The sequence below is a fragment of the Loxodonta africana genome, chromosome 24 (assembly GCF_030014295.1).
Source record: "Loxodonta africana isolate mLoxAfr1 chromosome 24, mLoxAfr1.hap2, whole genome shotgun sequence".
NCBI classification, from domain to species: Eukaryota; Metazoa; Chordata; class Mammalia; order Proboscidea; family Elephantidae; genus Loxodonta; species Loxodonta africana.
In genome coordinates, this window is record NC_087365.1 from 832,013 (window position 1) to 902,650 (window position 70,638).

The 70,638-nt window shown below is 41.7% G+C and overlaps 1 protein-coding gene across 4 annotated transcripts; it reads left to right on the forward strand.

Annotated features, from left to right (window-relative positions):
• Positions 1–26,830: 26,830 nt before the first annotated feature.
• On the forward strand, positions 26,831–41,118 carry VSX1 (visual system homeobox 1). Of its 4 annotated transcripts, none has more exons than XM_010591493.3 (5): positions 26,831–27,484; positions 30,249–30,330; positions 30,803–30,926; positions 31,520–31,700; positions 41,084–41,118. In XM_010591493.3, exons 1-5 carry the CDS (start codon positions 27,061–27,063, stop codon positions 41,116–41,118), a joined length of 846 nt encoding a protein of 281 aa, XP_010589795.2. In that variant the 5' UTR covers positions 26,831–27,060. The 4 variants fall into 4 exon arrangements, with proteins under 4 accessions (XP_010589795.2, XP_023405721.2, XP_064131769.1 ...); XM_023549953.2 differs by lacking the exon at positions 41,084–41,118 and adding an exon at positions 32,895–36,133; XM_064275699.1 differs by lacking the exon at positions 41,084–41,118 and adding an exon at positions 32,895–36,133 and having other exon boundaries at positions 27,359–27,544.
• The last annotated feature ends 29,520 nt before the right edge of the window (positions 41,119–70,638 follow it).

The window sequence follows — 70,638 nt, forward strand, 5'->3', positions numbered from 1 at the left end:
TCACTGTTAGGGGCTGCCGTTGGGATGGGGTTTGCCTCTGGAGAAGGCCAACAACTTTCTGGGAGATGAGGGTTTCTTGACAAGCGCCAGCTCTTCAGGGAGGAAGAACAGGTTGCAGACAGGTTGTGTGGGTGAAGGGGAAGCAAGCAGCCTTCAGAAACAGAAAGGCATCTCTGCAGCAACATTTAATCATTGAACATGAACAGGAGGCATCTGCAACCATGTCATTCGGGGGGGAGGGCAGTCCTGCAGCTATGCGTGATGGTATGCTCAGGGCCTCATAATCACCAAAAAGCACCATTTTTGTGGAGAGTTCCCCTGGTGTTTGTTGCAAACCCTTCTACTTAACTGTTGAAATCCCAGGAAAATCCTTCAGTTTGGGGACTTTTTATTAATACACAGCTGCTAAGTGAGAAATAAAACAAATGAGGAAAACCAAGCCAGATTCCAAATAATCACACACTGACCCTGCGAACACAGATCAAGCAGATGAGAGAAAAGCCTATCAGGCTCTGTGCAATGCTCTTTTGAAAGGCAGAACGGTGCAACAGCCCTGATTTTGGAACAGTCACCAGAGCCTCGACACAAGCCCTTTGGAGGGATCTGTGCTTGGCAGCCCCACCAGCTCCACTGTCCCAGACTGCCTCTCTCTTCTCTTTTTCTTTCAGGAGGGAGATTTTAATCACACACTCATACATTCAGCCCCTTAGCTCCTTTCTCCAGATGCTGAGCAATACAGATATAGAGGATATTGTAAACGCAGAAAGGTGTCCTTGGTCATGCTTGCCATTTGCTTTTCTGGGGTGTCTCCTTGCTTAACCTTCTGGAGACAGAGATTTTCTCTCCTGTTGATAGCAGTAATTAGTTTTCCATGGAGGTTCGCCTTTTTTCTTTTTTTTTAAGTCAGGTTTTTTGTGGAGCCCTGGTGGCACTGTGACTAAGAGCTATGGCTACTAACCAAAAGCTCAGCAGTTTGAATCCACCAGCTGGTCCTTGGATATCGTATGGGGCAGTTCTACTCTGTCCTGTAGGCTTGCTATGAATCGGAATTGACTCTACGGCAATGTTTTTTTTTTTTTTAATTTTTTTTTATTGTGCTTTAGGTGAAAGTTTACAGAACATATTAGTTCTTCATTAAACAATTACTACACGAATGTTTTGTGACATTGGTTGCCAGCCCTGTGATGTGTCAGCACTCTCCCTTTCTCCACCCTGGGTTCTCTGTTTCCGTTTGCTCGGTTTTCCTGTCCCTTCCTGACTTCTTGTCTTTCTTTTGGGCTGGCATGCCCATTTTGTCTCATATACATGAATGAAGTGCAGATGAACGTTCCTCACTTGTGCTATTATTTGCCTACAGACCTGTCTAACCTTTGGCCAAAGGGTGAACCTCGGAAATGACATCAGTACTGAGTTAAAAGGGTGTCTAGGGGCCATACTCTTGGAGTTTCTCCAGTATCTGTCAGACCAGCTAGTTTGGCCTTTTTTTAAACATTGTGCTTTAGATGAAGGTTTACAGAGCAAATTAGTTTCTCATTAAACAATTAATACACATATTGTTTTGTGACATTGGTTTCCAACCTCTTGATGTGCCAACACTCTCCCCTTCTCGACTTTGGGCTCCCCATTACCAGCTTTCCTGTCCTCTCTTGCTTTCTCAACATTGCCCCTGGGATTGTGTGCCCATTAGGTCTCATTTTGTTTTATGGGACTGTCTAATCTTTGGCTGAAGGGTGAACCTCAGGAGTTACTTCTATACTGAGTTAAAAGGATGTCTGGGGGCCATACTCTCACGATTTCTCTAGTCTCTGTCAGAGCAGTAAGTCTTGTCTTTTTTTATGAGTTGGGATTTTGTGCTACATTTTTCTCCAACTCTGTCCAGGGCCCTCTATTGCGATCCCTGTCAGAGTAGTCAGTGGTGGTAACCGGGCACCATCTAGTTGTGCTGGACTTAATCTGGTGGAGGTTGTGGTAGTTGTGTCTTTGGTTTTCTTTGTTCTCCCTTGCTTTGGATAGGTTGGGACCAGTGGAGTATCTTAGATGGTCACTCACAAGCTTTTAAGACCCCAGACACTACTCACCAAAGTAGAATGTAGAACATTTTCTTTATAAACTATGTTATGCCAGTTGAGCTAGATGTCCCATGAGACCATAGTCCCCAGTCCTTAGCCCAGTAATTCAGTCCCACAGAGAGTTTGGATGTGTCTATGAAGCTTCCATGACCTTGCTTTGGTCAAGTTGTGCTGACTTCCCAAGTATTGTGTACTGTCTTACTCTTCAACAAAGTTACCATTTATCTATTGTCTAATTAGTTTTTTTCCCTCTCCACCTCTCCTTTCCCTCATAACCAGCCAAGATTGTTTCTTTCTGCGGGTAAACCTTTCCATGAGTTCTTATAATAGTGGTTTCATACAGTATTTGTCGTCTTGTGATTGACTTATTTCACTCAGCATAATGCCATCCAGATTCATCCGTGTTGTGAGATGTTCCCATAGTCATCATTGTTCTTTATTGTTGAGTAGTATTACGTTGTATGGATGTACCATAGTTTGTTTATCCATTCATCTGTTGATAGGCACCTAGGTTGTTTCCATCTTTTTGCTATCGTGAACAATGCTGCAAAAGAATGTGTGTGTGAGTATGTCTATTCATGTTATGACTCTTATTTCTCTGGGATATAGTCCTAGGAATGGGATAGCTGGATTATAAAGCATTCCTATTTCTAGCTTTTTAAGGAAGTGCCATATCATTTTCCAAAATGGTTGTGCCATTTTGCACTCCCACCAGCAGTGCATAAGGATTATAATCTTCCCACAGCCTCCTTAACATTTGTTACTTTCTGTTTTTTTGATTTGTGTGTAATGTTGGGGTGAAATGGTGTCTCACAGTACTTTTGATTTACTTTTCTCTAATGGCTAGTGATCACATTTCCTCACGTGTCTGTTAGCCACGTGAATGTCGTCTTTGATGAAGTGTCTGTTCATATCCTTTTCCTATTTTTTAATTGAATTATTTGTCTTTTTGTTGTAGAGGTGTTGGACTTTCCTATAGATTTTAGAGATTAGATCTTTATTGGATTCGTCATACGTAAAATTTTTTTCCCAGTGTGTAGGTTCTCTTTTTACTCTTTTGGTGAAGTCTTTTGATGAACATACATGTTTAATTTTTAGAGGATCCCAGTTATCTAGCTTATCTTCTGGTGTTTGTATATTGTTAGTTATGATTTGTATCCTATTTATTTCATGTAGTAGGGTGTCTAGGGTTGACCCTATTTTTTCTTCTATGATCTTTTTAGTTCTGGGTTTTATATTTAGGTCTTTGATCCATTTTGAATTAGTTTTAGTGTATGGTGTGAGGTATGGGTCCTGTTTCTTTCTTTTTTTTTTTTTAACAGATGAACATCCAATTTTGCCAGCACCATTTGTTGAAAAGACTGTCTTTTCCCCATTTAATGGACTTTGGGGCTTTGTCAAAGATCAGGCAACCGTAGGTGGATGGATTTTCATCTGGGTTCTCAATTCTGTTCCAGTGGTCAATGTGTCTGCTGTTGTACCAGTACCAGGCTGTTTTGACTACCATAGCTGTATAGTAGGTTCTGAGGTCAGGTAGTGTACGTCCTCCTACTTCATTCTTCTTCAATAGTGCTTTATTTATCTGGGACCTCTTTCCTATCCATATAAAGTTACTAATAAGATATTCCATCTCTTTAAGAATGTTGTTGGTATTTGGATTGAGATTGCATTGTATTTGTAGATTGCTTTGGGTAGAATTGACATTTTCACATTGTTGAGTCTACCTATCCATGAGCATGGTATTCTTTTCCATTTATGTAGGTCTCTTTTGGTTTCTTGCAGTAGTGTTTTGTAGTTTTCTTTGTATAGGTCTTTTACGTCCCTGGTTAGATTTATTCCAAGTATTTTATTTTTTTATGGGCGGTTATAAATGGTATTGCTTTCCTGATTTTCTTTTCACAGTTCTCTTTATCAGTGTATAGGAATCCAACCGATTTTTGTGTTTATCTTGTATGTTGCTACTCTGTTGAATCTTTCTGTTAGTTCTAGTAGCTTTCTTGTAGAGTCTTTTGAGGTCTCCCATTATTATTGTGGAACTGTCAATTTCTCTTTCCAGCACTGTTACATTTTGTTTTATGTATTTGGGAGCCCTGTCCTATAGGGTCGCTATGAGTCGGAATTGACTCAATGGCACTGGGTTTGGTTTGTTTTTTTGTCATTGGGTACATAGATATTTATTATGGTTATGTCCTCATGGTGGATTGTTCCTTTAATATCCTTCCTTGTGTTTTATGGTGGATTTTGTTTTAAAGTCTATTTTATCTGATATTAGTAATGCCACTCCTAACACTAATCTTTTTGGTAGCTGTTTGCTTGATATATTTTTTCCATCCTTTGATTTTTAATATATTTGTCTTTCCATCTAGAAGGAGTGGAGCAGCACAGGGCCTAGATGGAAGGGAGAAGGAAAAGGTGAAGGGGAATGATAAAGAATAAAACTTATGGCGCTGAGGAAGCTGGCCTATGGGGACAGTGCAGACCTGGGGACACCACGTACCAGAGGTTCTCTAGCTGAGCAGTACAGCATTGAGAAGGGGTGTGAGGTGGTACATGGGGCTAGCTGGGTGAAATAAAGGAAAGGAGGGAGGGCGAGAGAGAGAAGAAACAACAACACAAAAAAGCAAAAACAAAAAAACAACAAAACAAAATGGTGCTGAGGGAGCCCACTGGTGAGGATGACATGGACCCAGGGAGGCCGTGTGCCAGTGGATTCTAGCTGAGTGGTAGGGTGTGGTACAGTCCCTCAAAAAGTGGAAAGACTGGCACACAGGACTAATTGGGTGGGAGAAAGGAAAGGAAGGAAGGGGGGGAGAAGAATTGAAACAAATAATGGTGTTGAAGGAGCCTGCCAGTGTGGGTGGCATAGACCTGGGGAGGCCATGTGCCGGTGATCTCTAGCCAAGTAGTGTGGCACAGCCCATCAAAAAGGGATGGGGATGGCACATGGGGCTAGCTGGGTGGGAGAAAGTAAGGGAAAGCAGAGAGAGAGAAGAAATCGGGGGAAAAATGGCACTGAAGGAGCCTGCCAGTGGGGGTGGTGCAGACTTTTGGAGGCCATGTGCCAGTAGCTCTCTAGCTGAGTGGTGTGGCATAGCCCATCAAGAAGGGCAGGAATGGCACATGAGGCTACCTGGGTGGGAGAAAGGAAAAGAATAGAGAGAGAGAAGAAATGAAAAAAAGACAAAAAAGCAGTAAAAAAAATGGCACTGAAGGAGTTGGCTGGTGAGGGTAGGGCAGACCCTGGTGGCAGTGAGCTGATGTCTCTCCAGCCGTGATCATGGCCTGTTGGAAGGCAGTGGAGGCTTCGTAGAGGGAAGAAGGGTGGCAGAGGGGAGGGGAATGGGTATCTTCGGTTACCAAGTGCTTTGTCTCCTGCTGGGAGCTCTGTGAAGTTGCCTTCTTATACTCCCTGTCTGCTGTTCTTAGTGGCTGAGGTCCAAGATGGTGAATTCATGCTGCATTAGCTACTAGAGGACCTCCACTCCATAGTTCTCCTGTTCTCTGTCAGTTTCTTATTCCATTCCATGCTTGATCAGTTCTTTATTCCTTCATTTGATGTTTAGGGTTCCAGAACTGATGTTTGTAACTGTTTTACTTAGTTTTTCAGGCCTCTGCTGTAGAAGGCAGCATGGTACTTCTGTCTATAGCACCATGTTGGCTCTGCCAGGTTTGTTTTTTTTTTTTTTTTGGTTTTTAAGTACGGTTTGTTGAGGTATAATTTGAAAGCAGTAAAATTCACCCTTCTTAATGTGCAGTTCTGAGTGATGGTAATATAACCACTGTATTCTTGGAGGTTCATCTTTCAATAGCCACTTGACTTAGGTTGGGGCCCTGGAAGCACAGCCTGAGGCAGGGGTTTGGGTGCCTGGGGCTTATGGAGGGAGGGCTTTCAGGAGAGAGGATTGAGGGGTAGAATGGGGTACAAGTAGCTGAGCAGAGACTTGATCCAGCTGGGGTGGGGGCTGTTCTGGGGCATGATTTGTACCTCCAAGTGAGCCAGGGGCCATGTATGTGTACTAGTGCCAGTCAGTCAGTCTTTGGCCCTGGGGGTAGGGGGAATGGAGGTAAGGGAGACTTATTGGCACTTATAGGAAAGTGGCTCTGTCAGCCTAGGCAGCGCTCCAGAGAAGGGGGCCCTCCTCTGAGGGCCCTTGGCTGCCAACACTCATGGCAGCTAGTGGGTGGCTGACCATCCCGGGAAAAGGCATCTGATGTGGGGGCACACATTGTGCTTACTACTCTTTCTTAGAGTTAGACTCTTTAACATTTACAAAACCATTCTGGGAAATACCAGTCTGATATGAAGCAAGCCAGCTCCACAGTCCCAGTGCTCTAGGTCATTGAACAGGCTTGTTGAGTCCAGACCTGGTCTCAGCTGCATGTTTTGGTGTCGAGGCCCGGGACTTGAAAATTTCCACCTTTATTTTTGACTGATCAGCTTTATATGTTCATGTAAGAACTATATATATTATATATATAAAGTATATATATATAATATATATATATAACATTCATTTAGACTTGTAGGAGAAATATATTTATTGACTTTTGTCAAAAGGTTATTGGATACTGGAAATCTATAAGTATAAATAAAAATAGAGTTTAACTTGGCTGAATCTCCTGCTGCTACTCATAAGCTGTTTCTCTCCTCTTTCACTCATATGGAGAAGCATTGTGGAATGTGCTGTAAATAGTGCACTTAACAGCAATCACTAACAGCCTTTCCATAAACCCAGATTAAAGAGCACTCCTAGTAGGGGAACATATATACATGTGTGGGATAAACATCATCCTAAAAGATAATCTAGTACTCAATTCCCTGAATATGAGAAAACCAGCTTCATTTTAGTAGGATTAATGCCTCCCTCTGAGATATGGAGAGGCTGTTCTAAATCTACCAGAAACATAACTGTAAAGGCAATTGCTTTATCTATGCAAAGAAATTTATACACGCACACACACACACATGTGCACGAGCACACAGACACATCAATTTGTCACCCATTTTCTTTTTAAGGAAATTTAAGATGACATTCATCACCCGTCTGTCAGTTTGTTGAATTGTGGTGGCTTGGGTGTTGCTATGATGTGGGAAGTTATGCCATTGGTATTTCACATACCAGCAGGGTCATCTGTGGTAGACAGTTTTCAGCAGAGTTTCTGGACTAACACAGACTAGGAAGAAAGGCCTGGCTATCTACTTCTGGAAATTAGCCAATGAAAACCATATGGATCAGAACATACGGGCACATCATCAGGAGGAGGACATCATGTTTGGTGAAGCAGAAGGCTAGCGAGGGCAAGGGAGGCCCTTGGGGAGATGGATTGACACAATAGCTGTAATGATGGACTCGAATGTGCCAGCAATTAGAAGGACGATGCAGGACTGGCCAAGGTTTCATTTTATTGTGCAGAGTTGAAGTTGACTAGACAGCAGCTGTCTGTCCATCTATCTAAGATGACATATAAATCAGGAATAGATTGGATATATTAGTTTTGTTCAAAGCTGGCGGTAACGTTTCTAAAATGTACATTTTCCAATTTACCACAGTTTTATAGTTTTGTTACTTCAACAAGGTGTGTTTAACAGACATAGGCATATTACGGATAAACAAGATGCCTCTGAGTGAAAGAATTGTAGATACAGTCATTTGATAGGTCTAAGTAAATCCTTTTTAATTATACTCTTTTGAAAATAAAAACACGAAAGAGCTAATAGATGATCAAAAATGGGGCTTAGGCCATGTGATTGGGAAGGAGTTCAATTACGTGAGTGACATCACTAGGAAGAAAGTGCTTCCATTGCAATTCACTTTTTTATATGAATAGGATGTTTCCATGACACATATATAAAAAATGAAAAATAATTTGAACTGAATGCTGTAAACCGTTCCAAGCTAGCAATAAGCAACATTCATTTGTGGAGATATGAAGCAATTAAAAAAATTCCATTTATCTCAATGACAGATGCAATTCCAATAAAATTGAAGTTTTTATACTTAATAGTTCTGTAAGTTTAAAGATAATTGTAATGTATTATTTCATTGTGCATTGATAATAATTGATATAATTCAACCCAGAAGATGTTTTTAAACATAAATTAATATGTTTCCAGGAAATTTTTAGAGTTTTAAATATTTCTGTTACAGAGACATACGACAGAATGCTCACTGAAAGATATTCAAGAACAAAAATATAATATTAGGATCAAATTCTATGGGGGAAGTGGAGTAAAAATACAAATTCAAGGAGTAAAAGGAATACTGTTAAATTTCTGACTTTTAATGCTTGTTAATATATTAAAAAATGAATAATAGTGGGCATTAAATCATCTATATGATATATGACCCTGGGAACAGTTAAAGAGTACTACCATAATTTTATTTAAAATATTGATATGTAGGAAGTGGAGCCAACATGGCACTATAGACAGAAGCACCACACCATCCCTCCACAGCAAAGGCCTGAGAAACAAGTAAAAAAAGGATGTCAACCCTAGATCCCTAAGTGTCAAATGAAGAGATAAAGAACTCAGCCAAGCACCAAATGGAATGAGAAACTTACAGAAAACAGAGCATGAGGAGAGCTACGTGCAGAGGTCGCCTATCAGCTAAGGCAGCACGAATTTGCCATCCTGGACTCCTGTCAGAGATTGGCAGACAGGGAGTATGGGAAAGCAACTTCACAGAACTCCCAGCATGAGACAGAGCACCTGGTAACCAGCAATATACACTTTCCCCCTCCCCATCATCTTCTCCGCCGCTGCTTGGCTTCTGCCCCTTCCTAGCTGGCTGTGGTTGCTCAGCCGGCCAGGAAGAGCAGTGTCCATGCTGCTTGGATTTGCCCTGCCCACACTGGAGATCGGTGGACAGGAAGTATGGGAAAGCAGCTTCATGGAACTTGCAGCAAAAGACCGAGTACCCAGTAACCACTAATAAACGCTTTCCCACCCCCAACCTTATTCCTCCCTTTCTGGGCCTCCACCACTTCCTGCCAGGTGCAGTCTCTTGGCTGGAAGGTACTGTGCCACTTGGGTTTGCCCCACCCACACTGGCCAGCACCATCAGTGCCATTTGTCTGTTGGTGATGTTGCTTTTTTTCTGTTTCTTTTTGTTGCCTCCGTGCCTCTCACCATCTTCCCCTCCTTTCTCTCGAACACCTGGCTCTGTGTGCCAGCTTTGCTTCTTCTTGAAGGGCTGTGAAGCCCTGCTTGGCTGGAGAACTGCTTCCCCAGATTGCACTGCCAGGTTCGTGGGATCCCCAGGGTCTTTTTGTTTTGTATTTTTTTTCCTTTTTCTTTTCTTGGCTTGGGAGCCTCTTCTAGCCAGGCTGTACTGCACAGCCTGGGGGCCACTTCCCTGGCCTTTGCAGCTGCACCAGTGAGATCCCTAGAGTCTTTTCTTTTTTCTAACTTTTATTTATTTTTTCTTTTTCTTTCTATTTTTCTCCATTTTTCGATTTCTTGTCTCTCCATTCCAACAAAAAGTGCCCTTAGCACTATTTTTTGTTTTTTTTTCTGTTTGTTTTTGCCTCCTGTTTCTCACCCTTCTCTTTCCTCTCCCATATCCACCTTAGCTCCACACATCACAACCTCCTCCCTCCTTCCTACCTACCTACATCATGCACTGAACATCACACCTCTGAGCAACACAGGCACAGCCTGCCAGAACCTGCCCTGCACTGATTCTTGGCCCACCCTGCCTGCCCCAGTATGTGCCACAAACAACCCATCCCAGCCCTCCTCTTCAGCTGGACCTGCTCAGCTGCACCATAGCTGAGCGACCAGCCCAGCCCATTGGACAAGGAGGTGAAAAGTATCATGCCCACAGAGAAGCAAAAAAAAAAAGGACGCACAACCTGCCTGCTCAAAGATAACCAAATAAATAAAAAAGAAAGCAGGATGAAACAAACAAAGCTGCAATCATTAAACGAAGAAAATAACTACTGAATGTCCCAAAGACAGCAGAAAATATCAAAACATATTTAAAAAAAGGACAAGATGTTTCCTGTAGGAATACAAGAAAAAACACCAGATGACTTTCCAGCAGAAGAAAAGGCACTAAAACTACCCGATAAAGAATTCAATAACTCTAATTTTCAGAGCTATCAAACAGCTGAAGTAAAAAGCAAACAAAAATGAGGAAAAAATAGGCAAATTCTTGGAAAACGCAAATGCATGGAAGATACAGACAAAAAAAATGGAAGAATTCAGGAAACTAATACAAGAGCAAAATACCAAAATAAATTCACAACTAGAAGTCATAAAAAACAACAATTTGAAATCCAAAAGATAAACAACAAGACTTCAGAAATGGACAGTGTCATAGAAGGGCTGAGGAGCAGGTTTGAAACAATGGAAGACAGGATCAGTGAAATTGAAGACAAACACTTGGATACATCTTTGAGGAAAAATCATAAAAAAGAATGAAGAAAAATGAAGAAACCATGAGAATTATGTGGGATACAATCAAAAGCAAAAATTTTTGAATGATCAGAGTTCCACAGCAGGGGGAGAAAACAGGAAACAGAGAGAGGATAATTGAGGAATTGTGGACAGAAAACTTCCCTAATATCACGAAAGATGAAAAGCTGACCATCTAAGATGCTCAAGGAACCCTGTATAAGATAGACCCCAAAAGAAAATCACGAAGGCATATCATAATCACACTCACCAAAACCAAACAAAGAATCCTGAGAGCAGCTCAGCAAAAATGAAAAGTCATATACAGAGGGGAAACAACAAGACTAAGCTCTGATTACCTGGCAGAAACCAGGCAGGAAAGAAGGCAATGGGATGACATATATAAAGCCTTGAAAGAACAAAACTGCCAACCAACAATAATATATCCTGGAAAACTCTCGTTCAAATATGATGGTGAAATTAGGACATTTCCAGATAAACAGAAATGAAGGGAATACATAAAAACCAAACCAAACTTACAAGAATTATTAAAGGGAGTCCTTCGGTCTGAGAACAAATGACATGAGACCACAATCCAAATCTACAATGCAAGATCATACCAGCCAGATACCAACCTAGGAAATGAACCCTCAAGGACTATCCAAAACCAAAAGAATTACAACAGAGAACCAGAGAGGTTAATCTGTAAATGACAACAACATCAGAACAATAAAAAAATGGAAAAACTGTGTAGGTATAGAATTTTCAAATGGAGAGGAAGGCAAGGTGATGCCATGTAATAATAAACTGGTTCAAAATTAGGAAGATAAGGGTAAATTTCAAGGTAACCACAAATAAAGTTAACAAACCTACTCATCAAAATAAAGAAGAAAAACATAGTCTCAATAAAAACAAAATACACAAAAACAAAAGAAATGGAAAAAACCCCACAAACAAAAGGAATTCAGCAAAGAAGAGTAAGAGGAACAAAGAAAACATCAGCGCCACACACACACACACACACACACACACACGCACACAAAACACTACAAAATGACGGCAATAAACTCACACCTACCAATAACTACACTGAATGTAATGGTCTAAATGCACCCATAGAGAGACAGAGTGACAGAACAGATAAAAAACAGGATCCATCGATATGCTGTCTGCAAGAAACACACCTTAGAAACAAAGTTGTAAATTTATTAAAAATCAAAGGATGGAAAAAAATATATCAAGCAAACAGCTACCAAAAAAAAGCAGAGGTAGCAATAGTGATCTCAGATAAAATAAACTTTGAAACAAAATCCAGCATAAAAGACAAAGGAAGACACTATATCATGATTAAAGGGATGATCCACTGTGAAGATATAACCATGATAAACATCTACACACCCAACAACAGGACACCAAAATATATAAAACAAACTCTAACAGCACTGAAACAGGAAATTCATAGTTCCACAACAATAATAGGAGACTTCAACACACCACACTCCGTCAAGGACAGAATATCTAGAAAGAAACTCAACAAAGGTACAGAAGAGCTAAAATGCACAATCAGTGAACTTGACCTCAAGGGGCAAACTCCACCCAAAAGCTGCAAAGTACACATTCTTTTCCAACACACGTGGAATGTTCTCCAGAAGAGACCACATCTTAGGCCACAGAGCAACCCTCAACAAAATCCAAAACACTGAGATAAAACAAAATATCTTCTCAGACCACAACACCATCAAGGTAGAAATTAACAGGAAGAGCAAGGAGAAAAAAAAATCAATTACATGGAAACTGAATAATACCCTGCTTAAAAACCACTGGGTAATACAAGAAATCAAAGACAGAATCCAAAAATTCCTAGAATCAAATAAGAATGAAAACACATCATACCAAAACCTTTGGAACACAGCAAAGCAGTCAGTGTCAGAGGTCAATGTATAGCAATAGATGCACACATCAAAAACAAAGAAAAGGAAAAAAATCAAAATATTAGCTACACAACTCAAACAAATAGAAAGAGAACAGCAAAAAAAAAAAAAAAAGCCCACAGCCAGGAGAAGAAAGGAAATAATAAAGATCAGAGCAGAAATAAATGAAATAGAGAATAGAAAAACAATAGAAAGAATCAACAAAACCAAAAGTTGGTTCTTTGAAAGGGTCAACCAAATCGACAAAACATTGGCCAATTGACAAAAAAAAAAAAAAAAATAGGACAGAAAGAAAATAACCCAAATGAGAAATGAAATGGGGGACATTACAACAGACCCAACTGAAATAAAAAGGATCATAACAGTGTTACGATACTCCAACAAGTTTGAAAACTTAGAAGAAACGGACAGATTTCTAGAAACACACTACCTACCCAAACTAACGCAAAATGATGCTGAAAATCTAAACAGAGCCACAACAAGAGAAAAGATTGAAAAGGTAATGAAAAAACGCCCAACAAAAAAAAGCCCTGGCCCAGATGGCTTCACTGGAGAATTCTAGCAAACACTCAGAGAAGTGCTTTCACCAGTACTACTCAAGCTATTTCAGAGCATAGAAAAGGAAGCAGTACTTCCAAATTCATTCTATGAAGCCAGCGTAACCCTGATACCAAAACCAAGCAAAGACACCACAAAAAAGGAAAATTACAGACCAAAATCTCTCATGAATATAGATGCAAAAATTCTCAACAGAATTTCAGCTAGTAGAATTCAGTATCACATTAAAAAAAATAATAATACACAAAGACCAAGTGGGATTCATACCAAGCATGCAAGGATGGTTCAACATTAGAAAATCAATCAATGTGATCTCCTAACAAAAGGAAAGAAAAGAATCACATGATCATCTCAACCGATGAAGAAAAGGCATTCAACAAAGTCCAACACCCATTCCTGATAAAAACTCTCAATAAAATAGGTAATAGAGGACATCTATGCAAAACCAACAGCCAACATCATTCTTAATGGGAGAGGCTGGAAACATTCCCCTTGAGAACAGGAACAAGACAAGGATGCCTTTTATTACCACTCCTATTTAACATTGTGCTGGAAGTTTTAGCTAGAGAAATAAGGCAAGAAAAAGAAATAAAGGGCATCCAAATTGGTAATGAAGAAGTTAAACTGTCCATTTTGTGGATGATATGACACTATACATAGAAAGCCCAAAAGGCTCCATGAGAAAACTACTGGAACTAATAGAGTCAGCAGACTAGCAGGATACAAGATAAACATACAAAAATCAGTTGGATTCCTATACACCAATACAGAGAATGATGAAAAAGAAATCAGGAAAATAATACCATTTACAATAGCCCCTAAAAAAATAAAATACTTAGGAATAAATCTAACCAGGAATGTAAAGGACCTATACAAAGAAAACTACAAAACACTACTGCAAGAAACCAGAAGACAGCTACATAAATGGAAAAACATACCATGCTCATGGATAGGTAGACTCAGCATTGTGAAAATTACAATTCTACCTAAAGCAATTTACAAATGCAATGCAATCCCAGTCCAGACACCAACAACATTCTCTAAAGAGATGGAAAAACTAATAAATTTATGTGAAAAAGAAAGAAGCCCCAGATAAGTAATGCACTATTCAAGAAGATGAATAAGGTAGGAGGACTCACACTACCTGACCTCAGAATCGACTATACATCTACGGTAGTCAAAACTGCCTGGTACTAGTGCAACGACAGGCACATTGACCAATGCAGCAGAATTGAGAACCCAGGTGTAAATCCACCCAGTATGGTCGCCTGATCTTGGACAAGGGCCCAAAGTCCATCAAACGGGGAAAAAAGAGTCTTTTTAGCAAACGGTGCTGGCAAAATGGGATGTCCTTCTGCAAAACAATGAAACAGGACCCACACCTCACACCATACACAAAAACTAATTCAAAATTGATTGAAGACCTAAATATAAAGCCAAAACTATAAATTCCATAGAAGAAAAAATAGGGTCAACACTGGAGGTCCTAATACATGACATTAACAGGATACAAACCATAACCAACAACCCACAACCTCCAGAAGATAACCTAGATAACTGGGATCTTCTAAAAATTAAACACTTGTGCTCATCAAAAGGCTTCACCAAAAGAGTAAAAAGAGAACCTGCAGACTGGGGAAAAAGTTTTGTTTATTACAAATCAGACAAAGGTCTAATCTCTAAAATCTACAAGGAAACCCAACACTTCCACAACAAAAGGACAAATAATCCAATTAAAAGATGAGCAAAGGAAAAGAACACTTAGCCTAAGGAGGCACTCAAGTGGTCAACAGACTCATGAGGAAATGCTCGCAATCACTACCCATTATTGAAATGCAAATCAAAACCACAATGAGATACCATTTCACCTCAGCGTAACTGGCATGAATCAAAGAAAAAGGAAATTACAAATGTTGGAGAGGCTGTGGGGAAATCGGAACCCTTATGCACTGCCAGTGGGAATGCAAAATGATACAACCATTTTGGAATATGATATGGTGCTTCCTTAGAAAGCTAGAAATAAAAATGCCATGTGACCCAGCAACCCCACTCCTAAGAATACATCCTAGAGAAATAAGCGTTGTCATATGAATAGACATATACACAGCCGTGTTCATTGCATCATTGTTCACAACAGCAAAAAGATGGAAACAACATAAAGGCCCATCAACAAATGAATGGATAAACAAACGATGGTACATAGACACAAAAGAGTATTACGCAACAATAAAGAACGACAATGAATCTGCAAAGCATCTCATAACAAGGATGAATCTGGATGACATGCCAAGTGAAATAAGTCAATCACAAAAGGACAAATATTGTATGAAACTTACTGTAAACACTCATGAAAAGGTTTACACACAAAAAGAAACAATCTTTGATGGGTTACAAGGGAGGCGAGGGGTGGGAATGGAAAAACACTAAACAGACAATAGATAAGTGGTAACTTTGTGAAGGGTAAAACAGTACACAATACTAGGGAAGCCAGCACAACTTGTACAAGGCAAGATCATGGAAACTCCCTAGATACATCCAAACTCCCTGAGGGACTGAAGTGCTGGGCTGAGGGCCATGGGGACCATGGTCTTGGGAAATATCTAACTCAATTGGCATAAAAAAAAAAAAAAAACTCAATTGGCATAACATAGTTTATATAGAAAATGTTCTACATTTTACTTTGGTGAGTAGCGTCTGAGGTCTTAAAAGCCTGTGAGTGGTCATCTAAGACACCCCACTGGTCTCGTCCCTTTGGGAGCAAGGAAGAATGAAGAAAACTGAAGATACAAGGGAAAGATTAGTCCAAACGACTAATGGACCACATCTACTGTGGCCTCCACCAGACTGAGTCCGGCACGACTAGATGGTGCCTGGCTACCACCACTAACTGGTCTGACAGAGATCAAAATAGAGGGCCCCAGACAGAACTGGAGAAAAATGTAGAACAAAATTCTAGCTCACAAGAAAAGACCAGGCCTGATACAGACTGGAGAAACCCTGAGCGTACGGCCCCCGGACACCCTTTTACCTCAGTAATGAATTCACTCCTGAGGTTCAATCCCCAGCCAAAGATTAGACAGGCCCATAAAACAAAACGAGACTAAAGAGGCACAACGACCCAGTGGCAAGGACTAGAAACCAGGAGGGGTCAGGAAAGCTTGTAATAGGGAACCCAATGTTGAGAAGGGAGAGTGTTGACATGTAGTGGGATTGTTAACCAATGTCATATAACAATATGTGTACTGTTTAATGGGAAACTAGTTTGTTCTGTAAAGTACTAGATTCATGTTTTTCTTTCAAATTTGGAAGTTTTCAGCTGCTATTTCTTAAAATATTCTTTCTATCCCTTTCCCTCTCCTCGTTCCTCTGGGACTCCCATTATACATATGTTGGTACACTTGAGGATGTCATGCAGGTCTCTTGGGCTCTGTTCATTTTTCTTCATTCTGTTTTCTTTCTGCTCCTTAGACTGGATAATCTCAATTGATCTATCTCATGTGTGATAATTCTTCCTTCTGTCTGCTCAAATCTGCTGTTGAAACTCTAGTGAATTTTCATTTCACTTTTCAAGCTAAGAAAGCAGTGTAGAACTCTTGCCTTCCATGCCCGAAACCTGGGTTTGATTCCTAATCAACGCACCTCATACACAGCCACATCTGTGTGTTGCTATAATGCTGAACAGCTTTTGGCAGAGCTTCCAGACTAAGAAGAACTAGGAAGGAAGACCTGGGAGTCTACTCCTCAAAATCAGCCAGTAAAACCACAGCCAATGGATCACAACAGTCCAATCTGCAGCAGATTATGGAGGCTGTGTAGGACTGAGCTGTGTTTTGTTCCAGTGTGCTGTTGGGGTTGCCATGAGTTAGAGCTGACTCAGCAGCAGCTAACAACAACAAGAACAGTTTTTCAACTCCAGAATTTCTATTTGATTCTTTTTATATTTTCAGTCTTCACTGATAGTTCCTTTCTGATGAGACGTCATTCTCCTTGTTGTTTCCTTTAGCTCTTTCAGCATGTTTAAGATAAAGTTTTTTTTGTTTGTTTTTATTTTTTGTCTCTAGTAAGTTTTATGTCTGTGCTTCCTTGGGGACCATTTCTATTTTTTTCCCCCCTGGATATGGTCCATACTTCCTTGTTTCTTCATGAGCTTCTTACATTTTTATTGAAAAAATGGACATTTTGAATGTTATAATGTGGCAAATCTAGAAATCTGTGTTATCCCCCCTCCTGAGTGTTTGTTTTTGCTGCTTCTTGTAGTAGCTGTTGTTTGTTTAGTAAGTTTTCAGACATAATTCTGTAAAGTCTGCATTCTTTGTCAAGTGTGGCCACTGAAGTCTCTGTTGTGACAGCTTAGTGATCAGCTAGTGATTTGACAGAGATTTCCTAAATGCTTGGAAAAGCCTTCCCCTACCTCCCCACCCCACCCTGCAAAAAAACCTTTCAGTCTTTGCAAATAGGCTGTATGTGTGTTGGGACATACCTTCAACACTCAGCCAGGTGCTTTACAGCTCTGCCATAGTCTTCACTTCTTGTTTGTGCAGCCAGAGGTGAGCTCTTAGGACCTTCTCTGGTCTTTCCTGAGTATGCACCCAGGAAGTATGAGTCCTCTACTTTGTTTTTCTCTTTCAACAATGCTTAACTATTCAAGGCCTTTTGCCATTCCATATAAAATTGAGGATTTGTTTTTCCATTTCTGTAAAGAAGGCTGTTGGAATTTTGATCAGGGTTGTCTTGAATCTATAGATCATTTTGGGTAGAGCTGACAACTCAACAATATTGAGACTTCCAATCTATGAACAGGAAGCATTTTTTCCATTTATTTAAGTTTTCTTTAATCTCTTCCGGCTTTATAATTTTTATTTTATATGTTTTTTCATTCCTGGTTAAATTTATTTCTAGGTATTTTATTCCCCAATTTCCCTTTCAGATTTCTCATTGTTGGTGTATAGAAACCACGCTGATTTTTGTTTTGACCTTCTACCATGTAGCTTTGCTATATCCCTCTACTACCTCTAGAAGATTTCTTTCAGTCTCTTTGGGATTTTCTATTTTCTAAGATCATGTCATTTGTGAATATAGATAATTTTACTTCTTTTCTAATCTGGATACCTTTTATTTCTTTTTCTTGTCTTATTGCCCTGGTGAGGACTTCTGATATAATATTGAACGTCAGGGGTGAGAGGGGGCAGCCTTGTCTTGTTGCCAGTTTCAAGGAGAAAGCTCTCAATCTCTCTCCAATAAGTATAATTTTGGTTGTTGGTTTTCATGTTGTTGTAGTTAGGTGCCCTCGAGTGGGTTCTGACTCATAGCAACCCTATGCACCACAGAACGAAACACTGCCTGGTCCTGTGCCATCCTTACAATCATTGTTATGATTGAGCTCATTGTTGCAACCACTGTGTCAATCCATCTCATTGAGGGTCTTCCTCTTTTTTGCTGACCCTGTACTTTACCAAGCATGATGTCCTTCTCCAGGAACTGATCTCTCCTAATAACTCTGTATGTGAAACAGAGTCCCACCACCCTTGCTTCTAAGGAGCATTCTGGTTGTACTTCTTCCAAGGCAGATTTGTTCGTTCTTTTGGCAGTCTGTGGTATATTCAATATTCTTTGCCAATACCACAGTTCAAAGCTGTCAATTCTCCTGTCTTCCTTATTCATTGTCCAGCTTTCACAGGCCTATGATACGATTAAAAATACCATGGCTTGGGTCAGGCGCACCTTAGTCTTCAAGGTGGCGTCTTTGCTTTTCAGCACCTTAAAGAGGTCCTTTGCAGCAGATTTACCCAATGCAATGTGTCTTTTGATTTCTTACTGCTGCTTCCGTGGGTGTTGATTGTGGATCCAAGTAAAACGAAATCCTTGACAACTTCAATCTTTTCTCCATTTTTCATGATGTTGTTTATTGGTTCACTTGTGAGGATTTTTGTTTTTCATATATGCCCTGAATCATACTGAAGAACTTCCCTTCTATACCACTCTTCTTGAGGGTTTTCATCAAGAAAGAGTGTTGGATTTTATCAAACGCTTTTTCTGCGTCCATAGAGATGACTATGTGATTCCTTTTATTTGTTCTATTGATGTTGTGTATTACGTTAATTGATTTTCTAATGTTGAATCTTTTCTGCGTTCCTGGAATAAATCCCACTTGGTGATTGTGTATGACTCTATTAATGTGCTATTGGAGTCTGTTCACTAGTATTTTGTTGAGGATTTTTGCTCGTAAATTTGTAAGGAATATTTGGCTTGTACTCTTCTTGTTTTGCCTTTGTCTTGTTTTGGTATTAGGGTTATGTTTATTTCATAGAATGAATTAGGGAATATTCTTTCCTTCTCTATCTTTTGGAAGAATTTAAAAAGGATTGGTATCAATTATTTTCTAAATGGTAGCACGCCCCAGTGAAACCATCTTGTCTGGGACTTTTTTGGGGCGGGGGGCTTGATTCAGTTTGTGTGGGTTGCATGCTTCTATGAATTTGTCCATTTCTGGGTCATCCAGTTTGTTGCCATATAGTTGTTCATAGTATTTTGCATTAATTCTTTTGATTTCTATATGGTCAGTTGTAATGTTAATTTGGATTTCTTGTAGACAACTTTTTAAAATCTACTCTGAAGAATCTGTTTATTAAGTAACCAGGGATTTTTGTTGTTGTTGTTGGTTGTTTTGTTTATAAGACTGTCAGAAGAGGGGCTTGTCACCACTTGTTCTGAATTTGTGCTCTACCTTAATTTTTATTAACTTTTATTTTGAAATAACTTTAGACTTATAGAAGACATGCAAAGATATTACAGAGGTATTACCCACTCATCACCAAGCTTCTCCTAACATTAACATGTTACTTAATCATGGTATATTTGTCAAAACCAAGAAGAAAACACTGGAGCATCACTATTAACTAAATTATAGATTTAGTTAGTAGTTAGTCAGAGTGCCCCAATTTTTCCACTAAGGTCATTTATCTGTTCCAGGATTCAGGATAACACATTGCATTGAAGGGATTTTGTTTTAGTAAGAGGAAAGAACTTGGCCCTGTGTAAGGCAGTGTTGGGGTAAAAAATGTGAATAAAGGGAAAAGAGACGATTTTCCTCCCCTCCCCATTTTAGAGTGTCTCTTTGGGGGTCATAATGGGCCTCAGTTCTTTCTCTAACTTTTGGAATGTAGATGAATTTCTCCAGGGACTAGAAAAGCCCAGTACCCAGTTTTACAATACAGCAATTTCTCTTAGTTCATTGCTCTCGCATCCCCTTGAAATGTAGGCGCCTATCTCAAATTGTAACCATTTGCTTTTTGGGAGATAAGAGGCATTTTATTATTCTTTTGGAGCCCTGGTGGTACAGCAGTTACGAGTTTGGCTGCTAATCAAAACGTCGGTAGCTTGAATCCACCAGCTGCTCCTTGGAAGCCTTATGTGGCAGCTCTACTCTGTCCTATAGGGTCACTATGAGTTGGAATCAATGCAATGGCAAGGGTTTTTTTTGTTTTGTTTTGGATGCAAGAGTTTAATTAACTAAACAAATGCTATTTCAACTCCCAAGTGAACTTTGTAACTGCTTTGCTGTATAAATTGTGTAGAATTTCATCCTGATTTTGCAGTCTCTTGAGGGCTTCTTACATGCATATGCTCTGTAATGTTTACTTGGTAGTAAACCAGTTTCTTTCTTTCCTGTTGATGTGGAGAGGTCTGTCTCTGTGTTGGTAGTATTTTTACTTTTCTCACAGCAGAGAGTTAGAATCAGCTCCCCATTTGGAGCTCACCCTCTGAGAAAGGTGGACCATGAAAAAAGGGAGGTCATAGAAAGATCATTTATTCTGGCTTGGCCTTGGTGTGGGAAAATGCTTTCCCTGGGAGTTTGTAACCACAGGCATGCCATCATGTGGGCCTGGGAGTTTTAATTTACACTAACCAATAGGTCTAGGAACCCTCAAGCCAAAAGTTAACACAGGAAGTGGCCCCTGGCTGAAAACACCTTTTGGTCTCATGAAAGAAGTAAGCACGAGGGATGGAAGATCAGCAAAACCTGCATGAGTTTCCCATGGATAAAATTCCATGGAATTTGAGCACAATCTGTGTTTAGAGAGTGCACAATAAAACTACTACGAGCAGGAGTCAGTCGAAAAAACACATAGAACAATTTGACCTCTAAGTTCTTCAGATTTTGAACAAAGTTGTTTGATGTAGACTCTAAAGTTGTTGTTGTTAGGTGCCAGAGAGTTGGTTCTGACTTATAGCAACCCTATGTACAACAAAATGAAATATTGCCCGGTCCTGTGCCATCCTCAAAATCATTGTTATGCTAGAGCCCTTTGTTGCAGCCACTGTGTCAATACATCTTTCTAAGGGTCTTCCTCTTCTTCACTGACCCTCTACCAAGCATGATGTCCTTCTCCAGGGACTGATCCCTCCTAATAACATGTCCAAAGTATATAAGACATAGTCTTGCCATCCTTGCTTCTAAGGAGCATTCTGGCTGTACTTCTCCCAAGACAGATTTGTTCATTCTTTTGGCAGTCTGTGGTATAGTCAATATCCTTTGCCAACACCACAAGTCAAAGGTGTCATTTCTTCTTCGGTCTTCCTTATTCAGTGTCCAGCTTTCACATGCAAAGGAGGTGATTCATGGCTTGGGTCAGGTACACCTTAGTCTTCAAGGTGATATCTTTGCTTTTCAACACTTCATAGAGGCCTTTTGCAGCAGATTTACCCAATGCAACGCGTGTTTTGATTTCTTGACTGCTGCTACCCTAGTACTGAACTTGAACTGAGGATCAAGTCCATGTTCCTCAGAGCATCTGGGAACAACTGGGTGTATTTTGTGCTCAGAACATATTTGTTAAGTGAGTGAGAACACATGGCTCATGAGACGCTGAAGGAAGGTTCTCAACCTTGAACAGCATCAGAATCCCCTGGAGGGCTGTGAACACAGATTGCTGGGCCTACTCTCCATAGATCTTAGTGAGGTCCAAGAGTCTCTATGCTACCCAGTTGTCAGGTACTGCTGGTCCAGGACCCTACTTTGAGAACCATGGATATAAAGTAAGGAGACTTTCTCTGGTAGCCACAGGAGGGAATGCACTGTCTTGGAAGGTAATGATCATTTCTAGGCGGGGTGTAAGTGAGTGTGAATAAGCCTCAGTGGGGGCACAGAAGCCCTGTAGAGGGTGAGGACAGACACAAAAGGACTGAAAGGCAAGACAAGATGGCATAGGATTATTAAGGCCTACACATCCGGAAGAGACTTCTCCAACAAAACAACAACAACAAAAAAAAAACAACAACAGCGGCAGGAAAATCTGGGAAGGACTCGTGGAGAGGAGCTGTTTGGATGGACGTTGGTGGCTGGGTAGTCCATAGCACAGCACTTGGCCGTTTGAGTGCTGGGAGGTGGTCTTCAAACGTGTTGCCAGGACCCACATGTTTAGGAGCCAATGAAAATGTTTTAATTTTCATTTTAATATCAGAAGAAAAAATGAATATATAATAATGGGTGCAGATTGGATTATATTTGCTTTTATATCAAAGCAGTCTCAAAATAAAAGGCTCATGATGGTCCACAAAAGCCATAACGCAACCCTGCCAGTAATTGCGATGGGAGGGACATTATGTGACCCCAAAAAGGCCTTGCAGCTTCTACCCGGTTCTCCTGGGATGCTCCTTCTGGAGAATACCAGCCACCATGTGAGAAGTCCAGCTCCCTTGAGGACGTCATGCTGGAGAGGTCTGAAGTACTTCAGCCAGCAGTCAACATGCAGCCCAATCGAGCCCTCAGGGACTCCAGGTAAGAACAGCCCAACCAAGCCATTCCCAGTTTCAGACTCACAAAACCATGACCCAAAACAAAATGGTCTGCTTTAGGCAGCTAGGTGTTGAGATAATTTCTCACCAAGCAAAAGAAACCAGAAAGGGGGCTCAGGCTGGTGCTCTTATGGGGACCATGTATGGATCAGTAGTTTCTGATCCCAGCAACCCCCATCATTTACTTGTTCGGGTCAGTTTTACAGTTTTTACAAAACTGGACTGTTGGTGCTCAGTAGCCCATGTATTGACTAACGAGCCCAGGCATTGCTTCTTCAGTCACTAGTAAGGAAGGAGTTAGTAGTTAGCACTTCCCAATGGCAGTGGGAAACCATCAAGAGGTGTGAAGTTGGGGAGTGATACGATTCATGCTTTAGCAAGACCACTGTGGGTGTGTAATAGACTGGAGTGTGGGGGGTGTGGGGTGGGGCATGAAGAGGGTTGGTAGGAGATACCAGCTGATGGCCTGGGTGCCATAGACAGGGTTGTTGTATGCAAACCACAGAAGTTTTATCCTGCCAAGTTACGCAGAAGGAAGTTTATTGAAGGATACTGGGGCTTCTTTAGACTGATGGGAAGGCTTGAGAAAAGGGCCAGGGTTATGGCAGGCTGGGCATCCATGAACAAAGCCAAGTTGTGCCATGGAAGAGTATAGGGAAGGCATGACTTGGTACATGAGCTCTCCCTCAGCACCAGGTTGCTAGCATGCAAAGTAAACTTTGAAAACTAGAGAAAGCAGGCAAAGGCCAGCAACTGAAGGTTGGGCAGGTGCGCAGCCAAGTGGTGAGGGCATGGGATGTGGACAGGGCAAGACAGCATCCCCTACAACCACCTTTAAAGGGGGGCACAAAGGCGACAAGAAGGAGCAGCTAGAGACCCATGAGTCTCTATCCATCCCTATTGGATCTGGAGCACCTTCTAACGGTAGAGTGGCCAGGGGAGGCTCTGAAAACCCCGAGGGTGCTCGCTGTTGAGCCACTCACAGTGAATCTAGCCTCAGCCGGAAGTGGCGAAGAGCCGGGGTGCGCCCTGGCCGGTGAACTGGGAAGCCCGTTTAGCCCCGGGAAGTGGAGGTCATACTCACGCCGGCTTCAGAGAGGGGCTGGAAATCTTTGGAAAATAATGAACGGAGAAACGTTTCTAACTAGGTAAACCCGGATAATGCGGGCTGATGAAGGTAGCTGTAGACCCCTTAACTGAGTTAGGGGTCTAAAACGACTCCTGGGGCGGCAGCGGGACGCTTATCAGGGGCTTGGTCTCTGGCATATTTGACTGTGTTAGTGAGGGGACTGGGAAGAATCCAGTATTCGTCCTGTCAGAGAGCGGAGGCGTCCCCCAAACCCGGGCACAGACCGCTTAGGCTCTGCACATTCCCAGGGTGCCCGGCGACTCGCGGAGTGTGGCGCCCCGGGAATCGGGTGCGCTTTCCTTTCCATGTCCCCTAACCGCTGAGAAACGACTAGACGCGCTTCCTCCACCTTGTCCGACGCGGAACCAAACACCTCACGGTGCTCGGACGGCTGCGCTCATACCCTCGGGAGCCAGGCTCTGAGCCCATCCCGGCGCTTCAGGAGCCCGAGAAGATCTCGGATCGGATCCCGGCAGCACCTACAGAAAACAAACAAACACCCATTGCAGTCGAGTTAATTCCGACTCATAGCGACCCCACAGCACAGAGCAGAACTGCCCGGTAGAGTTTCCAAGGGGCGCCTGGTGGATTCGTACTGCCAACCTTTTGGTTAGCAGCCATAGCACCTAGAGGTGGAGCTCAAATTAGCGCGGTGGATGGCTGGGTGTGGGGCAGTGAAAGTGCCCTTGGGCGCTGCTTTACAGTTGCCGTGACGCTGCGAAAGAGGAGGCACCCAGCTTGCACCTCGCCAGAGGTCCATGGGCCCCTTCCCGGTCTCTGAGGCCCGAGGAGGAGTTAGGGACGCCCTCTCCCCTTAGAGCCTCCCCTGTTCTCGGTCTCTTGGTTCCCCACATCTCTCAACCCTGGCTCCTCTTGTCCGATCTCTTGCCCCGCTTCGCTTTTCCTGCTTCTTCGTGTCCTGTATGGCCGGTTTAATAAACCTCATTTCTTTAATCAGTAAAATGGGTTTGGCAAGATCCTCCCCCAAGAGGTTGGAGAGGCGGATGCTCTTAGCATTTGCGCTGCTACCGCTCGGCGTGGGATGGCGTAGATTGGGCTGCCCTCTCCCGGGCTCCAGTACCTCTGAGCCCTGGCCATCTACTTGGGGTTTGTCCGTCTCGGTGTCTTCTAACTCCTGGAACAAAGGATAGGTGAGGGAGACCTCAAGACTCTGGCGCAGGAGAGGGGAGTGCCCTCCGCATCTACAGGGAGAGAGCCGGGAGCATTTTATATCCTCCCGGTGTGGGTGACCAGGGATAGGTTACCCTAGGGCTGACTCTCCCGACTGCCCTCCCGGAACACGGGCTAGGAAATGTGTAAACCCGTGGGTGTCTCCCTTCACGGCGGCCCCAAGTTCGGATATACAAACGACTGAAGAATGCCGCCCGGGGAGGAGCGGCACCTTGGCCGAGCCCCGTTTGCCTTGCCCTGAACTCACAGATAAATCTGGGGGAGAAATTCCCTGCAGAGACGAGGATGACGCCAGCGTTCCAAGCCGCCCCCACCGGGAGCCATTCAAAGGACAATTATCCAAAGGAAAGTTATTGTTTTGCTAATCCCGGGAACAGAACAGCTTGTGTGAGGAGATTTGGGTCTTCCTTTAATAAAGCGGAGTTAATGCACAGCCTCTTGTATTATTTTTATCGGTAGCCCTTGCTTAATCTGCATGTTTAGCGGCAGAGGACACAAGCGAAGGGCAACGCGCCCGAAACCCACTTTGCGTCGCTCAGACCAGGGAGAACCTGAAGGCAGCGAGCCTGGCCTCCGCGGGAGAGTTGCCCCCTCCCGTGCTGGGTGCTTCCAGAGCTCTACTTTTAGGAAGGGGAGGCTCCGGGCTCCAGGTGATGCGCCGGTGGGTGCGTGGGGTAGTCAGAGATGAAGGCAGAAGACAAGAAATGAAAGAAAGGTGTTCAGTTTTGACCCGCTGTCTCGCGAGCTGAACTCTCAACCTTGTAACTAGCGGCAGGAGCGGCTCACCGACGCGCTTTGTTCTGCCTGCAGCCTAAAACATAGCTCAACCTTAGCAAATATGGGAGTTTGACATGAAAATCATTCTTTCTTCGAATTAGGATAAAATCTAACAGTAATTCATTAGCTCCCATGGGGAATGGTGCTCTCCTGTAAGCAGATCCTATTTTCCAATTTACATGTCCCCAATTTAGTGTTGCCAGATAAAATACTGGGACACACTTAAAAAAGAAAGAAAGAAAGAAAAAATGTTCATCCGAAATTCAAATTTAACTGGGTGGTCTAGTGGTTAAGTGCTATGGCTGCTAACCAAAAGGGTCGGCAGTTCGAATCCACGAGGTGCTCCTGGAAACTCTATGGGGCAGTTCTACTCTGTCCTGTAGGATCGCTATGAGTCAGAATCGACTCGATGGCACTGTGTTTGGTTTGGTTTTTCCAGTGCTTTTACTGACTAGATCTGGCAACCTTGCCCTCCTTGTCTTGGCCTAGACCCCTCTCCTGCTTATCACCCACCTATCTGCCTCTGCTTCCCCAGCTCCACTGCGTTTTCGACGCCTTACAGCTCAGCCACTAGAGTGCTGGGGTGGAGTTGGCTAGACCGTGGAGTGGCATGGAATAAATAAAAGTTTTCACCCAGTTTTCCTTTGACCATTCCTGGAAAGGCCTTTTTGGCTCCAGCGGTGAAATTGGAGGGCTAGGGGGGTTCAGGTCTGCGGTAGGGGTGCAAGTGCAGCTGGGAATTGGAGCCCTAGGTTTTAATGGGCGCTCAAGTCTTGTTAGGGAGGCTTCAGCGCGACCGGGAGCCGGGTTTTCACCCAGAGAGTCTGAAAGGGAAAGGAAGACCGAGCTGGGGTCTGTAACCCTTGGGTTTGGAAGGACCGGCACACAGCGGGGTCGTTGTCCTCTCCCTCCTTCCTTTGCCCCAAGAATTGGGGGGAGGGAGTTGGAGAGGGCGGACAACTGGAGAGGGGAGGAGAAGTAGGGATGTTGAGGGGGCTGCAGCTGGAAGAGCGGCAATCGAGGGGAGGGAAACTGGTGGCGTCTCCATCTCGTGGGGTCTGGAGCAGTGACGCACCCGCGCCCCGTTGATTGGAGCCCTTCCGGCCTTTCGCAAGTGACGGGCCTCCCAGTCGTATAAAGCGTCCTCTGAGTTGAGTCCCCTCCGCAAAGAGGACCTAGAAGGGATCGCGCCTCACCCGCTGAGAAGCCATGACCGGCCGAGACCCGCTTTCTGACCGGCGGGCCAGGGGCAGGGCGCTGGTGCCTGTCGGGGTCCTTCAGGGCCGGCGACCCCGTGGCTTTGCCATCACCGACCTGCTGGGCCTGGAGGTCGAGCTGCCCTCGCCCACTGTCCCCGGGCGGGGATCTGGCTGCGAGGGCTCCGCGGACCCGCCTTGCCCCGGCCCGGGGCTCGGTAGCTCCTGCCTAGCACGTGGTGCCCTCCCACTGGGGCTGGGCCTCCTCTGCGGCTTCGGTGCTCATTCGCCCGCTGCCACTCGGGCGTCTTGCCTGCTGCTAGCCGACGGGCAGTTCCTGCCGCCCGGGGGTCCGCCACCCGCCGCCCGGTTGCTTACTTGCAGCCCGCTGTCTCCGCTCCACCACGAAAAGCGCAGCGAAGGCGTCTCGGCGTCCGGTAATGAGGCCCGCGCGTCCCATTCCTGCCCCTGTTCTCCCGGGCTTCGGGCGCGCAGAGGTAACTCAACATCCTCCACAGCGCCCAGTCCCAGCATCCCAGACCTAAGGGAAGGCGGGTTCCCTAGTGAGGCCCAGTCAGGAGAGGCAAATCCCCACAGCCCTTACCCCTGCGCTCCTTGCCCCTTGCTGGAGCTCAGATCAGGCCTCCCGTCCGGGATCCCGCCCCTGAAGCGCTGCAGACACCACCGCCACGCAGTTCCGGACCTACGCAGGCGGGACGGGGGCGGGGCGGGCGGTGACCTGGAGACCCAGCAATCGTCGCCGGAGGTCCTTTCCTGAGCGCCCCGGCGCGAGCCTCGGCCTCCAGGAACTGAGTGGATCCGGAAGGCGTGGGGGTGGGTTCTTCGTCAGCAACACAGAACCTGGTACCCAGTGAGCGCTCAAAGGTCAGCTAAATGATTGAATCGTTTACGAGTCCTTGGCTAGCTCCAGTTGCCGGCCCTAGAGCTGTCCGTCTTCCCGGCGTGCTGAAAACAGTGTCCTGAGTGCAGAGCTCCTCTATGCTGCGTTCCCCGAATGTGAGAAAGGACGCGACCTCACCGGTTTCGTTGTAGTTACACGCAGATTTTTGTTTGCAGCGCACCTACTTCCGCAATAAAGTCGAAGCTAGTAGTGGGGGAAGAGAAGGAAGCAATGAAATAATGAAATTCTATAAAGAACGGTGGCGTAGTGGTTAAGAGCTACTGGCTGCTAACCAAAAGGTCGCAGTGCGAATCCACCAGGCACTCCTTGGATATCCTGTGGGGCAGTTCTACTCTGTAGAACTACAGGGTCACTATGAGTAGGAATCAACTCAACCGCAGCGGGTTTCGTTTTTTTTTTTTTTTTTAGCGAGCTGGGAAAGAAGAGAGAATTACACAAGAAAACACGGCTGAGGGAAACCGTGTAATAGGAGCGAGAGCTGAGCATCCAGGCAGCCAAAGCAAAAAGAGAAGCAGGAGGGTACACTGGCCTCACTGTTAATGAAAGGAAGTCCACAGCAGGCAGACTCTTACTGTTTTGAGCTCTCAAATTTATTTCTTGAGTCTCTATGTAAGGTAAAATGAGACCCACTTCTAGTAGTTTCACTGAAAATACAGAAACCACCTTCATAGGATCCGATCTTTCTTCTGTGAGTGCTGATAAAACAAAGGTAAAATCCAACTAAATTCTAGGCTGTGAAGACACTTCTGGAAGGTCTAGAGCAGTGCCGTCCAACGGAAATATCCTGTGAGTCCCATGCGTAATGCAAACACTTCTCATAACCACATTCAAAAGCAAAAAGAAACAAGAGGGATTAACTTTAACACTATATTTTATTTAATACAATGGATCTAAAATATTAATATTTTAACATATAATCAATATAAAATTATTGAGATGTTTTATATTCTTTTTCGGTGCTGTTGTTAGTTGGTGTGGAGTTGGTTCTGACTCACCGAGCCCCCGTGTGTGCAGATAGAAAGAAGCACCACACAGGCTTTTCAAGGCTGCAGCCTCTCAGGCAGATTGCTGGGTCTGTCTCCCCAGGCACCTCTGGGTGGGTTTGAATTGTCAACCTTCCAGCTCATAGGCAAGTGCCTAACCCCTTTCACCACCTGGGGAGTTTTTGGTGCTAAATCTTCTGTATCTGCTAAGTATTTCCACAGTTACAGGAGGTCTCAGGACTAACCGTATTTCACATGTTCAATGGTCACATGTGGTTAAAGGTTACCAGACTAGGTAGTATGTACACAGAATATTATATTTCAAGCATATAGTTTTCAGGTGAACTAATTAATGTAGGAGTGAAAGTAATGCACTATTAATATTTTTGCCTTTGTTCATTCTTTTATAATATTTTGAGACAAGTATGTGTGTTAGCAATGGATCTGAGTATAGTCTTCTACTCTTCTTTTCCTTCTGCATCTCTTGATATAATGATGTCAAAAGATAAAGCATAGCGGAGTAGTTCTCAAATTTTAAAGTGCATACCAATCATTTGGGCACACTTGTCACAAAGGAGTTTCCTGGCACCCACCTCCAGAGACTCTGAAGTGGCAGGTCAGGACAGAGGTGCAGTTCTGATGACAATTTTGATGTCACAAACCTCAGCTGTCCCTCTGAGAAACACTGATGCCAGAGATGAGGAAGTTGGAACAGGGGGAAGCAGATGAGTTCGGAAGCTGGGGCGGGGGGGGGGGGCAGGAGATATAATTAGTAGCGAAGTGGCTTTGGCATCACAGTCTGGGGTTTGAATTCCAACTTCAACCATTTATGACCTGTGTGTTCTTGGGCAAATTACTTAACATCTCTGTGCCTCAATTTCCTCATATGTAAAAATAGGACAATGACAGCAGCTATTTTGAAGTTTTTATTTTCTTTTATGAAGAATAATTGAGGTAATGCATGGATAATGCTAAGCATAGTGTCAGGAATATAGGACCCTATAGGACAGAGTAGAACTGGCCAATAGAGTTTCCAAGGAGCTCCTGGTGGATTTGAACTGCCATCCTTTTGGTTAGCAGCTGTAGCACTTAACCACTATGCCACCAGGGCTTCTGTCAGGAATATATATATATAAAAATATATATATATATATATATATATAAAATATATAGTAAGTGCTAAAAATGTTACCTTTTACTGTTACATAATCACATTTCCAGACCGGTTCATAACTTCATATTAAAATGTGAAGAATATGCCCACTTTTATGGTTCTCTCTCTCCTTGTGCTAACAGCTGATGAGGACAGCCTGTCTGAAGACAGGAGAGACCTAAAGGTGCCCAGCGCAGCAGGCAAGAGGAAGAAGCGACGGCACAGGTACAGTGTCAGGCTGTCCTCTGACTGATTTTCCTTGGACACAGCCCCGAGGGCTTATGGGGCCAATGTTGAGACTTCAGGGTCCTGGGTTATGGCAGGCCCAACGGCCTCCTGGTTAGCAGTGGGAAGGGCAGACTGACAATTTGGAAACATAACTATGTAATTCCCAGGAGGCTACAAAACAATTTTTGCAGCATTTTAAAGACACAATTTTGTGTGTCTTCTTAGAATGAATTGATGAAATTTATGGAGGAGAAAAAAGAGCCCAAGAATTGTTTTTTTTGAGCAAAACTTCTGGACTTTCCAGAGCCTAATCATTCAGGGCCAAAAGAGGAAGAGGTGGAATGTCCAATTAGGTGATCTTTTGGGGTGTGGGCAGCAGGGGAGGCAGGAGCAGTCCTCCTCTGAGGCTGGGAAGCCCAGGCTGCCCCTGTGGCTGCATGCACACGTGTATGTCTGGTCCTCCCTGCAGGACAGTTTTCACTGCCCACCAGTTGGAAGAGCTGGAGAAAGCCTTCAGCGAGGCCCACTACCCCGATATATATGCCCGGGAAACACTGGCCATGAAAACCAAGCTCCCTGAAGACCGAGTACAGGTACACAAGGGCCCTTCTCCTTCTTGGAGACACCTCAGAGACCACTAGCCTGTTGTTCTCCTCACACACAGTGAGTTCACTTATAGCCACTTCCAGATACCCAGAACTTGCCTGTCCACTTGCAAACTGATGGTCACTTATCCTAAGGCCACAACACTGGGACCTCCACCCAAGTATTTCAGGAGGATATCCCAGTCTCCCTAAGCCTGTTTCCCTTTAATTAAGTCCTTTACAATTAGACAGTAATAGGTGTGCCCCAACAACGAGATTAGAAGGGGCCATTATCCAGTGACCCCTTTCCAATCAAGGAGTAAACATCAGAGTCTGCTTCCTTGTATAATGCAGGGTAAAGATACTTTGATTTGATTTTTCATTTCTTACACTGTGGAAACCCACAATGGTCATGCACTGCCCCCACAGCACAGACCTGTGGGCTCTAAGTGGGTGGTGGGAACCTCACCTGGCCAGTCTCAGGTCTAGAAGTCCCACCTGAGTGTGTACGTGGCCATCTTCAGAAGAACCCCATGTCTAGGGCACCCCTTCATGGAGTCTCTTCCTGTCATCCTTCTGTTTTCCCTCCTGCCTCACACCAGGTCTGGTTTCAAAACCGAAGGGCCAAATGGAGGAAGCGGGAGAAGTGCTGGGGTGGCAGCAGCGTGATGGCCGAGTACGGCCTCTATGGGGCCATGGTGCGGCACTCCCTCCCACTGCCCGAGTCCATCATCAACTCTACCACGGGTGGCCTGGCAGGCTCCTGCATGCCCTGGCTGCTGGGTGAGAAGGGGGTGCCGAGTGAGTGGGTTGGCCAGAGAAGGTGGGGGTCAGGTGAGAGTGGTTCTTCACCTGGGGCAGTCCATTCACTGAGGCAAATCTGCGTGTACTTTTATGAGTAAATGTGCATGCAGATTCAGGCCCAAAATGTTATATCTGATATTAATTAATCTCAATGGTGGAGTATCTGGAAAATCGCCTGATGTTTTCACTGGAGCTGTGTAGACTGTGGAAAGTTCACATTAGGTTATTCATGTTGGGGAAGAGTTATTCGGGACTTAAGAGAGGCATGATATACTCGCAGTATGTGAAACGTGTATTTCCAAAACGCTGAGTGCTATTATAAATTTTTGGAAGCTGTACAGTACCAATGTTCTAAGGAGGCAGTGGCGGTTCAGTGGTAGAATTCTTGCCTTCCTTGGGGGAGACCCAGTTTGACTCCTGGCCAATGTACTTGATACACAGCCACCACCCGTCTGTCAATGGAGGCTTGTGCGTTGCAATGTAGTTGAACAGGTTTCTGCAAATCTTCCATACTAAGATGGGCTTGGAAGAAAGGCCTGGTGATCTGCTTCTAAAAATCAGCCAATGAAAATCCTATGGATCACAGTGGTTCAGTCTGCAACCAGTCATGGAGATGGTGCAGGACCAGGCAGCATTTTGTTCCACCGTGTATGGGGTCGCCATGTGTTGGGGGCTGACTCAACAACAGCTAACGACAACACGGGGGGGACTGGAAACATACCAATAATAAATACAATTTTGACTCTGCCCTCCAAATCTGAAGAGGCCAGAGAAAGAATTTTGGGCAGGAAACCAAGCCTATCCCGTCTGAAATTACCCAAACTCAGGAGTCTTGCAAAGGAGGGAGAAGGGTGATCATGAAGCTGCCAGTTGGCTCCAGCATGTGCTCCATGGAACCAGTGTTGATGACTTTTTGAGAGAGGCTGGAGGTCTGATTTTTCTTTTGAGTTTAGAGTGTTGGCAACTAATTTTAAAATAAACAAAGTCACTGTGATTTCCAAATTGCCTTTGCTGACAGCATCTGCTGGCAGATGCTGGTTTGTTATGAGTGTCTCGGCAGGTGGGGAGACAGGCACTGGCAAGGACAATGGGTTTGGAGAATAAAGATAAAAAATAAATATACTCAATGGCTGGCTTTAAAGATATTTATTTTTATTATTTTCTTTTTGCAAGGGATGCATAAAAAATCCATTGAGATGACAAGTAAACCAGGAAGTGAAGAAAAGTTGACAGGACTCTGGGGCTCTGACCCTCCCCAAGGAGACTCCAGCCCAAGTCAGGTAGGGCCCCGGAGCAGCTTCGGCAAAGTGAGCCCAGAGTGTAACCTCGAGGATGAGGTAATGGACCTCTCCAGCTCTACCCGGCAAGAGACCAAGAAAGAGCCTGGAGTGGCCAGAGCAGGAGGGAGCTCGGACTCCACGGGCCTCGAGGGGTTCAGGCCTGGGGAGGCGGGAGCCTTGTGAGGCCCACAAGTTCCCCACAAAGGGCAGAAATAGGCACGTTTGCTTCTGGCATCCTTTCAAGAGACAAAATTGTCCAAGACAAATGCTCCCAGCTGGATTTTCTTCTTGACATGTCAGGATAAAATTGCTATGCCACTTGCTTGTGAAGGACAAATGAGCGATTGAGGGAAAATCCTATCTCTTTCTAGAATGGAAGCCATTTCTTAAAGGGACTCCAATCAGTTAATTTGGTGTAAAATTTTGATTCTCTTTTGTAGCACTCGAGGAGGGAGGACTTAAAGTTCAAAAGCATTTTTACTGGTGGGCATCCTAAGAGTGAGTTCAGTACACAGTGTAGACTAATAGGTTAGATTTGATGTCCTCATTCTGAATTTGGAAATATAAAACTATTTAATCTCTAGAAAAATTAAGTGTCTACACATAGTGAGGAAACCCTGGTGGAATAGTGGTTAAGTGCTACGGCTGCTAACCAAAGGGTCAGCAGTTCGAATCCACCAGGCGCTCCTTGGAAACTCTGTGGGGCAGTTCTACTCTGTCTTATAGGGTCGCTATGAGTCGGAATCGACTCAGTGGCACTGGGTTCAGTTCGGGTTCGGTATACATAGTAAAGACTCCAAGTAGCCATGAATGAATTATAGTATCTTTTATGCTTTTCACCTTGAACTTGGTTTTGGGCATTTCAATTTTCTTGCTATGCAATAATTTTGTATTCTTCTGAGTGTCATTTGACAGGTTATGCATATGGAAACTCATAAGCAAAGAAAGCCATACTGCCCCCCTTTTGAAAAACATGGGACCATGTTTAAATAGCTGTTGAACACCTATAAAACACTGACCAGGCTTCTTGGTCTTTTTGTGTTTCTTTTTGAAAGTACTTTAGTGATTTGGATTTTATGAATGTTTCCTTTCCTATATTTCCTTTGCCACTTATTTATTATTTAAAAATAAATGTTTTGTTGGTGCGCTTGCTTCTCAAGGCACATCTCCGTCGTCCCTGGTTTCCTGACGTGGACTCTCTCCTTTTATCCCTTTACATTTTCAGTATAAGAGCTTCTAAGGCATTTTTGTCTTCAGGCCCCGAGCACTCCTCATCATGTGTTCCTTTGTTGGCTCCTTTGCTGGACTGAAAGCTCCTGTGGGATGGGGGCTATGTCTAATTCATCATTTGGAGTTCAGAATTCAGAGAGAGATTACATGTAATCGAGGGGGAAATGCAGGGCTTCACGAAGAAGGTGGAGCAGGTGGAGAGAAACTGCGAGAACTTTCTAGGCTGTTCTCTGTAAATCATCATGGTAATCCTCCAGGCAGGGCTCAGTGCTCCCATCTCTTCAGGTGAGAAAACTGAGGCTCCATTCTCTTCCTTTAGCCTACTTTTCTTAGCCCTGGTGACACAGTGGTTAAGAGCTACAGCATGGTACAGCTGCCAACCAAAATGTTGGCAGTTCAAATCTACTAGCCGCTCCTTGGAAACCCTATGGTGCAGTTCTACTCTGTCTATAGGGTCTCTATGATTTGGGATCAACTTGATGACAACAGGTTTAGTTATTTTGGTTTATACTAGTTCAACACTGTTGTGAAAATTAAACATCACTTCCTCCTTAATGTAGAAGCAGGAAACAACGAGCTCTACTTTCTTTTATTCACTTCTGGTTAGTAGAGATCATGGCTGAAGCCTGAGACTGAACCACTAATGAGTGGCTAGTTGTTGGCAAAGTACTCTGGAAGGCCAGGTTCTGAACTCTGCACAACACTTGTTACACTCATTTTCTGCCCCTAATGGCTTCTCACTGGTTGTTTTATGTTTGCTCCTTAGTTTACTCAGCATTGAGCTTGGGGAAGTTTGTGAGTTTGTGCAACTTATATACATTATGCTCATGAAATGAATGACTATTAAAAGTTATAATAATAAGGTATATTTATTTATTTGGAAAAATGTTCCTGAAGTGTTGCTGGGTTTAAAGTTTCCAAAAAAAAAATGAAATAATAAAAAAAGATATAAGCAGAAATATACATGTAAAGCAGAATAAATGTGAAATAAACAGCCTTAACAACTGGTTCTACAAAAAATATACAAATAATGGGCAAACTTCTACACAACTTGTGAAGAAAAAGGAGAAAATAGGAAGAGGCAAAAGAGAAAGGGATTAGAACCACTCATATAGGCTATTTTCAATACTATAAGCTATTCACAACTTAAATGCATATTAATGTATTTAAAAAATCTCCCACAAATGAATAAACTTTCTGGAAAAATACATATTACTAATATTGACTCCAGAATAAACATGAAATATGAAAGATCAAGAACCAAGAAAGTCACAATACAATTATGCTATGAAATGGTTCTGGGTCTAGATGGAGTTATGTGTGAATTTTCGGAAGTTTTTAAGGAAGAGGTAATCTGTATGGTACATAAGCTGTTCTTGGACAGAGAAAACAATGAAATGCTTCCTAACCCTAGCATAATCCTGGTTCCAAAACCCAGCAAAGACAGTGTGCTCATGCATGTGTGCGCACACACACATATATCCACATAAAACCCAAAATGCTCAATTTGGCTTCATTAATGTAGATGTGAAATTCCTAACAAACTGCCATTGTTTAGAATTTAACACTATACCAAAAATTACTTTGACTACAGAAGGTCTACCCCAGGAATGCAAAGTTAATTTAATATTGTGAAAAAAGTTATTTATACATTTTATTAACAGCTCAAACAAAAAATTAGGCTTATCTTAACATGTGTTGAAAAGCATTCAATAAACAAGTACCATTTCTTAACAAAATACTTTTAGAAAGTTGGAATAAAAGGATGCTTCCTAAATGGAAAAGAGAGAATTTACACCAAAATAACAATAAGTCTCTCAATATTTCATAATGTTATGTATTTATTTGTGTGTATCTATCTATCTACCTACCTACCTACCTATCTATCATCTATCTATCTATCTGTCTATCTATCTGTCTATCTGTCTGTCTATCTGTCTGTCTATCTGTCTGTCTATCTGTCTGTCTATCTGTCTGTCTATCTGTCTGTCTATCTGTCTATCTATCTGTCTATCTATCTATCTATCTATCTATCTATCTATCTATCTATCTATCTATCTATCTATCTATCTATCTATCTATCTATCTATCTATCTATCTATCTATCTATCATCTACCTATCATCTACCTATCAGTCATCTGTCCATGATACAAAGCACAATCTTTGTAGTGTCTCTCTCACCATCTAGCTGTGTTACATAGCCTGTCTGGTCTCTCGGCTTTTTCAACTGTAAAATGGGGATGATAATAGAACAGTCCCATTGTTCTGAAGATTAAATGAGATAACATGAGTAATGCACTTAGCTAAGTGTCTGACTTGGCAGAGAAAGAACAAAATAAATATTAACTATTTTACTTTTTTTTTTAACTTGTATACCAGTGCTCATTGCAATATAATTCACAATAGCCAAAATGTGGAAACAATCCAAGTGTCCATCAACAGATGAATGGATAAACAAAATGTGGTACATATACCCAGTGGAGTATTATTCTGCCACAAAAAGAATGAAGTTCTAATACATGCTACGACATGGGTAAACCTTGAAAACATTTGTTGAGTGAAATAAGCTGTCACAAAAGGACAAATATTGCATGATGCAATGCATATGAAATATCTGGAATAGACAAATGCAGAGACAGAAAGTGGATTATGGCTACAAGGGGCTGGGGGAAGAGGAGAAATGGGAAGTTAGTGTTTAAAGGGTATAATTTCGGGTGATAAAAAAAGTTTGGAAATGAAGAGTTGTGATGGTTGCACAAGATTGTGTGACTAATGCCACTAAATGGTACACGTAAAAATGGTTCAAATGGCAATGTTTTTGTTAAGAAGTACAGCTCCAGTGAGGTGCCCTGGAGACCTTGCACACTGTACCCACAAAGGTCAAGCAGCCAGTCTTGGCTTGCAGCCAATCTTAGCCTTGTGATCTTCTTGGAACGGAGGGTGGGAGGCTTGTGAGGAGGTTCTTGTGAGTCCACCTTCTACTCCCTTCCCTATCATCAGAGAGGCTGTCCAGAGGCAGTTCCTGACCTCTGGTATTCTGACTTGGTAAGAGGCTTCCTGCCCTACACCTTCAGAGCTGAGCTGCAGCAGTGACATCACTAGGGTTGGTACCACTCATTGCAGTAACTCTTGGTGTCACCCCTCCCTCCCCATGGGTTGGCTGGCAGGCAAACACCTCCTGTGGGCAGAATGGCCTGGCCCCAACCAGCCTTGAAGCCAGCCCCTCCCGGCCCTGCCTCCAGAAGCTCCCCGCAGCTCCTCCCCTCTTCCATTGGCCAAGGCGGAGACCCTCCTCTCCGCTCAGTGGTGGGTGCAGTTGCACCCTGACTGGTGGGTGACAGAGTGGATGGTGGTGAAGAGTTTTCACATGGGGTGATGCCAACCCTAGTGACGCCACTGCCTTGGGCCCCTCCACCGGGGGCCCCTCCCTGAACAGCCTTCCACGGTGGACCCTGGGGTCAGTTTTGGTGTCACCCCCTCTGACAGTGTCAGGGAATGTGGTCTGTTTTCCCCACACCCTCTTAGTGATGCCACTGACTATAAAACCATTGCACAGAAGTACAGAACTGAATTCTCAGCAAGGGGATACACATAATTCATGATACAGGCACCTGGTTCTATGTCTTTGTTTTTTAAAAAATAACAAACGCTTGTGTTCACGGCTGGTTTTCAGTGGACGTACAAAATCTTGACCCAGAAGCAGGCTGTCTAGGAATGGGTTAGCATAAACTAGAATTTGCTGTGTGTGATGGTTGAGGGGGAGGCCCCCTTTGCAACCAAGCACCGTTTCCCAGGAGGAGAGGTTCTCAGCACTGGACCCCATCACAGTATGATGCGTGGCAGGGCGCACGTGAGGCAAACCAAGGCTCTTCACTGCCACGTCCTTCCTGGGCAGGATTCTGACTTGGAGGCATTTAGTCATAATCTCACAGATGGTAGCTTTGCCCCATTGGCTCCTCAACCATGTGTTGTGCTTTTTACTGTGTGGGCAAAGTATTTTCTATTCACTAAGTTTGAATCTAAAAGTGGTTAATTGCATCTATTTTATTGTAGTGAAAATATACATAACAAAACATATGCCATCTCAATAATTTCTGCATGTACAATCCAGTGATTATTTTCAATTATTTTCGCCAAGTCATACACTCATTCTTGCCATCTTTTTCCAAATTTTCTGCCACTATTAACGTAATGGCCCCTACGAACAAGCTTTGCCTTGCTCCCACCCTGGTAACCACTAATAGTCTTTGGTTTCTATACATTTGCTTATTTCATATAAGTGAGATCATATGCTATATGTGGTTCATTGCATCTTTACCGGCCAAATCCTTCTGGCTTTGGCCTTGTTTGCTCTGACAATCCTTGGCAACAATGTCACTCCAACATTGAGCTAAATGGGCTACAATTGTGGTTGTGACCCATTCGTGGACTGTGACCTATTGGTTACTCGTTCATCACCCACGCTAAAGGTATTAAACCAGAAATTTTTATTTTGATAGGGTGGGTGCCAGGCCGCAATATAAATGTTGTTTGTTCCTGTGGGTGTGGAAGAAGTTTGGCTTATGTAGTTGTAGGGGACACTTTGCTACAAAAGGCACAGTATCCTGTCAAGCCAATGACAGAATATTCCTGGAACAGGTTCCAGGATCTCAAGAGACAGCTCCTGACAAAAGCACCTTTCTGTCCCTACTCTCTGTGGAGCTCAGCTGGTCAGCCTTGGCTCTGTGGCAAATGCCTACCACAGCATGGCCCCGATCTGCTTGCATCATTTGAACGGTGGCCCCACAGTGTGGATTCTATGTAACAGCCTGGCACCCACTGAAGGGATGACTTGTCGGGTCTCTTCCAGCTCTGGCATTTTGTTGAGAGACTTGTCCCCCAACAGGAGGCCCACTGAGGCCCAGTGTGCTCAGTATCTGCACCCAGGCATCTTGCAGAAGAACTGCTATGGAGAAGTAAAATTTCCCTTCCACTTTTATGGACTGACCACCTGGTGATGACTTCCATCCATCTTCAGGCATCACCCGAGGCACACGATGACCTCAGACTGTGCAGAAGCCCAGGATGGGCCGGGAGAACAAGGAAGCACCACAGCCACCAGCCATCTATTATAATTATTACTAATACTATTACTGGAATTTCTGCTAATATCAATAATTAAAAGGTAATGTTTATCATCATCATCATTATTTACCAATATGGGACCAACTAAATAAAGCATGCAATCATAACTTGTTGGGATGCCCTGCTTAAATAATATTTAAGAAGAGTTCTAGGAACACACCACCACCCCTCTGTCAGTTTTTGGTACTGTGGCGGTTTGCATGTTGCTATGATGCTGGAGGAAACCCTGGTGGCGTAGTGGTTAAGTGCTATGGCTGCTAACCAAAGGGTAGGCAGTTCGAATCCACCAGGTGCTCCTTGGAAACTCTATGGGGCAGTTCTACTCTGTCCTATAGGATTGCTATGAGTCGGAATTGACTCGATGGCACTGGGTTTGTTTTTTTGGTTTTTTATGATGCTGGAAGTGATGCCACTGGTATTTCAAATACAAGCAGGGACATCTATGGTGTGCAGATTTCAGCAGAGCTTTAAGACTAAGACTAGGAAGAAAGGTCTCCTGATCTACTTGTGAAAATTAACCCATGAAAACTCTATGGATCACCCAGGACACTGTCTAATATAGTGCAGAAAGATGAGCCCCCTAGGTTTGAAGGCAACAATGGACTCAGGCATGCCAGCAATCATGAGGATCGGGGCAGCGTTTCCTTCTGTTGTACGTGGGGTTGCCGTGAGTTGGAGCCAACTAAAAGACAACTAACAACAACAACTAGGAACACAACAAAATGCCATTTTAGTGTAAGGCCAGATATATCAGTTGGGTACATCTGGCCTCACACTATTTGCCAGTCAAGGGGGCAGAATTCTTTGTTTGCCTTAGACTCATCAAAATTCATCTCTGGGACTGGGCTGAGGCCGCTCCTCTTCCAAGCTCTTATTGCCCCTAAACTAAATATAATTGGGCTTCTTCTAGCAAAGAAGAAAGAGGAGTGACTGTTGACCAGCCAACCCACAGTGTCTGTCACATCCAGGATATAAAACACTGTGTATGCATAAACTAAAGACTAGAAAGTAGATGAACGTCCTCTCAAATTTTCACAGCATTTATCTTTAGATCATGAGTAACTGGATAATTTGTGTCTTTTTTATATTTTCTAAGTTTTGTAAAATTAGTATGTAAAAATTAAATAAAATCTATCAAAATATTGGTATTTCTTTTCTCAATTTAGAGTTAAATTCACACAGGACAAAAATGCTTTTAAAAATACAGTGTGAAAATGGTTCATGCTAAAGAGTCCTATGTCTTCTGTTTGGCTCTCACAAGCGCCAATTTGTTAAAGAGGGGAAAAGCAGACATTTTACATTTTAAGTCCTTATTCAAATGTTCCAGAAGGTCAAATTCAATTCTGACCACAGAGTCACAGTAGGACAGAATTATTTCCAATTTTCAAAAATGTTTTCAAGCTGAAATATGACTGTTAAAGTCTAAAAGATTTTTTTAAAAAATTTACAATTTTAGTAAGGTCAATTTGGAAAGATTTCTAACATGGATCTGTGTAACACTCCCACTTGCCCTGCGGTAATAGGAGGCAACACATTAAAGAAAAAAAAAAAAAAAAAGAACACTGATGAATTAAGGAGATATTTTTCAGGTGTGACAGAAGTGCAAGATATTGCAACCAATATTTTTTTCTTAGGTTTAGTAGTATAAATACAATAAACTAAAATGCTATTGCTCTCCACGGTCTATAAATCATGTCCATATTCATCATCTTTTCCAGTTCTCACAGTGGGTGAAAAACTGGGCTGCAGAGAAGTTAAGTGAACACGCTAAACTGATTCTCAAATATAAAAGAATTTCAGAGCCGAGGATATCTAAAATACTCTTGAAGAAGAACAAGGTGGAACAACTTGCTCTATCAATATACCATATCAGCACTTTGATAAGACGTTTAATGAAGACTGTATAGTAGTGGCTTGGGGAGAAAAACAGATCAATAAGTCAGTACAAAGAGCCAAGAATCACACACATGTATGGATATAGAGGTGGCAGGGTGGGCCATGGAGAAAAGGGTTGAATTTTGATAAGTGGTTGGTATAGTTATTTATCCATAATGGAAAAAATGAAATCGGACCTCTACCTCACAACTTACATGAAAATACTTCTAGGTGGAATAAAGGCATAAATATGAAAGGCAAAAACTATAAAGCTTTTAGATGTCTCAGTTTAGAAGGTGACCTGGTCATCCCAAAACTGTGGCTTAAAACAACAATTTTATTTTGCTTACAATTTTATAGGTCTGTATTCTGCCAGGTTCACCAAGCCAGTCTGTCTGTCTGTCTGCCTCTCTTTCTTTCTGTATGTATATATCTTAAGCATAAAGACATTCTCTTGCACAACCTGCCCCAACAGTTCTGTCAGTTTGTCGTACCACGGGGGCTTGCATGTTGCTGTGATGCTGGAAGCTATGCCACCACTATTCAGATACCAACAGGGTCGTCCATAGCGGACAGGTTTCAGCTGAGCTCCCAGATTAAAACAGACTGCAAAGAAGGACCCGGAAATCTACTTCTGAAAAAAATTAGCCAGTGAAATCCTTATGAATAGCAGCACAACATTGTCTGATATAGTGCCAGAAGATGAGCCCCCCAGGTTGGAAGGCACTCAGAAGACAACTGGAGAAGAGCTGCCTCCTCAAAGTAGAGTCAACCTTAATGACGTGGATGGAGTCAAGCTTTTGGGACCTTCATTTGCCGACGTGGCATGACTCAAAATGAGAAGAAACACCTGCAAATATCCAATAATAATCGTAAACCTGGAATGTACGAAGTATAAATCTAGGAAAACTGGAAGTCATCAAAAATGAAATGGAACGCATGAACATCTATCTCCTAGACATTCCTGAGCTGAAATGGACTGGTATTGGTCATTGTGAATCGGGCAATTGTATGGTCTACTATGTCAGGAGTGACAATTTGAAGAGGAATGGCATTGCATTCATTGTCAGAAAGAACATTTCAAGATCTATCCTGAAGTACAACGCTGTCTGTGATAGGATAATATCTGTACGCCTCCAAGGAAGACCAGTTAATATGACTATTATTCAAATTTGTGCACCAACCCCTAAGGCCAGAGATGAAGAAATTGAAGATTTTTGCGAGTTTCTGCAGTCTGAAATTGATAGAACATGCAATCAGGATGCATTGATAATTACTGGTGATTGGAATGAGAAAGTTGGAAACAAAGAAGAAGGATCTGTGGTTGGAAAATATGGTCTTGGTGATAGAAACAATGCCGAAGATCAAATGATAGAATTTTGTAAAACTAATAACTTCTTCATTGCAAATACCTTTTTTCACCAACATAAACAGCGACTATACATGTGGATCTCACCAGATGGAATACACAGGAATCAAATTGACTACATCTGTGGAAAGAGACAATGGAAAAGCTCAATATCATCAGTCAGAACAAGGTCAACGGCTGACTGCAGAACAGACCATCAATTACTCCTATGCGAGTTCAAGTTGAAACTGAAGAAAATTAGAATAAGTTGACAAGAGCCAAAGTACAACTTTGAGTATATCCCACCTGAATTTAGAGACAATCTCGAGAATAGAGTTGATGTGTTGAACACTGTTGATCAAAAACCAGATGAGTTGTGGAATCACATCAAGGACATCATCCATGAAGAAAGCAAAAGGTCATTAAAAAGACAAGAATGAAAGAAAAGTCCAAAATGGATGTCAGAAGAAACTCTGAAACTTGCTCCTGAACATCGAGTAGCTAAAGCAAAAGGAAGAAATGATGAAGTAAAAGAACTGAACAGAAGATTTCAAAGGGCAGCTGGAGAAGACAAAGTATTATACTGAAATGTGCAAAGAGCTGGAGATAGAAAACCAAAAAGGAAAAATATGCTCGGCATTTCTCAAGCTGAAAGAACTGAAGAAAAAATTCAAGGCTTGAGTTGCAATAGTGAAGGATTCCATGCGGAAAATATTAAACAATGAAGGAAGCATCAAAAGAAGATGGAAAGAATACACAGAGTCATACCAAAAAGAATTGATAGATGTTCAAACATTTCAAGAGGTAGCATCTGATCAGGAGCTGATGGTACTGAAGGAAGAAGTTCAAGCTGCACTGAAGGCATTGGCAAAAACAAGGCTCCAGGAATTGATGGAATACCAACTAAGATGTTTTAACAAATGGATGCAGTGCTGGAAGCACTCATTTGTCTATGCCAGGAGGTTTGGAAGACAGCTACCTGGCCAAGTGACTGGAAGAGATCCATATTTATGCCTATTCCCAAGAAAGGTGATCCCACGGAATGTGGAAATTATCGAGCAATATCATTAATATCACACACAAGTAAAATTTTGCTGAAGATCATTCAAATGTGGCTGCAGCAGTGTATTGATAGGGAACTGCCAGGAATTCAGGCTGGATTCAGAAGAGGATGTAGAACCGGGGATATCATTGCTGATATCAGATGGACCCTGGCTGAAAGCAGAGAATACCAGAAGGATGTTTAAATGTGTTTTATTGACTACGTGAAGACATTCGACTGTGTGGATCATAACATATTATGGATAACATTATGAAGAATGAGAATTCAAGAACACTTAACTGTGCTTATGAGGAATCTGTACACAGATCAAGAGGCAGTCGTTTGGACAGAATAAGGGGACACTGCGTGGTTTAAAATCAGGAAAGGTGTGCGTCAGGGTTGTATCCTTTCGCCATACCTGTTCAGTCCGTATGCTGAGCAGATAATCTGAATAGCTGGATTGTATGAAGAAGAACAGGGCATCAGGATTGGAAGAAGACTCATTAACGACCTGTGTTATGCAGATGACACAACCTTGCTTGCTCAAAGTTGAGAGAACTTGAAACACTTACTAATGAAGATCAAAGACCACAGCCTTCAGTATGGATTACACCTAAACGTAAAGAAAACAAAAAATCCTCACAAGTAGACCAATAATCAACATCATGGTAAATAGAGAAAAGATTGAAGTTGTCAAGGATTTCATTTTGCTTGGGCCTATAATCAACACCCACGGAAGTAGCAGTCAAGAAATCAAAAAAACGCATTGTGTTGGGCAAATCTGCTGTGAAAGATCTCTTTAAAGTGTTGAAAAGCAAAGATGTCACCTTGAAGACTAAGGTGCACCTGTCTCAAGCTATGGTGTTCTCAATTGCTAGAAATAGAAGTACCATACAATCCAGTAATCCCACTCCTTGAAATATATCCTAGAGAAATAAGAGCCATCACACAAATAGTGATATGCACATCCATGTTTATTACAGCGCTGTTTACAATAGCAGGAAGAATGAAACAATCTAGGTACCCATCAACAGATGAGTGGATAAACAAATCAAGGTATAGTCACACAATGGAATACTACACAATGATAAAAAGCAACAAGGAATTTGTGAAACGTCTCATAACGGGTGAATGTAGAAGGCATTACGCTGAGTGAAATTAGTCGTGAAAGGACAAATATTATGTGAGACTATTATTATAAGCACTCAAGAAAAGGCTTAAACACAGAAGGAAACATTCTTAGATGGTTTTGAGGTGGGGGAAGGAGGGAGGGGGTATTCACTAACTGGATAGTAGACAAGAATTATTTTAGGTGAAGGAAAGGACAACACACAATACAGGAGAAGTCAGCACCACTGGACTAAACTAAAAGTAAGAAGTTTCCTGAATACAACCAAACACTTCGAGGGACAAAGCAGCAGGGGCGGGGGGTCTGGGGACCATGGTTTCAGGGGACCTCTAGGTCATTTGGCATAACAAAGTTTATTAAGAAAATGTTCTGCATCCCACTTTGGTGAGTGGCATCTGGGATCTTAAAAGCTAACGACTGGCCATCTAAGATGCATCAATTGGTCCCAACCCACCTGGAGCAAAGGAGAATGAAGAACACCAAAGACACGAGGAAAACATGAGCTCCACAAGAGACAGAAAGGAACACATAAACCAGAGATTCCATCAGCCTAAGACTGAAGGAACTAGATGGTGCTCGGCTACCACCAATGACTGCCCTGACAGGGAACACAACAGAGAGTCCCTGATGGAGCAGGAGAAAAGCGGGGTGCAGAACTCAAATTCTAATAAAAAGACCAGACTTAATGCTCTGATGGAGACTGGAGGGACCCCACAGGACACAGCCCTGGAACTCTGTGTTAGCCCAGAACTAAAACCACTCCTGGAGCCAACTCTTCAGACAAAGATTAGACTGGACTACAAGACTTAAAGCGGTACTGTTGAAGAGTGTGCTTCTTAGCTTAAGTAGACACATGAGACTATGTGGGCAGCTCCAGTCAGAAGGCGGGGAGAGAAGGCAGAGGGGGACAGGAGCTGGTTGAATGGACATGGAAAATGCGGGCGGAGAGAAGGAATGTGCTGTCTCATTATAGGGAGAGCAGCTAGGGTCACAGAACAATGTGTGTAGAAGTTTTTGTATGACAAACTGACGTGAACTGTAAACTTTCATTTAAAGGACAATAAAAAAAAAAAAGAAAAAAGGAGTGTACAGGGGCCATACTCTCGGGGCTTCTCCAGTCTGTGTCAGACGATTAGTCTTTTTTTGTGTGTGTGAGTCAGAATTTTGTTCTACGTTTTTCTCCAGCTCTGTCTGGGACCTTCTATTGTTATCCTTGTCAGAGCAGTCGGTGGTGATAGCCTGGCACCAGCTAGTTGGGTTGGGCTCAGTCTGGTGGAGGATGTCGTAGTTCTGGTCCGTTAGTCCTTTGGACTAATCTTTCCCTTGTGTCTTTGGTTTTCTTCATTCTTCCTTGCTCCATTCAGGGTGAGACCAGTGGAGTAACTTAGATGGCCCACTCACAAGATTTTAAGACCCCAGACTTTACTGACCAAAGAAAGCAGAATGTAGAACACTTTCTTTATAAACTATGTTATACCAATTGAGCTAGATGTTCCCCAAGACCACGGTCCCCACAGCCCTCAGCCCAGTAATTTGGTCCCTCAGGGAGTCTAGATGCGTCTGTGGAGCTTTCATGGCCTTGCCTTGGACAAGTTGTGCTGGCTTCCCCAGTACTGTGTACTGTCTTACCCTTCAACAAAGTTACCACTTATCTATTGTCTGTTTCGTTTTTCCATCCCCACCCCTCCCTTCCCTCATAACCATCAAAGGTTTTTTCCTTTTGTGTGTAAATCTTTTCATGAGTTTTTACAGTAGTGGTCTCATACAATATTTGTCCTTTTGTGATTGACTTATTTCACTCAGCATAATGCCCTCCTAACTGGGGGGCATATAATTATTTGATAAAATTTAAGATAAGGGAAACTTATTGCTGAGCAGCACATATTATGGGGGTAGACAAGCCTGCTGACTGTTTTTCAGTCCTTTGAGTAGGCTGACAGAGGTTGGAAAGGCTTTGCATGACTTAGGAAATCATCACTCTGTTTAGGAGATAAATCACTTTCCACCTCCTCGGGTGTTTACATATTCTCCCATTTGAGTGTCTAGGAATCCAAACCCTAACAGCCTTGAAGGTCAGAGACCAAGCCTTTCTGCTTTGCGTCTTCGTGTTGCCTGTCTCATGCTGACATGTAGTGGCCGCTAATCAACCCTGGGCCATTGGTTCTGAGGCTGAATTTGAGATTCCTCTCGTAGCCTCTGTCTCTCACTTTGGGATCTAAGTAGGAGGTCTCTGCAGGGTGGTAGCAGTTTTCAGAATCTTAGGACCATTCCAAGGATCCCTGGTGGTGGAACAGTTAAGCACTTAGCTGTTAATCAAAAGGTCAACAGCTCAAAGCCACCAGTGGCTCCGCAAGAAAAAGACCTGGCTATCTTCTCTCATAGAGATTACAGCCTAGGAAACTCTACGTGCAGTTCTCCTCTGTCATGTTGGGCCACTATGAGTCAGAGCCAACTCAATGGCACACAACAACAACAGGACTATTCCACTTGTAGTGACCCCAAGTAGGTTGGGAAGTAGATTTCCAGGCCTTTCTTCCAAGGTACCTAACCCCGTAATACGTGGTACTTCCAGCAGCAGCAGAGAAGAAAGGGCTGGTGATCTCTTCTATAAAGATTATAGCCAAGAAAACCCTACAGAGGAGTCCTACTCTGTAGCACATTGGGCTGCCATGAGTTCGAATCATGCCACTCAGTGGCAATGGGTTTGGTTTTTCGTTTGGACCTGTTACCTAGTTGATGAGAAGAAGGCAGAAAGCTGCTCTTAACAGAAAATGATTCTACAGAAACACCTCTCTTTATTAAAGGCGTTGTCACTCTGCAGTACTTGCATAGAAGTCATTTATCAAGAGGGAATGGTAGATATTCCTTGCATTGTTCTGACTCTTCTGGGTGTTTCTTCCCAAAGCTTAAAAGTTTTTCCAAGGATGTTTGCGTTTTGTCCTGCTTTTTCATTATAAGCAAAACACTACTGCCATCTACTGGTGGGAATAGTTGACTTGCTTTTGCCCTGGCTCAAAGCTTAGTATTCATCTTAATTTTTAAGTTTTGAAAAATTTTATGAAGAGGTATTTCTGTATTTTTCAACCCTAGTCCTTCTAATTCACCCCCTAAATCACCAACAGTGGTTGTCTGCTCTTTGACTCTGATCTCAATTCAGGCTTTGAAATGCCTTAGTTCACATAACTTGCCCCATTTATCCATCCTCTAGTCATTGCAGAATTTGTTGTGTCTCATTTTACTATTTCAGGACTTCTCTTTCACTCTCTTCCACCGAAAACCACTTACATTACCTCTTCAACACATGTCAGTTTTGTATAACAGCTAAAGTTTCACTCAGTCCTCAGCAAAGCAGCTGGAGATGGGGCTGACTGTGGGGGTGGGGAGATTCTGGGACTCTAATATCTGGGACTTGCTAATATCATGTAGTGGCTCCTCCAGGGACTCCACAACAATTACCAATGTGAGCCCAATATTGCCATGGAGTGGTAGGCTTGTTGTTGTTGTTAGGCGCCATCGAGTCCGTTCCAACTCATAGTGACCCTGTGTACAATGGAATGAAACGACAGCCCCGTCCTGCCCCATACTCACAATCTTTGTTATGCTTGAGCCCCTTGTTGCAGCCACAGTGTCAGGCCATCTCACCGAGGATCTTCCTCTTTTTTGCTGACTCTTTACTTTACCAAGCATGATGTCCTTCTCCAGGGACTTATCCCTCCTGATAAGATGTCCAAAATATGTGAGACAAAGTCTAGCTATCCTTGCTTTTAATGAGCTTTCTGGCTGTACTTCTTCCAAGACAAATTTGTTTACTCTTCTGGCAGTCCATGTGTATTCAATATTCTTCGCCAACACCACAATTCAAATGCAGCAATTCTTCTTCAGTCTTTCTTGTTCATTGTCCAGCTTTCACATGCATATGAGGTGATTGAAAACATCTTGGCTTCGGTCAGGTGCACTTTAGTCCTCAAGGTGACATCTTAGCTTTTTAACACTTTAAAGAGATCTTTTGTGGCAGATTTTCCCAAGCAATAAGTCCTTTTTCCTGATTGCTGCTTCCATGGGTGTTGGTTGTGGATCCATGTAAAATGAAATCCTTGACGTCAATCTTTTCTACGTTTATCATGATGTTGCTCATTGGTCCAGCTGTGAGGATTTTTGTGTAATCCATACTGGGCTGTGCTCTTTGGTCTTCATCATTAAGTGCTTCAGGAACTCTTCACTTTCAGCAAGCAAGGCTCTGTCATCTGCACAACGCAGGTTGTTAATGAGTCTTCCTCCAATCCTGATGCGGAGTTCTTCATATAGTCCATTTTCTCGGATTATTTGCTCAGCATACAGATTGAATAAACATGGTAAAACGATACAACCCTGAAATACATTTTCTTGACTTTAAACCGTGAAGTATCCCCTTGGTCCCTTCGAATGACTGCCTCTTGGTCTAAGTACAGGTTCCTTGTGTGCAGGATTAAGTGCTCTGGAATTCTTATTCTTTGCAATGCTATCCATAATTTGTTAGGACCCACATAGTCAAATGCCTTTGCACAGTCAATAAAACACAGGTAAACATCTTTCTGGTATTCCCTGCCTTCAGCCAGGATCCATCTGACATCAGCAACGACATCCCAGTTCCATGTCCTCTTCTGAATCTGGCCTGAATTTCCCGCACTTCCCTGTGGATGTACTGCTGCAGCTGCTTTTGAATGATATTCAGCAAAATTTTACTTGCGTGTGACATTAATGATATTGTTTGATAATTTCCACACTCTGTTGGATCACTTTCCTTTGGAATGGGTACAAATATGGGTCTCTTCCAGTTGGCCGGCCAGGTAGCTGTCTTCCAAATTCTTCGGCATAGACAGGTGAGCGGCTCTAGTGCTGCGTCCACGTCTTGAAGCACGTCAGTTGGTATTCCGTCAGTTCCTGGAGGCTCGTTTTTCACCAGTGCCTTCACTGCAGCTTGGGCCTCCTTCAGCACCATCGGTTCCTGATCACATGCTGCCTCCTGAAATAGTTGAATGCCAACGAATTCTTTTTTAATACAGTGACTCCGTGTATTCCTTCCATCTTGTTTTTATGCTTCCCGCGTCATTTAACATTTTCCCTGTAGAGTCTGTCAATATTGCAACTCGTGGTTTGAATTTTTTTTTCAGTTCTTTCTTCAGCTTGAGAAATGCTGAGCGTGTTCTTCCCTTTTGATTTTCTATCTCCTGGTCTTTGCACATGTCATTATAATACTTTACTTTGTCTTCTTGAGCTGCCCTTTGAAATATTTAAAAAAAAATAATTTATTAACATCATCAGATACCCAAACAGCATGTCTTTTTCCCTGATTGTCTCAATTTTTCTAATATTTGATTTGCTCACATTAAAAACCATCTGTTATATTTGGCTGCTATGCCCCCCCCTTTTTTTCTTTTTATTGTACTTTAGATGAAGGTTTACAGAACTAGTTTCTTATTAAACAGCTAGTACACATATTGGTTTATAACATTGGTAAACAACCCCACGACATGTCAACGCTCTCCCTTCTCAAACTTGGATTCCCCATTACCAGTTTTCCTGTTCCCTCCTGCCTTTCAGTCCTTGCCCCTGGCCTGGTGTGCCCCTTTAGTCTCGTTTTGTTTTATGAGCCTGTCCGATCTTCTGCTGGAGGGTGAACCTCAGGAGTGACTTCATTACTGAGCTGAGAGGGTGTCTGGGGACAATGCTCTCAGGGTTTCTTCAGACTCTGTCAGGTCAGCAAATTTTGTCTCTCTTTCTGAGTTAGAATTTTGTTCTACATTTTTCTCCAGCTCTGTCCAGGACCCTCTATTGTGATCCCTGTCAGAGAAGTCAGTGATGGTAGCCAGGCACCATCTAGTTGTACTGGACTCTAGTGGAGACCATGGTAGACGTGGTCCATTAGTCCTTTGGACTAATCTTTCCCTTGTATCGTTAGTTTTCTTCATTCTTCCTTGCTCCCAAAGGGTTGAGAGCAGTGAAGTATCCTAGATGGCTGCTCACAGGCTTTTAAGACCCCACAGGCTACTCCCCAAAGTAGAATGTAGAACATTTTCTTTATAAACTATGTTATGCCGCTTGAGCTAGATATTCACTGAGACCATAGTCCCCACAGCCCTCGGTCCAGCATTTCAGTCCCTCAGGGAGTTTGGATATGTCTATAGAGCTTCCATGATCTTGCCTTGTACAAGTTGCGCTGGCTTCCCCAGTAATGTGTACTGTTTTACCTTTCAACAGAATTACCACTTATCTATTGTCTATTTGTTGTTCTTCCATCCCTGCCCTTCCCCTCCCTTGTAACCACCAAAGATTGTTTCTTTTTGTGTGTAAACCTTTCCATGAGTCTTTACAGTAACAGTTTCATACAATATTTGTCCTTTTGTGATTGACTTATTTCACTCAGCACAATGTCCTCCAGATTCATCCATGTTGTGAGATGCTTTGCAAATTCATTGTCATTCTTTACCATTGTGTAGTACTCCATTGTGTGTATGTACCACAGTTTGATTATCCATTCATCTGTTGTTGGGCATCTAGGCTGATTCCATCTATTTGCTATTGTGAACGATGCTGTGATGAACATGAGTGTGCATATGTCTACTAGTGTGACGAATCTTATTTCTCTAGGATATATTCCTAGGAGTGGGATTGCTGGATCATACGGTGTTTCCATTTCTAGCTTTCTAAGGAAGCACCATATCGTTTTCCAAAATGGTTATATCATTTTGCATTCCCACCAGCAGTACATAAGAGTTCCAATCTCCCTGCAGCCTCTCCAAGATTTGCTATTTTCTGTTTTTTTGATTCGTGCCAGTAATGCTGGGGTGAGATGGTATCTCATTGTGGTTTTGATTTGCATTTCTCTAATGGCTAGTGAGGAAACTCTGGTGGCGTAGTGGTTAAGTGCTATGGCTCCTAACCAAAGGGTCGGCAGTTTGAATCTGCCAGGCGCTCCTTGGAAACTCTATGGGGCAGTTCTACTCTGTCCTCTAGGGTCGCTGTGAGTTGGAATCGACTCGACGGCACTGGGTTTGGTTTTGGTTTTGGAACGGCTAGTGATTGTGAACATTTCCTCATGTGTCTGTTGGCCACTTAAATGTCTTCTTTGGTGAAGTGTCTGTTCATTTCCTTTGCCCATTTTTTAATTGGATTATTTGTCTTTTTGTTGTAGAGGTGCTTGATTTTCTTGTAGATTTTAGAGATTAGACCTTTCTTGATTTGTAATAGCCAAAAAATTTTCCCCAGTCTATAGGTTCTTTTTTTACTCTTTTGGTGAAGTCTTTTGATGAGCATAAATGTTTAATTTTTAGAAGATCCCAGTTATCTAGCTTATCATCTAGTGTTTGTGTGTTGTTGGTTGCTGTTTGTACCTTGTTAATGTCGTGTATTAGGGCCTCTAGCATTGATCTCGGAAACCCTGGTGGCATAGTGGTTAAGTGCTACAGCTGCTAACCAAAGGGTCGGCAGTTTGAATCCACCAGGCGCTCCTTGGAAACTCTATGGGGCAGTTCTACTCTATCCTATAGGGTCGCTATGAGTCAGAATCAACTCCACAGCAGTGGGTAGCATTGATCCTATTTTTTCTTCTTTGAACTTCATAGTTTTTGGCTTTATATTTAGGTTCTTGATCCATTTTGAGTTAGTTTTTGTATACAGTGTGAGGTATGGGTCCTGTTTAATTTTTTTTTTTTTTTTTTGCAGATGGACATCCAGTTTTGCCAATACCATTTGTGAAAAAGACTCTCTTTTCCCCATCTGATAGACTTTCAGCTCTTGTGGAAGATCAGGTGAGCATAGGTGGATGGATTTACAACTAGGTTCTCAATTCTGTTTCATTGGTCAATGCCTCTGTCATTGTACCAGTACCAGGCTGTTTTGACTACCATAGCTGTATAGTTGGTTCAGAGGTCAGGTAGTGTGAGTCCTTCTACTTTATTCTTCTTCTTCAACAGTGCTTTACTTACCTGGGGCTTCTTCCCCTTTCATATAAAGTTATTAGTTTTTTCATTCCTAAAGAATGTTGTTGGTATTTGGATTGGGATTGCATTGTATTTGTATATTGCTTTGGGTAGAATTGTCATTTTCATAATGTTCAGTCTACCTATCCATGAACACAGTTTCTCCATTTATGTACATCTCTTTTGGTTTCTTGGGGTAGTTTTCTTTGTATAGGTCCTTCACATACCTGGTTGGATTTATTCCTAAGTATTTTATTTTTTTAGGGGCCATTGTAAATGGTATTGTTTTACCGATTTTCTTTTCATCATTCTCTCTATTGGTGTACGGGGATCCAACTGATTTTTGTATGTTTACCTTGTGTTCTGCTATTCTGCTGACTCTTTCTATTGGCTCCAGTAGTTTTCTCGTGGAGACTTTCCGCTATTCTACGTATACTATCATATCATCTGCAAACAGAGACAGTTTAACTTGCTCATTACCAATTTCGATGCTCTTTATTTCTTTTTCTTGCCTCATTGCCCTAGCTAGAACTTCCAGCACAATGTTAAATAGGAGTGGTGATAAAGGGCATCCTTGTCTAGTTCCTGTTCTCAAGGGAGAATGTTTTCAGCCTCTCTCCATTAAGAATGATGTTGTCTGTTGGTTTTGGATAGATGTCATTTATTATGTTGAGAAATTTCCCTTCTATACCTATTTTGTTCAGCGTTTTTTAATCAGGAATGGGTGCTGGACTTTGTCAAATGCCTTTTTTGCATCAATTGAGATGATCATGTGATTCTTTTCTTTCCTTTTATTTACATGGTGGATTACGTTGATTGATTTTCTAATGTAGAACCATCCTTGCATACCTGGTATGAATTCCACTTGGTCATGGTGTATTATTTTTTTGATATGATGCTGAATTCTATTGGCTAGAATTTTGTTGAGAATTTTTGCATCTATATTCGTGAATAATTTTTTTTTTATTCATGACAGATATTGGTCTGTAATTTTCTTTTTTTTTGGTGTCTTTGCCTGGTCGGTATCAGGGTTATGCTGGCTTCATAGAATGAATTTGGCAGTATTGCTTCCTTTTCTATGTTCTGAAATAGTTTGAGTATTATTGGCATAAGCTCTTCTCTAAATGAATTCTTCAGTGAAGCCATCTGGGCCAGGGATTTTTTTTTTTATTATTAACTTTTATTGAGCTTCAAGTGAACATTTACAAATCAAGTCAGACTGTCACATATAAGTTTATATACACCTTACTCCGTACTCCCACTTGCTCTCCCCCTAATGAGTCAGCCCTTCCAGTCTCTCCTTTTGTGACAGTTTTGACAGCTTCCAACTCTCTCTATCCTCCCATCCCCCCTCCAGAGAGGAGATGCCAACACAGTCTCAAGTGTCCACCTGATATAATTAGCTCACTCTTCATCAGCATCTCTCTCCTACCCACTGTCCAGTCCCTTTCATGTCTGATGAGTTGTCTTCGGGAATGGTTCCTGTCCTGTGCCAACAGAAGGTTTGGGGACCATGACCGCCGGGATTCCTCTAGTCTCAGTCAGACCATTAAGTATGGTCTTTTTATGAGAATTTGGGGTCTGCATCCCACTGATCTCCTGCTCCCTCAGGGGTTCTCTGTTGTGCTCCCTGTCAGGGCAGTCATCGATTGTGGCCGGGCACCAACTAGTTCTTCTGGTCTCAGGATGATGTACGTCTCTGGTTCATGTAGCCCTTTCTGTCTCTTGGGCTCTTAGTTGTCGTGTGACCTTGGTGTTCTTCATTCTCCTTTGATCCAGGTGGGTTGAGACCAATTGATGCATCTTAGTTGGCTGCTTGTTAGCATTTAAGACCCCAGACGCTACATTTCAAAGTGGGGTGCAGAATGTTTTAATAATAGAATTATTTTGCCAATTGATTTAGAAGTCCCCTTGAACCATGGTCCCCAAACCCCCGCCATTGCTCCGCTGACCTTTGAAGCATTCAGTTTATCCCGGAAACTTCTTTGCTTTTGGTCCAGTCCAGTTGAGCTGACCTTCCATGTATTGAGTATTGTCCTTCCCTTCACCTAAAGCAGTTCTTATCTACTAACTAATCAGTAAAAAACCCTCTCCCACCCTCCCTCCCTCCCCCCCTCGTAACCACAAAAGTATGTGCTCTTCTCAGTTTATACTATTTCTCAAGATGTTATAATAGTGGTCTTATACAATATTTGTCCTTTTGCCTCTGACTAATTTCGCTCAGCATAATGCCTTCCAGGTTCCTCCATGTTATGAAATGTCTCACAGATTCGTCACTGTTCTTTATCGATGCGTAGTATTCCATTGTGTGAATATACCACAATTTATTTACCCATTCATCCGTTGATGGACACCTTGGTTGCTTCCAGCTTTTTGCTATTGTAAACAGAGCTGCAATAAACATGGGTGTGCATATATCTGTTTGTGTGAAGGCTCTTACTTCTCTAGGGTATATTCCGAGGAGTGGGATTTCTGGGTTGTATGGTAGTTCTATTTCTAACTGTTTAAGATAAGGCCAGATAGATTTCCAAAGTGTTTGTACCATTTTACATTCCCACCAGCAGTGTATAAGAGTTCCAATCTCTCCGCAGCCTCTCCAACATTTATTATTTTGTGTTTTTCGGATTAATGCCAGCCTTGTTGGAGTGGGATGGAATCTCATCGTAGTTTTAATTTGCATTTCTCTAATGGTTAATGATCGAGAGCATTTTCTCGTGTATCTGTTAGCTGCCTGAATATCTTCTTTAGTGAAGTGTGTGTTCATATCCTTTGCCCACTTCTTGATTGGGTTGTTTGTCTTTTTGTGGTTGAGTTTTGACAGAATCATATAGATTTTAGAGATCAGGCACTGGTCGGAGATGTCATAGCTGAAAATTCTTTCCCAGTCTGTAGGTGGTCTTTTTACTCTTTTGGTGAAGTCTTTAGATGAGCTTAGGTGTTTGATTTTTAGGAGCTCCCAGTTATCTGGTTTCTCTTCGTCATTTTTGGTAATGTTTTGTATTCTGTTTATGCCTTGTATTAGGGCTCCTAAGGTTGTCCCTATTTTTTCTTCCATGATCTTTATCGTTTTAGTCTTTATGTTTAGGTCTTTGATCCACTTGGAGTTAGTTTTTGTGCATGGTGTGAGGTATGGGTCCTGTTTCATTTTTTTGCAAATGGATATCCAGTTATGCCAGCACCATTTGTTAAAAAGGCTATCTTTTCCCCAATTAACTGACACTGGGCCTTTGTCAAATATCAGCTGCTCATATGTGGATGGATTTATATCTGGGTTCTCAATTCTGTTCCACTGGTCTATGTGTCTGTTGTTGTACCAGTACCAGGCTGTTTTGACTACTGTGGCTGTATAATAGGTTCTGAAATCAGGTAGAGTGAGGCCTCCCACTTTCTTCTTCTTTTTCAGTAGTGCTTTGCTTATCCGGGGCTTCTTTCCCTTCCATATGAAATTGGTGATTTGTTTCTCTATCCCGTTAAAATATGACATTGGAATTTGGATCAGAAGTGCATTATATGTATAGATGGCTTTTGGTAGAATAGACATTTTTACTATGTTAAGTCTTCCTATCCATGAGCAAGGTATGTTTTTCCACTTATCCTTTTGAATTTCTTGTAGTAGAGCTTTGTAGTTTTCTTTATATAGGTCTTTTACATCCTTGGTAAGATTTATTCCTAAGTATTTTATCTTCTTGGGGGCTACTGTGAATGGTATTGATTTGGTTATTTCCTCTTCGATGTTCTTTTTGTTGATGTAGAGGAATCCAAGTGATTTTTGTATGTTTATCTTATAACCTGAGACTCTGCCAAACTCTTCTATTAGTTTCAGTAGTTTTCTGGAGGATTCCTTGGGGTTTTCTGCATATAAGATCATGTCATCTGCAAACAGAGATTATTTTACTTCCTCTTTGCCAATCCGGATGCCCTTTATTTCTTTGTCTAGCCTAATTGCTCTGGCTAGGACTTCTAGCACAATGTTGAATAAGAGCGGTGATAAAGGGCATCCTTTTCTGGTTCCTGTTCTCAAGGGAAATGCTTTCAGGCTCTCTCCATTTAGAGTGATGTTGGCTGTTGGCTTTGCATAGATGCCCTTTATTATGTTGAGGAATTTTCCTTCAATTCCTATTTTGGTGAGAGTTTTTATCATAAATGGATGTTGGACTTTGTCAAATGCCTTTTCTGCATCAATTGATAAGATCATGTGGTTTTTGTCTTTTGTTTTATTTATATGGTGGATTACATTAATGGTTTTTCTAATATTAAACCAGCCTTGCATACCTGGTATAAATCCCACTTGGTCGTGGTGAATTATTTTTTTGATATGTTGTTGAATTCTATTGGCTAGAATTTTGTTGACGATTTTTGCATCTATGTTCATGAGGGATATAGGTCTGTAATTTTCTTTTTTTGTGGTGTTTTTACCTGGTTTTGGTATCAGGGATATGGTGGCATCATAGAATGAGTTGGGTAGTATTCCGTCATTTTCTATGCTTTGAAATACCTTTAGTATTAGTGGTGTTATCTCTTCTCTGAAAGTTTGGTAGAACTTTGCAGTATAGCCATCCGGGCCAGGGCTTTTTTTTGTTGAGAGTTTTTTGATTACCGTTTCAATCTCCTTTTTGTTATGGGTCTATTTAGTTGTTCTACTTCTGAATGTGTTAGTTTAGGTAGGTAGTGTTTTTCCAGGAATTCAGCCATTTCTTCTAGGTTTTCAAATTTGTTAGAGTACAATTTTTCATAATAATCTGATATGATTCTTTTAATTTCAGTTGGGTCTGTTGTGATGTGGCCCTTCTCGTTTCTTATATGGGTTATTTGTTTCCTTTCCTGTATTTCTTTAGTCAGTCTAGCCAATGGTTTATCAATTTTGTCAATTTTTTTGAAGAACCAGCTTTTGGCTTTGTTAATTCTTTCAATTGTTTTTCTGTTCTCTAATTCATTTAGTTCAGCTCTAATTTTTATTATTTGTTTTCTTCTGGTGCCTGATGGATTCTTTTGTTGCTCACTTTCTATTTGTTCAAGTTGTAGGGACAGTTCTCTGCTTTTGGCTCTTTCTTCTTTTTGTATGTGTGCATTTATCGATATAAATTGGCCTCTGAGCACTGCTTTTGCTGTGTCCCAGAGGTTTTGATAGGAAGTATTTTCATTCTCGTTGCTTTCTATGAATTTCCTTATTCCCTCCTTAATGTCTTCTATAACCTAGTCTTTTTTCAGGAGGGTATTGTTCATTTTCCAAGTATTTGATTTCTTTTCCCTAGTTTTTCTGTTATTGATTTCTACTTTTATTGCCTTGCGGTCTGAGAAGATGCTTTTAATATTTCGATGTTTTGGATTCTGAAAAGGTTTGTTTTATGACCTAATATGTGGTCTATTCTAGAGAATGTTCCATGTGCCCTAGAAAAAAAAGTATACTTTGTAGCAGTTGGATGGAGAGTTCCGTATAAGTCAATAAGGTCAAGTTGGTTGATTGTTGTAATTAGGTCTTCCGTGTCTCTATTGAGCTTCTTACTGGATGTCCTGTCCTTCTCCGAAAGTGGTGTGTTGAAGTCTCCTACTATAATTGTGGAGGTGTCTATCTCACTTTTCAGTTCTGTTAAAATTTGATTTATGTATCTTGCAGCCCTGTCATTGGGTGCATAAATATTTAATGTGGTTTTATCTTCCTGATCAATTGTCCCTTTTATCATTATGTAGTGTCCTTCTTTATCTTTTGTGGTGGATTTAAGTTTAAAGTCTATTTTGTCAGAAATTAATATTGCTACTCCTTTTTTGCTTATTGTTTGCTTGGTATATTTTTTTCCATCCTTTGAGTTTTAGTTTGTTTGTGTCTCTAAGTCTAAGGTGTGTCTCTTGTAGGCAGCATATAGATGGATCGTGTTTCTTTATCCAGTCCGAGACTCTCTGTCTCTTTATTGGTGCATTTAGTCCATTTACATTCAGCGTAATTATAGATAAGTAAGTGTTTAGTGTTGTCATTTTGATGCCTTTTTATGTGTGTTGTTGACAATTTCATTTTTCCACTTACTTTTTTGTGCTGAGACGTTTTTCTTTGTAAATTGTGAGATCCTCATTTTCATAGTATTTGACTTTATGTTTGTTGAGTTGTTACGTTTTTCTTGGCTTTTATTTTGAGTTATGGAGTTATACCTCTTTGTGGTTACCTTAATATTTACCCCTATTTTTCTAAGTAAAAACCTAACTTGTATTGTCCTATATCACCTTGTATCCCTCTCCATATGGCAGTTCTATGCCACCTGTATTTAGTCCCTCTTTTTGATTATTGTGATCTTTTACATATTGACTTCAATGATTCCCTGTTTTGAGCTTTTTTTTTTTTAATTAATCTTAATTTGTTTTTGTGATTTCCCTATTTGAGTTGATATCAGGATGTTCTGTTCTGTGACCTTGTGTTGTGCTGGTATCTGATATTATTGATTTTCTGACCAAACAATATCCTTTAGTATTTCTTGTAGCTTTGGTTTGGTTTTTGCAAATTCTCTAAGGTGTTTTTCTCCTTCAGTGCCCTGTATATGTCATCCCATTGCCTTCTTGCCTGCATGGTTTCTGCTGAGTAGTCTGAACTTATTCTTATTGATTCTCCCTTGAAGGAGACCTTTCTTTTATCCCTGGCTGCTTTTAAAATTTTCTCTTTATCTTTGGTTTTGGCAAGTTTGATGATAATATGTCTTGGTATTTTTCTTTTTGGATCAATCTTAAGTGGGGTTCGATGAGCATCTTGGATAGATATCCTTTCGTCTTTCATGATGTCAGGGAAGTTTTCTGTCAGCAGATCTTCAACTATTTTCTCTGTGTTTTCTGTCCTCCCTCCCTGTTCTGGGACTCCAATCACACACAAGTTATCCTTCTTGATAGAGTCCCACATGATTCTTAGGGTTTCTTCATTTTTTAAAATTCTTTTATCTGATTTTTTTTCAGCTATGTTGGTGTTAATTCCCTGGTCCTCCAGATTTCCCAGTCTGCATTCTAATTGCTTGAGTCTGCTCCTCTGAATTCCTATTGCGTTGTCTAATTCTATAATTTTATTGTTAATCTTTTGGATTTCTACATGCTGTCTCTCTATGGATTCTTGCAACTTATTAATTTTTCCTCTATGTTCTTGAATAATCTTTTTGAGTTCTTCAACAGTTTTATCAGTGTGTTCCTTGGCTTTTTCTGCAGTTTGCCTTATTTCATTTCTGAGGTCATCCCTGATGTCTTGAAGCATTCTGTAAATTAGTTTTTTATATTCTGTATCTGATAATTCCAGGATTGTATCTTCATTTGGGAAAGATTTTGATTCTTTTGTTTGGGGGGTTGTAGAAGCTGTCATGGTCTGCTTCTTTATGTGGTTTGATATTGACTGCTGTCTCCGAGCCATCACTGACTGGGTCGCTGGCTCCAGGCTCTGAAAACAGTCGCTGTTTCCCCGTAGTTTTTGTTCTCCATCTCTGTCACTCAGGTCAACTCTTTAAATCTGTGTTTGTTGTTCAGGGTTTGTAGATTGTCATGTATGTGATCCATTCACTTGTTTTTCCGAGTCTTTGTTGCAAGAGGGTTCCAAGGTAGTGTCTACCTAGTCAGCCATCTTGGCCCCCAGGGATTGTTTTTTGTTGGGAGTTTTTCCATTACCTTTTCAATCTCTGTTATGGGTCAGTTCAGATTTTCAATAAGTAGGTTTGATAAGTAGGTTTGTTAACTTTCTTTGTGGTTAGCTTGAAATTTACCTGTATCTTCCTGAGTTTGAACTAGTCTGTTATTACTTGGTTCTCACCTTGCCTTCCTCTCCATTAGAAAGTTCTATACCTACACTGTTTATTCCCTCTTTTATTGTCCTGATGTTGTTGTTGTTTACAGGTTAAGCTCTCTGGTTCCCTGTTGTAATTCTTCTGGTTTTGGATAGTCCTTGAGAGTTCATTTCCTAGGTTGGTATCTAGATGGTACAATCTTGTGTCCTAGATTCTGTCTGTGGTCTGATGTTGTTTGTTCTCAGACAGAAGGGCCCCCTTTAATAATTCTTGCAAGTTTGGTTTGGTTTTTACATATTCCCTTAATTTCTGTTTATCTGGAAGTGTCCTAATTTCACCATCATATTTGAATGAGAGTTTGCAGGATATATTATTCTTGGTTGGCTATTTTGTTCTTTCAAGGTTTTGTATATGTCATCCCATTGCCTTCTTGCCTGCATGGTTTGTACCAAATAATCAGAGCTTAGTCTTATTGTTTCTCCTCTGTATGTGAGTTTTTGTTTTTCTGGAGCTGCTCTCAGGATTTTTGTTTGTTTTTGGTTTTAGCAAGTGTGATTATGATATTCCTTGGTGATTTTCTTTTGGAGTCTATCCTATATGGGGTTTGTTGAGCTTCTTGGATCGTCAGCTTTTCATCTTTTGTTATATTAGGGAAGTTTTCTGTCAGCAGTTCTTCAACGATCCTCTCTGTGTTTTCCGTTCCCCTCCCCCCATTCTGGAACTCTTATCACTCACAGATTTTTGCTTTTGATTGTATCACACATAATTCTCAGAGTTTCTTCATTCTTTTTTCTGATTTTTTCCTCAAACAGAGTTGTATCCAAGTGTTTATCTTCAATTTCACTGATCCTGTCTTCTTTCATTTCAAACCTGCTCCTCAGCCCTTTATGACACTGTCCATTTCTGAAGTCTTGTTGTTTATCTTTTGGATTTCTAATTGTTGTTTTTCTGTGACTTCTAGTTGTGAATTTATTTTGGCATTTTGTTCCTGTGTTATTTTCTTAAATTCTTCCATTTTTTGTCTGTATTTCCCATGAATTTGTCTGCCTTTTCCATGAATTTGTCTATTTTTCCCTCATTTTTGTCTGCTTCTTGTTTCAACTCTTGGATAGCTCTGTATATTAGAGATTTGAACTCCCTAATGGTAGTTCTAGTGCCTTTTCTTCTACTGGAAAGTCATCTGGTGTTTTATTTTGGAAGCCTACTGGAACCATACTGTCCTGTTTTTTTTTGTTTAATATGTTTTGATATTGTCTGCTGTCTTCAGGACATTCAGTAGTTAATTTCTTCATTTATCGAGTGTAGATCTGTTTGTTTTGTCTTGCGTTTTTGTTTTATTTGGTTATGTCTGAGCAGGTGGGCTGTGCATGCTTTGTTGTTTGCTTGTCTGTGGTCACAATATTTTTCACCTCCTTTTCCCATGAGCAGGGCCTGTCCCTCAGCTATGGTGCAGTAGAGCAGGTCCAGCTGAAGGGGAGGGGCAGAGTGGGTTGTTTGTGGCAAGTACTAGGGCTGACAGAGCAGCCTGGGAATCCGTACTGGATAGGTTCTGATAGGCCGTGCCTGTGCAGTTCAGGGGTGTGATGTTCATCAGGCGGTGTGGGTAGGCAGGAAGGAGGGGGAGAATTTTGATGTGTGGAGCTAATATGGGTATGGGAAAGAGGAGAGAGAAACAGGAGCCAAAAACAAACAAGCAAACAAAAAAAGAGTGCTAAAGGAGCTTGCCTTTGGGGTGGAGAAATGAGGAACTGAGAAATGGAGAAAAACAAAAAACAAAAAAAAAGAGAGGAAAAAGAAAAACTAACTAGATGAAAATTTGGAAGAAAAAAATAAAGGAAAACAAACAAGCAAAAAACAGAAAAGCCTCTGGGGGGGTCCCACTGCTGCAGTTGCAAAAAAACCAGGGAAATGTCTCCCAGGTTGCTCAATATAGCCTGGCTAGAAGGGGTATAGATGTCACACAGTGGCAGGTATTCAGGAAACAGGAAAAAGAGGTAAATATAGAGAGAAGAGAACTGAGAAATGAAGAGAAACAGAAAGAAAGAAAGAAAGAAAGAAAGAAAAAAGAACTGCCCCCAGGGATCCCACCTACACAGCTGTGCAGATTGGGGGAGTGGCTCCTAAGCTGTGCAGTGCAGCCTGGCTAGAAGGGGTTCCCAAGCCATGAAAAGAAAAAGAAAACAAATAAATAAACAAAGCAAAACAAAGCAAAAAAAAAAAAAAGCCTCAAGGATCCTTCCAGCACGGTGTTGCAGGTCAGAGGAGTGGCTCCTCAGTGGAGTGGTGCTTCACAGACTTTGAAGATGAAACAAAGATGGCACATGGAGCCATGTGTTTGAGAGAAAGGAGGGGGAGGTGGTGGGATGCATGGAAGAAACAAAAGGAAATATGAAAAAAATAGTACCAGCCACAGACAAATGGCACTCATGTAGCTGGCCAGTGTTGGTGGGATGAATCCAACTGGTCAGGGGCCAAAGCAGTTGTCTCTGGGCCAAGAGACTGTGGCTGGCGGGAAGCATTGAAGGCTGAGGGGGGAGGGGGAGAAAGAAGGGTGGGGCTTAAAAACCAAAAAAACTAAACCCATTGCTGTTAAGTCCATTCCGACTCATAGAGACCCTGTAGCAACCCTATAGGACAGACTAGAAATGCCCCATAGAGTTTCCAAGGAGCACTTGGTGGATTTGAACTGCTGACCTTGTGGTTAGCAGCCATAGCTCTTAACCACTATGCCATCAGGGTTTCTGTGTAGGGGTTAGGAAAGCATATATCACTGGCTACTCGGTGCTCTGTTTCCTGCTGGGAACTTTATGAAGCTGCTTTCCTGTACTCCCTGTCTACTTATCTCCTACATGGGTGGGATGAATCCAAGCGGCATGGATGCTGCACTTCCTGGCTGGTCGAGCCACCAGGGCCAGCCAGAAAGCACAGAGGTAGGGCAGTGGGTACAGGATGGGGGTTGGAAAGTGTGTATTCGTGGTCACCAGGTGCTCTTTCTCCTGCTGGGAGTTCTATGAAGCTGCTTTTCCATGCTGCCTGTCTATCTCCAGCAGGAGTACAAGTTGGCGAATCCCTGCTGCATTAGCTGATAGGGGACCACTGCACGTATCTTTCCTTACTCTCTGTTCTCTGCCAGTTTCTTATTCCATTCAGTGCTTGGCTGAGTTCTTGTCCTCTTAATTTGACACTTCGGGTTCCAGGACTGACTTTTGTCTCTGTTTTGCCTAGTCTTTGCTGTGGAGAGATGGTGTGGTCCTTCTCTCTGGAAGTCTCTGAAATCTTCTATTCAGCTGTTTCACTTCATTATTTCTTCCTTTTGCTTTAACTACTCTATATTCAAGAGCAATTTTCAGAGCCCCCTTTTTTTTTTCTGACATCCATTTTGGTCTTTTCTTTCTTTGCTGTCTTTTTAATGATCTCTTGCTTGCTTCTTGTTTATGTCCGTGATGTCATTCCACAAATCACCTGGCTTTTGGTCATTAGTGTTAAATGCATCAAATATATTCTTGAGATGGTTTCTAAATTCAGGTGGGATATACTCAAGGTTGTACTTCAGCTTTCCTGGACTTGTTCTAATTTTCTTCAAATTCGACTTGAACTTACATAAGAATAATTGATGGTCTGTTCTGCAGTTGGCTCATGGACTCGTTCTGACTGATGATGAGCTTTTCCATCATCTCTTTCTGTGGATGTAGTCATTTTAACTTCTGTGTATTCCATCTGGTGAGGTCCACGTGTATAATCACTGTTTATGTTGTTGAAAAAAGGTATCTGCAATAAAAAAGTTCTTGATCTTCCAAAATTCTATCATGTGACCTCCAGCATCATTTCTATCACCAAGGCCATATTTTCCAACTACCAATCCTTCATTTTCAACTTTTGCACTCCAACCCCCAGTAATTATCAATATATCTTGATTGCATGTTTGATCAATTTCAGATTGCAGAAGTTGGTAAAAATCTTCAATTTCTTTGTCTTTGGCCTTAGTCCCCTTTGTGTGTAAATTTGAATAATAGTCATATTAATTGGTCATCCTTGTAGGTGTATGGATATTATCCTTTCACTGACAGAGTTGTACTTCAGGATAGATCTTGAAATTTTTTTTTTGGATGATGAGTTTGATGCCATTCCTCTTCAATTTGTCATTTGCCGTATAGTAGACCATATGATTGTTTGATTCAAAATGGCCCATACAAGTCCATTTCAGCTCACTAATGCCTAGGATATCAATGTTTACATGTTCTATTTCATTTTTGATGAGGTCCAATTTTCCTAGATTCATACTTTGGGAAACTATGGCCTTGGCGATAGAAATGACACCGAAGATCACATGATAGAATTTTGCAAGACCAATGAATTTCATTGCAAATAACTTTTTTCTATCAACACAAACAGCAACTATACATGTGGACTCCCCAGTTGGAATACTCATGAATCAAATCAACTACATCTGTTGAAAGAGATGATAGAAAAGCAGAATTTCATCAGTCAGATCAAGGCCGGGGGCTAACTCTGGAATAGACCATGAATTGCTCCTATGTAAGTTCAACTCAAAACTGAAGAAAATTAGAACAAGTTCATGAGAGCCATCGTATGACCTTGAGCATATCCTGCCTTAATTTAGAGACCATATCAAGAATAGATTTGATGCGTTGAACGCTAATGACTGGAGACCAGATGAGTTGTGGAATGACATTAAGGACGTCATACATGAAGAAAGCAAGGGGTCACTAAAAAGACAGGAAAGAAAGAAAGGACCAAAATGGATGCCAGAAGAGACTCTGACACTTGCTCTTAAATGTCAAGTGGCTAAAGCAAAAGGAAGAAGTAATGAAGTAAAAGAGTTGAACAGAAGATTTCAAAGGGCAGCTCAAGAAGACAAAGTAAAGTATAATGACATGTGCAAAGACCCGGAGATAGAAAACCAAAAGGGAAGAACACGCTTGGAATTTCTCAAGCTGAAAGAACTGAAGAAAAAATTCAAGCCTCGAGTTGCAATAGTGAAGAATTCTATGGGGAAAATATTAAACAACGCGGGAAGCACAAAAAGATGGAAGGAATACACAGTAACTATACCAAAAAGAATTGGTCAATGTTCAACCATTTCAGGGGGCAGCATATGATCAGGAACCAATGTTCCTGAAGGAAGGATTCCAAGCTGTACTGAAGGCATTGGCAAAATACTGGGTTCTGGGAATTGACGGAATACCAATTGAGATGTTTCAACAAATGGGTGATCACTGGAAGTGCTCACTTGTCTATGCCCAGAAATTTGGAAGACAGCTACCTGGCCAAACAACTGGAAGAGATCCACACGTATACCTATTCCCAAGAAAGTTTATCCAGCTGAAAGCAGAAATTATCAAACAATATCATTAATAGCACATGCAAGTAAAGTTTTGCTGAAGATCATTCAAAAGCGGCTACAGCAGCATATTGACAGGGAACTTCCAGAAAGTCAAGCCAGATTTAGAAGAGGATGTGGAACCAAGGATATCGTTGCTGATGTCAGAGGGATCCTGACTGGAAGCAGAGAATACACAAAAGATGTTTACCTGTGTTTTATTGACTATGCAAAGGCATTCGACTGTGTGGATCATAATAAATTATGGACAATATTTTGAAGAATGGGAATTCCAGAACATTTAATTGTGCTCATGAGAAACCTGTATGTAGATCAAGAGGCAGTCATTCCAACAGAACAAGGGAATACTGTGTGGTTTAAAGTTGGGAAAGGTGTGTGTTAGGGTTGTATTCTTTCAGCATACCTATTCAATCTGTATGCTGAGCAAATAATCCAAGAAGCTGGACTGTGTGAAGAAGAATGGGGCATCAGGATTGGAGGAAGACTCATTAACAACCTGTGTTATGCATATGACACAACCTTGCTTGCTCAAAGTGGAGAGTATTTGAAACACTTACTGATGAAGACCAACGAATACAGCCTTCAGTATGGATTGCACCTCAACACGAAGATAACCAAAATCCTTGCAACTGGATCAATAAGCAACATCATGATAAACAGAAAAAAGATTGTAAGTTGTCAAGGATTTCATTTTACTTGGATTCACAATCAGTGCCCATGGAAGCAACAGTCAAGAAATCAAAAGACGTATTGCATTGGGCAAATTGGCTGCAAAAGGCGTCTTCGAAGTGGTGCAAAACAATGACTTATGTCAGTTTAAGGAAAAAAGTGCGCCTGACTCAAGCCATGGTGTTTTCAATCACCTAATATGCATGTGAAAGTTGGGCAATGAATAAGGAAGACCAAAGAAGAATTGCTGCCTTTGAATTGTGTTGGTGAAGAATATTGAATATACCATGGACTGCCAAAAGAAAGAACAAATCTGTCTTGGAAGAAGTACAACCAGAATGTTCCTTAGAAGCAAGAATGGCGAGACTACGTCTCACATACTTTGTTCGTGTTATCAGGAGGGATCAGTCCCTGAAGAAGGACATCATGCTTAGTGAAGTAGAGGGCCAGGGATAAGGAGGAAGACTCTCAACAAGCTGGATTGACAACGTGGCTGCAACAAAGGGCTCAAGCATAACGAGGATTGTGAGGGTGGTGCAGGACTGGGCAGTGTTTCATTCTGTTGTACATAGGGTCTTTATGAGTCAGAACCGACCTGATGGCGCCTAACAACAACATTATTAGTTGTATGCAAGTTAAGAATTCCTAAATCTACCTAACCTAACCTAACCTAACCTAACCTAACCTAACCTAACCTAACCTAACCTAACCTAACCTAACCTAACCTAACCTAACCTAACCTAACTCCTTGCTGTCGAGTCGATTCCGACTCATAGCAATCCCAGAGGAGCGAGTAGAACTCCCCCATAGGGTTTCCAAGGAGCATCCTGGTGGATTCGAACAGCTGGCCTTCTGGTTGGCAGCCATAGGTCTTAACTACTACAGCACCAGGGTTTCCTGGATCTCCCCAGAGAATTAAAACATTTACCATGTGTAGTTTCCCTCTATCTCTCCTCTTGCATTTTGTTCCTGTCCATTTTATCTCATATTTAATTAGTATTTTTTTGGTAAACATTTTCCATCTTTTTACTATTGACATTTCTCAATGTTTATGTTTTAGGTTTAGGCATTTCTCTTGAAAGAGTTTTTTTTTTTTTTTAATTTTAAATCCATATCAATAATCTTTGCGTTCTAACCAGAAAGTTACCCTGTTTATATTAATTATGATTGTGGACGTTTTAAAATTTATTTCTATTAGTTTATTTTTTGTGTGTATTAAAATTTTTCCCACATTTTCTTTTAAATTTGTTTCTCCTTTCTTTCATAGTGCTAAGCTTCTTCTTATTCCATTTTCCTTCTCTACTAGATTACCCATTGGTATCAAGTCGATTCCAACTCATGGTGACCCCATTACTAGTTATATATTCTGTTTATAGTCTATAATGGTTAATCTAAAAATTTTAACCTGAGTATTCAATTTAAACTTAAAACTACCCTGAACACTAAAAGGATTATAGGATGCTATGTATAACCTCCCCTCCCCCTAGCAATTTATATGCTATTGTTCTGGATTTTAGCTCTATCTTGATTTTTTAACCCTACAATATAGATGCTATTATTATAGTTTATTATCACTAGTGTTTGTTTAGATTTACCCAAAAGTGTAACAATTTCCTTGCTCATTGTCCTTGCATTTCAGACCTTCATTTGGGGATAATTTCTCTTCCTTTTGGAATAATTTATTAATAAGGATCCAGGATGGAGAACTTTATTAGTTTTTATTTGTATGAACATGTATTTTGTACTTGTTCTTTTTTAAAAATAATATTTTGTTGTGTTTTCAGTGAAAGTTTACACAACAAATTATGTTCTCATTTAACAATTATTTCACATATTGTCCAGAGACCTTGGTTACATTTTTCACAATGTTTTAACAATCTCATTAATTTTCTTCTGGATGTTTTGCTTCTAGTAATCTGGTTCCTGTCTCCTTACACTTTCATCTTTGCTTTAATTTTTGACCATTTGGTCTCATACAGATGATTTTTTAAAAGTTCACAGTACTCACTGGCAATATTCTTTATTTTATGAGCAAATCTGTTATTTTGCTAAAAGGGGCCCTCAGGGGGTAGTTTTGGTTCAAGGTTTATGGAGTGTCTCAGAGCGATAGTCTCAGGGAGTCTTCTAGTCTCAACTGGTCCAGTAAGTCTGGACTTTTTAAGAATTTGAGTTCTGTTCCACATTTTCCTCCCCTTCTGTCAGGATCCATCTATGTTGTGGCCCTGATCAGAGTGGTCATTTGTGGTAGCCAGGCACCATTTAGTTCTTCTGGTCTCAGGGTAAATGAGACTATGGTTCATGTAGACAGTCCAGTAGACTAATTTCTTCCCTGAGTTGTTGGTTTCCTTCTTTCTCTTTTGCTCTGGCTGAGATGAGACCATTGGTTGTATCTTAGATGGCCACACACGCTTTTAAGACCCCAGATACTACTCACCAAACTAGGATGTAGAACATATACTTTGTGAACAATATAATTCCAATGGACCAAGTTGTCCTACAAGACTACGGTCCTAAGCCTTCAAACCCAGAAATGTAATCCCATGAGGTGTTTGGTTATGTCTAAGAAGTATCTGTAACTGTGTCCCCTATGTACAGTTTATTATATATATGAACATACATCATGCATACACACATGTATATACATGTGGCTACATCTATATATACATATACTCACGTATACATACCTATACACATATATGTACACATGAGTACATATGTAAGCACATATATATTTTTTGGTTGTTGTTGCAAAATTATCTATTTTCTAGCATTTACCAAAAACGTCCTTTTGTGTGTGTGTACATTCTTAACAACTTTGGTTAAGCTCTGCGCACTTTACCCACATTCAGTGTGGCCTTTCCCATAACCAAAAAAAGAGTTATTCTCCCTCTCCCTCCACCCCACCCCTCACTGGTAACCACCAATGAACATTGGTTTCTGTATGTATACCTATTTTTGTCTTTTTATAGAAGTGGGATCGTGTAATATTTGTCCTTTTGTGATTGACTTATTTCATTCAGCATAATGTCCTCCAGATTCAGGGACAGATGTTTCAAGGACTCATTATTCTTTATGGTTGCATAATATTCCATTGTATGTGTATACCACATTTTGCTAATCCATTCATCTATTGATGGTCACTGAGGTTGTTTCTATTTTTGTTATTGCGAATAGTGTTGCAATGAACGTAGGTGTGCATGTGTCTGTTCGTGTCACTTCTACTAGGTGTGTAGGGTATATACCTAGGGGTGGGATTGCTGGATCAAAAGGTAGCCCTATTTCTAGTTTTTGGGAGAAGTGCCATAACATTTTCCATGGTGGTTGTAACATTTTACAATCCCACCAGTGGTGGGTGATGGTTCCAATCTCCCTACATCCTTGCCAGAATTTGTTGTTTTCTGTTTTGTGATCAGAGTGCCATTTTAGCAGGGGTTAGATGATATCTCAGTGTAGTTTCGATTTGCATCTCTTTGAAGGCTAAAGATTGTGAACATCTTTTTATGTGTTTTTTGGCTGCTTGAATGTTCTCTCTGGTGAAGTGCCTGTTCACGTCTTTTGACTTTTTTTTTAAATGGGGTTGTTTGTCTTTTTGTTGTTGAGTTGAAGTTTTCTATATATTTTAGAGATTAGACCCTTATCATATATGTCATTCCTGAAGATTTTTTTAATATTAAAAAATTTTTTTATTGTGATTTAGGTGAAAGTTTACAGAGCAAATTTTTTCTCGTTGAACAGTTAATACACAAATCGTTTTGTGACATTGGCTGCAACCCCGTGATGTATCAACACTCTCCCCTTCTCCATCTGAGGTTCCCTGTTTTCATTCATCCAGTTTTCCTGTCCCTTCCTGCCTTCTCATCTTTGCTTTTGGGTTGGTGTGCCCATTAGCCTCATATACATGGTTGAATTGAACTATGAAGTACATCTCTCACATGTGTTATTGTTGATCCTATAGACCTGTTTAATCTTTGGCTGAAGGGTCAACCTCAGGAGTGACTTCAGTACTGAGTTAAAAGGGTGTCCAGGGGTCATTCTCTTGGGGTTTCCAAAGATCTTTTTTGATAAAGTCTTTTGATGAGTATAAATCGTACTTGTTCTTGAAAGATTATTTTATTGACTCTACTATCCAAGATGGACAATTATTTTCCTGAAACACTTTA

Coding starts and splice junctions, on each gene's coding strand:
- VSX1 (XM_023549953.2), top strand. CDS start 27,061: ATGACCGGCCGAGACCCGCTTTCTGACCGGCGGGCCAGGGGCAGGGCG. Junction 27,485..30,248: donor CGAAGGCGTCTCGGCGTCCG/GTAATGAGGCCC, acceptor TTGTGCTAACAG/CTGATGAGGACAGCCTGTCT. Junction 31,701..32,894: donor CTGCATGCCCTGGCTGCTGG/GTGAGAAGGGGG, acceptor TCTTTTTGCAAG/GGATGCATAAAAAATCCATT.